At 45.7% G+C, this 72,089-nt stretch overlaps 1 protein-coding gene across 3 annotated transcripts; it reads right to left on the bottom strand.

Annotated features, from left to right (window-relative positions):
• Positions 1 to 41,363: 41,363 nt before the first annotated feature.
• LOC142661536 (Golgi-associated RAB2 interactor protein 6-like) lies at positions 41,364 to 71,802 on the bottom strand. 3 transcript variants are annotated; one of them, XM_075838949.1, is made up of 5 exons: positions 71,727 to 71,802; positions 65,962 to 66,132; positions 43,571 to 43,719; positions 41,687 to 41,861; positions 41,364 to 41,548 (listed from the first exon to the last, which is right to left on the bottom strand). In XM_075838949.1, exons 2-4 carry the CDS (start codon positions 66,112 to 66,114, stop codon positions 41,690 to 41,692), a joined length of 474 nt encoding a protein of 157 aa, XP_075695064.1. In that variant the 5' UTR covers positions 66,115 to 66,132; positions 71,727 to 71,802; the 3' UTR covers positions 41,364 to 41,548; positions 41,687 to 41,689. The 3 variants fall into 3 exon arrangements, with proteins under 3 accessions (XP_075695064.1, XP_075695063.1, XP_075695065.1); XM_075838948.1 differs by having other exon boundaries at positions 41,364 to 41,861; XM_075838950.1 differs by lacking the exon at positions 71,727 to 71,802 and adding an exon at positions 71,470 to 71,573 and having other exon boundaries at positions 41,364 to 41,861.
• Positions 71,803 to 72,089: the final 287 nt, after the last annotated feature.

Raw genomic sequence — 72,089 nt, 5'->3', positions numbered from 1 at the left:
TGCAAGGTATTGCAGCACTGTCCCTTTCCTCGGATACTGTATGTCCTAAGATGCCATTTCTATAGATTTTTATTGAAATACATCTAAGAGGAGAAGCTAGCTACTTCCCTCTTCACTAATGTCACAATTCAACTACATGTCCCATCATTCTTTCTTTTTCATGCCTCTTAACATTAAAAAGATGGCCATAGACATGAGATAATTCAAGTAAAATAATAAAATTTATACGGGTACAATGGGATTTATTATGGATACATAATATTTGAAGTGACACAGAATCTTTCAGGTGGCTCTAAGGTTGGGGTCAGATATGTTTTTTAAAGGTGTTGTCTATAGATAACCCCTTTTTTTAGATTAAAGCCATATGGCAATATAATGATTGTCACTGGTTCAGCTTCATAAACCCCTAGGGATCAGCTATCGCAGGGGGAATCTGCAGACCGCCAAATATTTGTATGAATTGCCATTCACATGGATAGATCAAGTCTGCCAGACATTTTTTGTAGGTAGCTCTCCCCTGCCGCTAATAGGAGGGCGGTTCTAGTTATGGACCCCCTCTATGACACTCATATGCCCTATTAGAACACGTGGAAAGGGGTTTTCTTGATGAGACGACCCCTTTAAAGTGTAGGTTCACCTTGCTGACCTACAGTAATATATAAGACAATTACATGAATAGCAATTCCGTATAGTTTGAGTATTTTAAATTGACAAGAAGGATGATTTATTTACATGGAGCCATGTCAATCATCTTTGCAGGCTTCATTTCCATACGAATTAATAAAGTTGTGCAAGTCGTTGTCTTGTCCTACCCTAACAAAATATTGCTCATGTATTATGTAAAGCTTAGAGTTCCAATGGGTGTGTGCCGGTGGGATGCAGCATTGACATCAAGATTTGGGCAGCATGCCATAAGCGTTCTTATGGTGACATGTGTTCTTCCTTACAATAACCTACATCTTGTAAATTTGAGAATGATGAGTAATTATTCTTCATCTATAGAGTTGTCTTAATCTCAGCTATCTGTATCATGATTGTTTTGTTTGTGATGCTCCACTAGATGTGAAGTACAACTCCTCCGTTTTTTTTTACTACAGTTACATCTTCACCAAAAGTAAACCTACTTACATTATGCCACTTTACTGATGACTGGTATTGTAAAAATAAATTATTTAACTTCACCATACTCTATTTTGTCTACGATATCATTTTGATGCTTAAAAAATTATATCGTACTGTAATAATTCTCACATTGTTTCTACTTCAGAGTGAGAATGGCCATGGGTCCTCCCTGGTCATTCTCACTCTGAAGTCCATGCTCCACTGAGAACTTCTTTGTGACAAATAAAATAATAATACGAGATATAAAAAGGTTGTCCAATGAAGACAAGTCCTGTCCATATGCCCTATTATGGGGGCTTTGCTTAGACCCCCCCCCCCCCCCATGGAGAGCCGCCTTGGTAGAACTGGCCCATCGTTGCATTGCATGGACGCCGATTCATTTGAATGGCCGCCGTGTGGTTTTTTTTATTGTCTGGCCAGATGCAGCTAACTGCAACAAAAGCAGCTGATTAACCTGGGTTAGGGAAGCTGGATCCGTGATGATGAACTGATCACAGCACCGGGTTCCATTTAGAAGGGATTTTAGTCAGGAGACGACCCCTTTTAATATTACATCTAATAATACAGACAATTATAATAATAGTTTTGTGTATTATTTTAATTATTCCTCTCGGAACATTTCATGTTAAAGGGGTTGTCTCGTACAGACAACCCTTTTTTAATACGAAGCCATGGGAAGACACGTCTAGGAACACATTGCTGAGGTAGATACATGTAATACATGTAGAATTACATGGCGACCATTCAAATGATTCGCTGTCCATATAATGCATGGACACACCATGTCCCCCCCCCCCCCTCCGTGATGTCTATATGCCCATTTAGAGCATATGGACAAGGGTTTTCATACAGAAACAACCCCTTTACTGTCAGATTGTAATTTAGTTTGGAATAAGTGTCAAGAGAGAATGTCTCCATTGATGTCTCCATTCCCAATCATCTCCAAGATCTCTGCTTGTTGTATGTGAATGGGAACATTCTTGTTAAATCCAGAGGTTAAAGACCTGTACATATGAAAAATTCTCACAGCTGAGATTTTGCTACAATTATATCCAGACCCGACAATCCTATGTGAGTCAAACAGCCTGAACTCCCGGCTGTTACATTTTTACTGCATGGTGAGTGCCGTAAAAAGGAAACGCAAAACACAATGGAGGAGCCACTGTTTTTTATCCCACTAACACACAACAAAATTTTTTCCAGTTTCCAAGTACATTATATGGTACAATAAATAGTGCAGTATAAAACTACAACTCGTTCCGCAAAAAAAGCCCCACGTATGACTATATTGTCGGAAAGACAAAAACTTTATGGCTTTTGGAAGGTGGGGAGGAGAAAGTGAAAATAATAAAAAACAAAAATGGCTGCAGAGGGAAAGGGTTAATGACCACAGAAAATGGTGAGGAATTGAAGGAAGTTTCAGAATTTTTCACAATATTTACATATAACTGGAAAATCCCTGCACAGCCTTAGGCCTCATGCACACAAACGTATTTTTTTCCTCCCGTAAATACTGGCGTAAATACGGGTTCTTGGTCACACGTATTCGACCAGTATTGCACCAGTATTTACGGACCCGTGCCCGTTAATACGGGTCCAGTGTCACCAGTATTCCACCCGTATTTACGGGCACGTTTTTGCTGCAAAATTGCACTACACTAATCGGCAGCCCCTTCTCTCTATCGGTGCAGGATAGAGAGAAGGGGCAGCCCTTTCTGTAGTAAAAGTAAAAGAAATTCATAATTACCCGGCCGTTGTCTTGGTGACGCGTCCCTCTTTCGACGTCCAGCCCGACCTCCCTGGATGACGCGGCAGTCCATGTGACCGCTGCAGCCTGTGATTGGTCTGTGATTGGCTGCAGCGGTCAAATAGGCTGAAACGTCATCCCGGGAAGCCGGACTGGAGGAAGAAGCAGGGAGTTCTGGGTAAGTATGAACTTCTATTTTTTTTACATGTTGATCTATATTGTGATCGGAAGTCACTGTCCAGGGTGCTGAAACAGTTACTGCCGATCGTTTAACTCTTTCAGCACCCTGGACAGTGACTATCCCCTGACGTCGCCTAGCAACGCTCCCGTAATTACGGGTGCACACACGTAGTCACCCGTAATTACGGGAGCCCCATAGACTTCTATGGGCCTGCCCGTGCCGTTATTACGGCCTGAAATAGGACAAGTTCTATATTTTTTAACGGCACGGGCACCTTCCCGTAAGCATACGGGGAGGTACCCTTGGCCAATAGAAGTCTATGGGCCCGTAATTACGGGCGTTTTTACGTTCATGTGCATGGGTCCTTATTCTAAAAATAAAACTAAAAATCATTGCCCCCCAGCTTCTATTATACATGTAATAGATACAATAAGGCCGGATTCACACATAGCATAAATACTGCAGAGTTTCCGCATCAGATTTTATTGCGGAAAATCTACAACGTATTACAGTAGCAGCAAATCTCAACCACACGTTGTGTAAAAAATAAGCCGAAAAAACGTTCATAAATTGACCTGTGCTGCAGTTTTTTACTGCAAGGGGAGGTTAGATGATAAAGGATTGGTCAAGTGGGTCGGGTGACCTGATTTGCAGGGGTTATATAAGTCCCTTCCTATATGGAATGGGTCTCTTTTCCAGTGGGAATCCCAGGAAGAATAGTCTTGTGTCCTGCCCCCCACCCCTTTATTTTGTCTATTATTTTAAAAAAAACAAAAAAAGCATGATTTTATATCAAGCAAAATTTCATATGGGTTTGTCGGTATGACCTGGTGGACTGTTCATACTTATAGGGTAACTAAATGTTCAACAAACTTCTGGCATGTAATAGTGACATGTCAGAAGTTTTGATCGCTGGTGGCCTGAGAACTGAAACCCCCACCGATCGCAAAAACGAAGGTGCAGAAGCGCTCGTGTGATCGCTGAGCCGCTTCGTTTCTGTTGTTTTTATCGGAAAGCCAATCTAGGGGTGTACGGGCTCATAGACTTTCTATTGAGTCCATACACCAACTGCTCGGCTTTCCGAGACATGCCGACCAGAAAGCAAGCAGCTCAGCGCTCACCCAAGCGCTTCTGCCGCTTCGGTTTAGTGACCGGTGGGGGTCTCAGTGCTCAGGCCACCAGCGATCAAATATTCTGACATGTCACTATGACATGTCAGAAGTTTGTTGAACGTTTAGTTACCCTTTAAGTCAGAGCTGGCGGTTTTGTTCATGAACCAATTGGTATGGTTACCAAACGGTAAATAAACATATTTGATAATAAATGCTGTGGCCGACCTCTACCCACATAAAATAGAAAACTGTTGCGTATGTCTTTATTAGGCTGGGTTCACACGACCTACTTTCAGACGTAAACGAGGCGTTGGCAAACATCTGCCCATTCATTTGAATGGGTTTGCCGACGTACTGTGCCGACGACCTGTCATTTACGCGTCGCTGTAAAAAAGACGGCTCGTCAAAAGAAGTGCAGGACACTTCTTGAGACGTAATTTGAGCCGTTTTTCATTGACTCCAATGAAGAACAGCTCCAAATTCCGGCTGAAATTGATGCCTTGCAAAACGCGAGTACATGCAATTACGTCTGAAATTACGGAGCTGTTTTCTCCTGAAAACAGCTCCGTAATTTCAGACGTAGATGCAGTTATCGTGTGCACATACCCTTATAGTTCAAGGAAAAATAACCTACATGTATCCCCTGAGGATTATGGTAAGTGGTGTTCCATATAATTGAGCATATTGATTCTCCTCCTGTATAAGGCTTTGTTCCAACAAACGTTGTATACGTCCGTGTGCTGTCCGTTAAAAAAAACGGACAGCACACGAACATATGCAATTCAATGGGGCTATTCACACGTTCGTGCATGTCCTATTCTGGTCCGTTTTGTGGACCACGTCGCCCATTAAAGTCTATGGTTGCATGAAAATCACGGACAGCAGAAGGATGTCATTCTGTGTGCTGTACATGTTTCACGCAACAGTCGCTAAAGAGATGCGAAGGAAAAAAATAAATAAATAAAAGTGTGTACACCAACACTGATATCAAAAACTGATGCCACACAGAACGCACACTGATGGCACACGGAACTGAAATGCATGAAATACGGTCCATTTTTTTGCGGAAGCAAAACGGACATGATCGTTTGGATAAGGCCTAACAGTGTAAAGAATAGCCATTAGTTTATTCTGTAGCTGTCAAGGATTGTATACCGCAAGGAAGAGTTAGGCAGTATTCACACGAGTGTGTGCGTTTTGCACGCGCAAAAAACGCGGCGTTTTGCGCGCGCAAAAGACACTTGACAGCTCCGTGTGGCATCACCATAATACGTCTGAATAAGCCCTTAACCTGTATTCTGCGCGCTTTTCGCGCAGCCGCCATCATTATGACACTCCGTTTGTATGTTTGTACACGTGGTGCTTTTCTGTTTTCATTCATACTTTTCACTGCTGTTGCGCGAATCACGCGCGTCCCACGGAAGTGCTTCCGTGTTGGGGCGCGTGATTTTCACGCACCCATTGATGCGCGAAATACGCACAAAGAACGGACATGACGTGAGTTTTACGCAGAGGACTCATGCTGCGTAAAAATCACGGAGCGGTCCGTGCGACGCGTGTGAAAATCACGCGCGTTGCACGGACATATAGCACGTTCGTCTGAATAAGCCCTTAACCTGTATTCTGCGAATTGTTTGAGACAACGCTCAGTAAAGCGCGTACAACTTGTTGCGCCCCAACAACCCCACCCCAATACAAAGAGATGAATTTATGGAGCGACATGAATTAAAGATCACTGTAGGATGATACCAACAATCAAAAGCTTAAACACCTGTTAATATGCAACTTGCTAAGAGGCACATAATTATCAGTTTATACAGAAGTCTATTAAAGTCTTAATGAGATGTTACGACACAATCATAAATCTGATTACCATAAATTTATTTATAGGAAATAATTGAATTGAGTAATCATTGGCAAACACGGATGATGGGTGTCGTCGCGTATATTGCAGAGGAAAACTTTTCTATCTAGACTAGACTTCTCCATCCAAGGAGAGTTGAACTAGTTAACCGCTTCCTGCCGCAGCCATTTTTCAGCCATAACTTTTTTTTTTAGTCGATAAAGCCGTATGAGGGTTTGATTTTTGTGAGACGAGTTGTCGTTTTTCATGGCACCATTTAGGGTATGTTCACACGCTTAACAAAAAACGGCTGAAAATACGGAGCTGTTTACAGGGGAAAACAGCTCCTGATTTTCAGCCGTTTTTTAAGCAACTAGCGTTTTTCACAGCATTTTTTACGGCCTTTTTGGAGCTGTTTTTCTATTGAGTCAATGAAAAATGGCTCCAAAAATGGCTCAAGAAGTGACATGCACCTCTTTTTACGAGGCGTTTTTTTACATGTCCGTTTTTAAAAATGGGCGCTTAAAAAAACACCCTGTGGGAACGGAACGCCGTTTTTCCCATTAAAATCAATGGCTGTTTGTAGGCATTCTTAATCATTTTTTCAGGGCGTTTACGGCCCAAAAAACGGCTGAAAATGGCTTGTGTGGACATACCTTTATTGTACCATATAATGTACTAGGAAACGGGAACAATGTCTTTGTGAGGTAGAATGGGGGAAAAAAACAGCAATTCCTTAATTTTCTTTTTTTTTTGTGGTTTCGTTTTTTACGGCGTTCACCAATTAAAATGGCATATTGACTTTATACTGTGGGTCAATACGATTGCGATACCAAATTTATATAGTTTTTTTTCACATTTTACTACTTTAACAAGGAAAAAAAGTAATTGTAAGGGTATGTTCACACGGCCAAATTTCAGACGTATACGAGGCGTATTATGCCTCGTTTTACGTCTGAAAATAGGGCTACAATACGTCGGCAAACATCTGCCCATTCATTTGAATGGGTTTGCCGACGTAGTGTGCAGACGACCTGTTATTTACGAGTCGTCGTTTGACAGCTGTCAAACGACGACCCGTAAATTTACTGCCTCAGCAAAGAAGTGCAGGGCACTTCTTTGCCACGTAATTTGAGCCGTTCTTCATTTAAATCAATGAAGCACGGCTCAAGGTTTACGAGCGTCTCAGGCGCCTCGTAAATTACGAGGAGGAGCTTTTACGTGTGAAACGAGGCAGCTGTTAACAGTCTGTCTTTTCACACGTAACTGCCTCTCAGCGTGTGAACATACCCTGAGGCTGGGTTCACACGACCTATTTTCAGACGTAAACGAGGCGTATTATGCCTCGTTTTACGTCTGAAAATAAGGCTACAATACGTCGGCAAACATCTGCCCATTCATTTGAATGGGTTTGCCGACGTACTGTGCAGACAACCTGTCATTTACGCGTCGTCGTTTGACAGCTGTCAAACGACGACGCGTAAAAATACAGCCTCTTCAAAAGAAGTGCAGGACACTTTGGGTATGTTCACACGGCCAAATTTCAGACGTATACGAGGCGTATTATGCCTCGTTTTACGTCTGAAAATACGGCTCCAATACGTCGGCAAACATCTGCCCATTCATTTGAATGGGTTTGCCGACGTACTGTGCAGACGACCTGTTATTTACGCGTCGTCGTTTGACAGCTGTCAGGGTATGTGCACACGTAGTGACCAAAACGTCTGAAAATCCAGAGCTGTTTTCAAGGGAAAACAGACCCTGCTTTTCAGACGTTTTTTTACCAACTCGCATTTTTCGCGGCGTTTTTCGCGCCGTTTTCGCGGCGTTTTTTACGTCCGTTTTTGGAGCTGTCCTGCACTTCTTTTGACGAGGCTGTATTTTTACGAGTCGTTGTTTGACAGCTGTCAAACGACGACGCGTAAATAACAGGTCGTCTGCACAGTACGTCGGCAAACCCATTCAAATGAATGGGCAGATGTTTGCCGACGTATTGGAGCCGTATTTTCAGACGTAAAACGAGGCATAATACGCCTCGTATACGTCTGAAATTTGGCCGTGTGAACATACCCTCAAACGACGACGCGTAAAAATATAGCCTCGTCAAAAGAAGTGCAGGACACTTCTTTGGACGTTTTTGGAGCTGTTTTCTCATAGACTCCAATGAAAACAGCTCCAAAAACGGACGTAAAAAACGCTGCGAAAAGGGCGCGAAAAACGCCGCGAAAAATGCGAGTTGGTAAAAAAACGTCTGAAAAGCAGGGTCTGTTTTCCCTTGAAAACAGCTCTTGACCTGCCTAGGTAGAGTCGTGTGTTAACCTTAAACCATACTATCCCCCACCCCCATTTAGTAACGACACATGACACCGAGGTTGGATGTGAAATGGCCACAGCAGCCGTTTATTAATTTCACAGTTTTATAAAAACAATTTAAATCCGAAACATTCGGATAACTAGTTAGGAATCCACCAGAGAATTCCTCCTAATAATTCACATGACCCAACATGGGTCAGAATCATAAATAACAATTAACGTTAACATTAACCCGAGCAGAGGAAGTCCTTGAAGCCCCTTCAGATGTTCCTTTCAAGAACACACCGAATTAGCCATCTGCAAACCACTAATTACCTCCAGCCGTAAACCAGCTCGGAAGCACCGTTCACCTCTGCAGATGGCTCCAACCACTAGAAGTCCACTTCAAGGGGATAACACCCGTTGAAGCCCTCAAGTGATATACCGACCACTAGAAGTCCACTTCAAAGGGATAACACCCGATGAAGCCTTCAAGTGACATACCTTCTACCAGAAGACCACTTCAAAGGGATAACACCCGATGAAGTCTTCAACCATGTACCTTTTTTGGGGGACGCATACCCCCGATGCGACCCCCCCACCATTTTGTACTGACTGGCCTCAAGGACTCCCCCCGCCAGCTGCCATGACAACAGAACCTACTCCGGAAAAAAAGAAAAACATGTTAAATAAACACACAAAATAAAACACAACGCTCATATACGGACGTACAGAAGACCTAAGGAGTAACAAAACAAGGGTGGGAGGGTGGGAGCTTTGCTTCTTGTGTATTACTCCTCCCGCTGCTTCCGGCTCAATGCCGAGAAACAGCGGGAAGCGCAGTAACGGCCCCCCCGTCCCCCCTAGCTCCTCCCCGTCCCTCCTTCAGCTCCTTCACCTTTCCCTCACCTCTTAACATTAACCCTTTCCCTACCAGGACGGTCATGTCGGCTTCCCTCAAGCCTGCAGCTGCGTCCAGCCTCTTCTTGACCTGCCTAGGTAGAGTCGTGTGTTAACCTTAAACCATACTATCCCCCACCCCCATTTAGTAACGACACATGACACCGAGGTTGGATGTGAAATGGCCACAGCAGCCGTTTATTAATTTCACAGTTTTATAAAAACAATTTAAATCCGAAACATTCGGATAACTAGTTAGGAATCCACCAGAGAATTCCTCCTAATAATTCACATGACCCAACATGGGTCAGAATCATAAATAACAATTAACGTTAACATTAACCCGAGCAGAGGAAGTCCTTGAAGCCCCTTCAGATGTTCCTTTCAAGAACACACCGAATTAGCCATCTGCAAACCACTAATTACCTCCAGCCGTAAACCAGCTCGGAAGCACCGTTCACCTCTGCAGATGGCTCCAACCACTAGAAGTCCACTTCAAGGGGATAACACCCGTTGAAGCCCTCAAGTGATATACCGACCACTAGAAGTCCACTTCAAAGGGATAACACCCGATGAAGCCTTCAAGTGACATACCTTCTACCAGAAGACCACTTCAAAGGGATAACACCCGATGAAGTCTTCAACCATGTACCTTTTTTGGGGGACGCATACCCCCGATGCGACCCCCCCACCATTTTGTACTGACTGGCCTCAAGGACTCCCCCCGCCACCGCGAAACAGGCCTTGACCACCTTAAGCCTGTGAGTTCCTCCACACCACCACCGCCCTTTCTATGCCTTCTGCTATAGCCAAGCTCCAAATATCAATGCCAACCTCGGTCAGATGAACCCCGTCACTCCTCCAGAAATTCCCCAATCCTGACTCCAAATCCCTATGCCTCACGCAAATGCCCCCGTTCTTTGCCACAAAACGGGACACCGCCCGGTTAACCTTTATCCGAGCCTTATTGACTCTCTCCACCGATCTAGCTAACCGCCAATGCTTCCTTGGGACTATGTCCGACCACACTACCACCAACTTGGGATAAGATACCCACAAACACAACAAATCATGTTTGATATCCCGCACCAACTCACGAAAAGGGCGGACTCCTAAGTCATTCCCACCCACGTGCAACACTAAAACCTCCGGAACCCTATCAAGCCGCACATATGTCTGGAATTCCGCCAACACCCTGTTCCACGACATACCTCTAAACCCCAGCCAATGCACAACCGCATCCTGTCGCGGAATGCGCAACTGGCGACCATCCGGGCGGACATCCGCCCTCAAAGCCCCCCAGTGCACGTACGAATGACCCATCAACCACACCAGACAAGGAGGCGAATCTGAAACGGAAAACACAGTTAGGCACCACCATATAACATTTGCAAGCATAAACAACAAAATTACAACATATGGGGGCGGACATAGGACTTAAACCTTTTTGACTCCCAACGACCAATACGCCTCACCCCCTCATCATCCAACCCCCAGCGCCCTGCTTCCGTTGCTGCGCCAATCCGGAAGGAATGAGATGAATATGAGCCTGCCGCAACCCCAACCGCCGTCAAACATTTTTTAAAAACAGCTCCAAACTGAAACCTGGACAAGAACGACCCGTCCACATGACGTAACAAAGGCAAATCTGGAGACCCCCTGTTTTTTGTAAAACCCCGCATGCACTCTACTGGGCACATGACCGACCCCGGGAGAGCGAACAAAACTATCAGTTTTCCCTTCCCTAATTGGTCAGTTTTTGATCTACGCAACCATACCTCCAACCGATCTGCAAAAAGGCTCACCTCCCCAGATCTCAGCCCCCCTGCCTGTTTAGTACTTGGCGACACCAACTCACCTATTCTAAATGCTCCGAAGAACGCCAACGAGAAAGCCAACCGAAACAAATCCATTTCATCTGAAGAACGACATACCGATGCCAATGAACCGCCCAACAAGCCCAGCAAAGCAAACGACACCGGCCTTCTACTATCCGCCTCCACCCTACCTCTGCGCAACCCCTTCAAAGCCTGCGATACCAGAAATTCCTTCGATACATCCCGCAAGCCCCGCAACTTAAGCCCAAACGCCACCGCGGATATAAACCGGTTCACCTTCGCTACTGAAAACCCCCCCTCCCAGGCATCCCCTAACCAATACAAAAGTGCCACCAACCTGTCTCTATCCGTATTAACATCACCCAACTCTCTTACCCACTCCTCCCACTGCCTCCAACAAGCAGCATAAGCCCTCCACGTCGTGCGCGCCAAAGACCTTTGTAACAGCTGCTCTACGGGACCGATACCAGATCCCATAGATGATCCGGACACGCCAAACCGAGACGTTCCGCTCCCGGGGCCAATTGCCGAAACCGGTCCCACTGCGAGCGAGAAAGAGCATCAGCAACACAATTCCGTACACCCGGGACATGCACCGCCACCACCCACGCGTTCAGCGACAAACACACCAACACTAAATGTCGCAACAATTGAACTACCGGAGGAGAGGACGCCGTGATGTTATTAATGGCAAGCACCACCCCCATGTTGTCGCAGTAAAAACGGACCTTCTTATCCCTGAGCCTGTCCCCCCAAATGGTAGCCGCCACCACGATGGGAAACAGCTCGAGCAGGGCCAGATTCCGCGTCAATCCACTGGACACCCAGCTAGCCGGCCATTGACCTGCGCACCACGGACCTCCCCCGTAAGCTCCAAAGCCACCCGCCCCAGCCGCATCCGTGAAAATATTCAGATCACTCGTATCCTGCGCTGGGGCCATCCATAGCGAGCGACCATTGTACTGGCCCAAGAAGTCATCCCAAACCTGAAGATCAGCTCGGTGCTCCTCCTTGAGCCTCACAAAATGATGCGGCGCCCGCACTCCCGCCGTTGCCGCCGCCAACCTTCTACCAAACACCCTCCCCATCGGCATAATCCGGCAGGCGAAATTCAACTTCCCCAGCAGCGACTGAAGCTCCCTCAGCGACATTTTCTTCCTTCTACAAGCCCGTCGCACCTCCAGCCTCAAAGCACCCAACTTATCCGCCGGGAGCCGACACTCCATTGCCACCGAGTCAATTTCGATTCCCAAGAAACAAATCGTCGCTACCGGGCCCTCCGTTTTTTCCGGCGCCAAAGGGATCCCAAAATCCCTCGCCACCTTCTGCAGGGCATGAAGCAAGTTACCGCAAACCGGCGAACCCCCCGGGCCAACGCACAAAAAATCATCTAAGTAATGGATCAACGAATCGACCCCGGATACTCCCCTCGTTACCCACTCCACGAAGCTACTAAACGCCTCGAAGTATGCACAAGAAAGAGAACACCCCATCGGAAGGCACCGATCCACGTAAAAGGCCCCATTCCAAAAACAACCCAACAGCCGTTGGCTTTCTGGATGCACCGGCAACAACCTGAACGCCGCCTCGATGTCGGTTTTTGCTAGCAGCGCCCCCGGACCCGCAGCCCGCACTAACCCCACCGCCTTATCGAATGAGGTATAAACTACGGAACACAACTCGTGATCAATCCCGTCATTTACCGACGAACCTTTGGGATACGATAAATGTTGAATCAAACGAAACTTTCCGGGCTCGCGTTTAGGGACAATACCCAAAGGGGACACAACTAAATCTTTCACCGGCGACTCCACAAATGGCCCCGACATGCGCCCCAACGAAACTTCTTTTAACAACTTTTCCGACACGACTTCCGCATGCAAGTAAGCCGATTTTAAATTTCTCCGCGTAACCGGAACCTCATAAGGAGGCGGAGGAATAACAAAACCAACACTAAACCCTTCATAAAGCAACTTAGCTGCCGCCCTATCCGGATACTCATTTAGATAAGGGGCCATCCTTTCCACCCTCACCGGCGACACCCCCTTGACCAGCCCCGTGCTGGTTCCCGGACCTCTTTTTCCGCAGACATTTTGCCGCCCCGTGTGATGCCCCATTACACTCGGAGCACACGTGCTTGAACTTGCACGTGGCCCCGAACTTGCACTGGCCTTCATTGAATTGCCAGCAAAACCCCGCCTTTCCCCCGCCGCTTGATCCACTCTGACTAGTCTGGCCTCCCTGGCCACCGCTCCCGGGAAAGGGCTGCCTAACCGGAGCCGTAACCCGTAACCAGAGAGCAATATCCTTCTGGTCCCACCGAATCGCCGGCCGAACCGCCTTCCGCTGACGGAATTGCTCATCATATCGCAGCCACGCCTGACCCCCATACGCCCTATGAGCCTCCCCAATAGAATCAAAATAACAAAATAACGCCGAACAATTTTCCGGCGCCTTTTCCCCTATCACACTAGCCAATATGGCGAACGCCTGCGACCAATTAACGAACGTCTGCGGGATAAGCCTATACCGCCGCCGTTCCTCCTCGTCCTTTTTACTCTCATCCCGCTTGCCCTTATCCAAATTGAATTTAGCCAGCGGCAAGAGAGAAAAAATTTCAACATATTCATCTTTCCAGATCCGATCACGCACCTCCTGCTTTAAATGCGCCCCCAACGGACCCTCAAAACAAACATACACCTCCCCCCGAGCACGATCGTCCATGCGCACTCGATCGCCGTCCTTCTGTGCCTCAGTCTGCACCGACACCGCGACCGCCTCTCTAACCGCCACCACAGGACGCGCCTGCAACGATCCCACCTCCCTGGGGCCTTCCCAAACTACCGCAGGGGACACTTCCGTTACTACCGGCGCCGCGGCCCTATCCAGGCGCCCCACCAGCTCCCGTAAGCAACCCACTAAATCTGCCAAACCCGCTCCGTCGCGTCCGCCCGCGCCACTACCGGCCCCCGATGCTATGCTAGCAGCCCCCCCGCCGACACCCGACATAAAAATCGCTGGATAAGACAATAATGGAGTTATACACTCACCGGGCTGCACAGGCGCTGTGTTCCCGTCAGCCGGACCATCCTGACCTCGACGATAGACGTCCAGTTCACCTTCCTCCAGTTCTTCTCTCGCCGACGACTGTCCCTCCCAACGACCTCTTCGGAAAGGGGATGAGGACGCGCTGACCGATGGGCCGGCAACCTGCCGCCCGACCGCCGGGACCCAGACTTCCGACCGGACCTGTTGCCTCGACGTCGCTGCAGATCTAGTCGTCCGTCTAGACGATCCTGACGAAGCCTGCCCCCTGGCCGGAACATCACCATGCGGGGCGGCCGTACCTTGCTCTCGACATCTTCCATCTGATGGGGGAGGGGTGACAGGGAGCCCGGCCTGCGACTCCCTGCTTACCGCCGGACCCCGTCGCGGCCTGGGATTCCTGCCAGGACGCAGGGCCTGGGAAGGGGCGGTCCTCCCAGCTGCCTGGCCTGCAGCGTCCGGGATCGGGCTCCCTCTGCGACGCCGTGTCCGCGGGACTACCTCCGGACTCAGGCGCTCTGGAGGTCGGGACCGCCGAGAGGGACGGGTCGACACAGCCTGCATCGCCGTCACCCCTGCTACCGCTCTCTGCCTGCCCAGCGCAGGAGCGGTTGTTGCCGACTCCCCCCCCGCCGCCATAGCCATGCTCGTAGGGGGGCCGGGGGAGGGGAGCCTGTCCCTTACAACAGACCCCGAACGCCGTGCCCGACGTGGCGAAACGGCGTCCGGGATCCGCGTTAATGCAGCCACGGTCTCCTCCAGCCATCCGGGACCGTGGTGCACAGCAGCGGCACGCAGCCGCTCTAAAATCAGGGCCTCTGCCATACTAAAAAAGCCGGGCAACGGGGAGCTTTGCTTCTTGTGTATTACTCCTCCCGCTGCTTCCGGCTCAATGCCGAGAAACAGCGGGAAGCGCAGTAACGGCCCCCCCGTCCCCCCTAGCTCCTCCCCGTCCCTCCTTCAGCTCCTTCACCTTTCCCTCACCTCTTAACATTAACCCTTTCCCTACCAGGACGGTCATGTCGGCTTCCCTCAAGCCTGCAGCTGCGTCCAGCCTCTTCTGGATTTTCAGACGTTTTTGTTGACTACGTGTGAACATACCCTTATATACATTATATGCAGGACACTTATATACATTATATGCAGGACACTTATATACATTATATGCAGGACACTTCTTTCAGACGTAATTTGAGCCGTTCTTCATTGAACTCAATGAAGAGCAGCTCAAAATTTACGGCTGTCAGAGAAGCCTCGCAAAATGCGAGGAGGAGCATTTACGACTGAAACGAGGCAGCTGTTTTCTCCTGAAAACAGTCTGTCTTTTCAGATGTAAATGACAGCTAGCGTGTGCACATACCCTTAAAGTGTAGCTAAACGTTTGACAAACTTCTGACATGTCATAGAGACATGTCAGAAGTTTTTAAATTGGTGGGGGTCCGAGCACTGAGACCCCCACCGATTGCTAGAACGAAGCAGCTGAAGCGCTCGTGTGAGTGCTCAGCCGCTTCGTGGCTGTTCGGCTTTTTCCGGAAATAAATGTATCGTGTACGGACTCAATAGAAAGTCTATGAGCCCGCACTCCAATACATCGGCTTCCCGGAAAAAGCCGAACAGACACGAAGCGGCTGAGCACTCACACGAGCGCTTCAGCTGCTTCGTTCTAGCAATCGGTGGGGGTCTCAGTGCTCGGACCCCCACCAATCCAAACTTCTGACATGTCACTATGATATGTCAGAAGTTTGTCACACGTTTAGCTACACTTTTAAAATAAAATTTATTTTGTGTTGCCATATTCCGAGAGCCATAACTTTTTTGTTATTCAAGGAAGGAGGAAAGGGGCTGGCACTGTCAATTCAGACATGTATTACAACTGAATGGAGATTCCCAAATGGCACTATTAACATTTATGGATTTCGGCAACATACATGCCCACGGGGTGCTCATCGACCAGCACAACACTTTTACACTTGAATTCAAAAGATAGAAGGAATCGAGGCACTCACCGACTGTGGCAATGAACTTCTTTATTCAAAATCTTTTGGTCCATTCGATGTGGAGTATTTCTCAAGGTCCTGGCGTCACTTCCTTCCCTGCTCATTATATATCTATCTCTCAATGAGTGCTGGTCTACATTCACACGAACGTCGCCAACCTCAGGCGTGAAAAACTGCCGTTATTCATGTCCAAGGTACACAAGTGCGGGACGAGTCTATGGAGGCATGCGTGAAACGCAAAAAAATAGGACATGTCCTCTTTTTTCACGGACCCTTCACACACTCGGTATCACTGCCTGAATGAACGATTAAAATACGATTTTTATTGTAGAAAACCTTACTAAAATAAGGGCTAAATAGCCAATTGTACTGTAAAGGCGTAAGCACGGTAGACCATACAGAGGAGGAGCGGTTATAGTACTATTGTTAGCACAATTGCTGCCAAACAACGATTCCCCCTATCTGTATTATATTATAACACCTGGTCAAACCGTGCCACTAACACGTGTCCCTACGCGTTTCCGCACCGTTATTGGTCACAGTGCTTCATCAGGGGTACACTGATGTGATTTCAACACATCTAATTCAATTAGTATGGCCGGGAGACATCTATTGCGTGTCTCATAACATTCACCCGGCCCGTGCACGACACTAGTCAGCTGGTCGAACACGAGCCGAGTGAAATGCCGGACATAAATAGTACTGGCCCCTCCCTCCCCGGAGTGATGCGGCGGCCGGGCAGCCAACCCATGGCGAGCCACGTACATGACGCGGCCCGAGCAAGGCCGCCCCCCCGGCGTTCGCTGTCACCACAGGGGGGAAGGACAGAAGCATCCCTAGTAACCAGGGATCACAAGGTGGCCATGTATCACTGGATACGACAAGTGGCTGGGGAGAGGACCCAGGACATGGACACAGCGATCGCGAGCCACAACACTGGCATACTCGATCGCCGTGCGTGACATCCGAAGGACAGGAGACACAGCGGTCCTAGAACCGATTGCTGCACCCCCGATCACAAAAAGTGTCTCGGAGGAAGCAGGGTGAGGGGGGGGAGGGCACTACCCATTCACCATATAGTCTAGCGGTATATGTCACCACATTGGTCGCACAAAGAGGGCAGAATTGGAGAGAACCACAATTGCGGATAGAGATAATAAATACGGTGTGCACACAGGAATTCACCCAGTCAGGGTCACAGCAATTAATTCAGAGGAAGCAATTGAACGATATTTGTTCATTGAGGCCCGCCGGTTTCATGGTATGCATGCGGAAAATCCATTGGGCCTCTTTTTGTAGGATCCTCTTATCCCAATTACCGCCCCTGGCAGATGGCCTTATATGCTCGATCCCCTGAAATTTAATGGCATGGGTGTCACCACCATGCTGTTCCCAGACGTGTCAGGCCACCGAAGTATCCACATTACGACGAATGTCGCCTATATGGTCCCTTATTCGTCTCCTGAATTCTCTAATTGTCTTGCCGACATATTGCAGTCCGCAGACACATGAGATCAGGTAGACGATGCCCTTCGTTTTGCAATTAATGAAGGATCTGTTGTCATAGGTCCGACCAGTCGCGTGGCTGTTGAAATTCTTGCCACATGAAATGGATTCGCAGGCTTTACAGGACCCACATCTGAATGTGCCCTTAATGTTGTGTGTGAGCCATGTTGTGGGACGAATAGATAGCATGTGGCTATGAACTAAACGATCCCTGATGTTCCTACCCCTCCTGTATGTGACAGAAGGTCTGTCACCCACAAGGTCCCCTACATCTGGGTCAGTCCGCAGAATCCCCCAGTATGTCTGTAAGATTCTGATAACTTCGCGATTGGATGAATCATATGTGCCTATAATTTGCATTTTGTCATCGGTCGTACGTTTTTTAGGATTTAGGAGTTCACTCCTATTACAATGAATTGCATTGCGGTAGGCCGATCCAAGGACATCATGGGGATAGCCCCTACGGTGAAATCTATTCTGTAGGTCCGAAGCAGCTAATTTGAAGTCAGTCATAGTGGAGCAATTCTTGCGTACCCTTAAGTATTGCCCCTTGGGTATGCCTTTTCTCAGGGGTGCGGGATGCCAACTCTCCCATCAAAGGAGACTGTTGGTTGCTGTCTCCTTCCTGAAGATGTTGGTTTGTATATATCCCTGTTCAGTCTTAAGTATATTAATATCCAAAAAGGTCATTTTGCTCTCATGAATAACAGACGTGAAAAGGAGCCCCATTTCGTTGACATTAAGGATGCTCACAAATTCGTTGAACTCCTCTTTAGTTCCAGACCACAGAATCATGATGTCATCAATAAATCTTAGCCAGAGGATGATCATAGATGTCCATCGATCCATCTCCTCCCCAAATACGATCATCTTCTCCCACCAGCCCAGATATAAGTTAGCATAAGAGGGTGCACAGGGGGTCCCCATTGCTACCCCCCTAAGCTGGTGGAAGAATTTGCCATCGAACAAAAAGAAATTCTGTTCGAGAACAAAACGAAGGAGGCTAACCATAAACTCGTTATGAGCCTGGAACTGTTTTCCCTATGCTTCAAAAAATCCTCCACAGCCCTACATCCCATGTCATGGGGTATGGAGCTGTATAAGGCCTCCACATCTAGTGAGGCCAGATGTACACCAGGATCACATTTAATGCCCTCTAGGCGTCTAAGTACATCCATCGTATCACGCACATATGATGGGAGGGCCGATACAAATGGCCTAAGGATCCGATCAATATAGAGACTGGCATTCTGAGTCAGGTTATCAACCCCAGAGACAATGGGACGACCCTTGAGAGGAGATGTGCCTTTATGTACCTTGGGCAGGCTATAGAAGGTGGCATATTGTGGATGATCAGTCAGAATAAAGCGTTGTTCATTTGTGCTCACCAAGTTGAGAGATCGGCCTTGGTTTACCAGTCTTTTTAGTTGGTTTGCAAAAGTCGGCATAGGATCACTCAATAGAATTCTATAACATGCTGTATCACTCAGAATACGGTGGCACATGTCACTATACTGATTACGATCCATCACAACAATATTGCCACCTTTATCTGATGGTTTAATGACAATACTGTCATCCTGCTCAAGGGCCTGTAGGCCTGCCATCTCATCTCTAGAAACAACGGTCGCGTGAACGGCCCCATTAAAATACATAAGACCATGTGACGGCCGTTGTTTTAACAGTCGTCATACGGACGTGATACACGTTCGTCTGAATGAGCCCTTACAGAACAATCTGTCACATCACAGAGCAGAGAAGTGCACAACACATAGTGTCAACTTGTACAAAATAGCCACTATACAACATAAAAATAACAATACTTTCTTTTTCATTAAAATATCAATGTCTATGTTAGAAAGGTACTGAGATCGTTCCGGTCATTAAGGCTGAGCGGTCCTAGTACCTGTGTCTTCAGGATAATTTCAGCCTCTTTTTGTAATAGGATCTTAGGTCTATCTCCCCCAGAGGCTATTTGTTTCGTTTTGGCTGATTCCTGCAAACCGCATACATAGTTTGCATGTTTCTCTTGCATATGTTGGATCAATTTACGGCAACCTTCACCCGTACTTAGCGACCGTATATGCTCACCAAATCTTTTATACATAGGCCATATCATCTTGCCTACATAAAATCTGCCAAATGTACAAACAATTGCATATACTATGTACTTCATTTTACAGGTTATCAATTCATTTATTTGAAACGCACAGCCCCCTATATTAAGGTTCCTAGTGAGAATTAGGGAATTGCAGAACCTGCATTGCCCACATCTATGATTGCCTCTCGGCCCTATTTCTGATAACCAATTTTCTTTTTTTTGTGTGAAATAAAGCGACCTCAATATGTCTTCTTTTTTTTTGCAAAATCTCTTTTTATTAGGAAAGAAAGGATACAAGCAGATACCAAATGACGGATGTTCAACATGGAATGACATTTTTCAGGTACACAATGACATTAGACAGCATCTTATTAGGCGGAGCAGGTAGCAGCATATAGTTCTCCAGCCATGTTGGATCAACTGGTGGTGTTGTTGGGGAAGTACTCTTGAAATTGCATAGCATTGGGTGGTCCCAATCCTAAGTCCTGTAATTTGGATAAAAGGAAGGGAGGACCCTGCGACCCACAAGCACGGAAACCTGCACAGAATAAAAATGTTTCCAGGAATCTGCAGTTTGACTAGGTGGTCTACCGAGGAAAGAGGGCAAAACACTTAATGGAGCTAATGGAGAAATAGAGTACCCTGACATATTAAGAGCTTTTGTATGTTGACATACCCTAATTATACCCCTGGTAAGGACTACAGACAATATGTTTAGATGGAAGCGTATCACGTACCCAGAGTAGGTAATGCTGGTCTGAACCTAAAAGGTCCCTTTCCATCATAACAGACAAGGATTAGCTGCGTCCATTTGGATAATTGGTCAGCTATGAAGTACGTCTCTAGGTCCGGCAGAGAAACTCCTCCCGTTTTCCTTTTTCTGGATAAGGTATGAGTATGCCAATCTAGGATGTTTTGAGTTCCTGAGAAAAGTAATAAACAGGCTTTTAAAATTCCAGAAGTAACTCTTGTAAGTAAAAGATACAAGATTTGTGGGAGAATGTAAGTTGCTAAGAGGTTCTTCCTGCCAAACCACGAGAGATACGCCAATCTAAGGGATATTAGTTTTGCTCGAATTTTAGTAAATAAGGGTTTATAATTAAGCAAAAATGGGTCCTTAGGGGGCAGCTGGGAGCATCACCGCAAGGAAATTAATTGCCTTAGATGGCCATTTGAAAGAATCCATCTTTGCACATGGGTAATTACATGAGGTGGGGTATTGACATTTAAGGCCACGTTCAGACATGGCAGAATTGCTGTTGAATTCCGCTGAGGACAGTCAGCAGTGGAATTCTGCAGCAGCCGTTTTTTTACATTTGTTTCTATACATGTCTAGGAAACTTAGTTCAGACGTTGCGGAAAATAACGGTGCGGAAATTCGGAAACGGTGCAGAATTTTCCCTCCGCAGCATGCTCATTATGTTGCGGAGAAGCAGTGGAATTTCACTGCGGATTTCAGCCTTTGAAATGCAAAAACTGAAATCTGTGGCAAGTCCGCTGTGATATGTGCAACGTGTGAATTACCTGTCAAATATGCAAATGTTGGTGCAGATTCGTTGCGTAATTGCCCCAAATCTGAACCAATATTTGCAGCGGAAAAATCCTGCCACGTCTGAACATGGCCTAAAGCTTCCGATTCCCCCAGATTAATTTTAAAATTTGAAATATAGCCAAATGTGTCAAATAGTTTAAGGATGCTGGGAAACGCTTTCAACGAGTTTGTGATATGTGAACAAAGGAACGGGGAGTGGGAAAAGTAGTGTGTTACATCAATGTTAAAAATAAAAAATACTTTATTGAATAATTATTAAAAACAATGTTAGATGAAAAAATGATGACGTTGTGCCAAAGTCTTTGTTTTTAATAATTATTCAATAAAGTATTTTTTTATTTTTAACATTGATGTAACACACTACTTTTCCCACTCCCCGTTCCTTTGTTCATATATCGATAATTGGTGGTGTACACCTAGTGTGAATTACTCCAACATATTATATATAAAATTGTAAGAGGGTAATACCTATCTAAATATATCAACGAGTTTGTGATAAGCAAAAGGAGGTCATGTACAAAAGCAGCAATTTTATGTTCTACATTATTGACAGTAAGGCCCCTTGTGAGGGTTGCAACGGGACTTACCCCTCTCGGAGGACGGCGCAGGAGCGCAGGCTTGAAGGGCGCTGAAGAGGTGGCGGCTCAGGAGGAAGCAGCGTCTGTGGCGTCATGGCTAACCATTTCACCCTGAGCTAGGCCCAGAACAAGAGAACTGATGAATGGACGAGGTGGAGTCAAGATCTGGTTCTAGAACTACATTGAGATCTCCCCCAACAACAAGCATAACTTCCCCGAAGTCCTTAAGCAACCGTAAAACCCTTAATGACCAGAGGATTTGTCTGCCATTGTGTGTATATAGATTAGCTATAGTCATTTTCGTATTGAAGACTGAACCTTTCAGAAAGACAAAACGACCCTCTGGGTCTATTTATCCACAGGATAGCTGATAAGTGTCACCACTTTGACCCCGACCAACCACTAGAAAGGAAGTCCCATACCCCATGCGCTGTGCCGCTCCATTCAAAATCTATGTGACTGATGGAGAGAGTTGAGTACAATAGGGAAAGGGCGCTTGTTAGACCACCGCTCTATTCAAGCTCCTGCTCACTGTAAACGGCTGCCGTGAGAAGGAACGGGGGGCTCAGTACCCCCATATTAATAATCGGTCGGTGTCCCAACAGTGGAAATCTCAGCGATGGGGCCACCAGCGATCATGAATAGGCTATAATTGTTCATTTCAGGAATACCCCTTAAAATCATAAGTTTAGTTCTTTTTTCTATGTTTCTTGTGATTTATACTGTTCCGCCATAACAATAAAACCACCTGCCTAATATTGTGTAGGTTCCCCTCGTGCCGCCAAATGGACTCCACAAGACCTATGAAGGTGTCCTGTGGTATCTAACACCAAGCTGTTGTCACGGTCTGGCTCACTCCAAGTTGCATACTTGGACGGAAATAAAGGTCAAAGACAGTGGTGTAACTACCGCTGTTGCTATGGGGCCCATGGCATCAAGGGGGCCCGTGCTGCCAGCCAGCACAGGCTCCACCCCCATGCCCGGAGGCTCCGCTAGCAGCCGCTATGGCTGCTACAGCGGTAGCGACGCCACATTCAATAATGTCTGCGTCCTTTGGACGCAGATACTGTTAAGCACTATGACAGAGCAGGGAGGTATCTCCCTGCTCTACCATAGGCTACTGTACAGAGTGGCATAGGTCTAGGGGTCGCAATTGCGACTGGGCCCCTAAGCCTGGGAGGCCTACAGGCCCCCCATAGCCATACAGCGCTTATTGTGCTGGTTCCACTTCCTGAATGCTGGAGCAAGGAGCTGACGGCTCCTTGCTCCAGCATTCACTCTGTCGTGAGCGGCTTGGCACAGGCAGGTGTGATGTTGTGACATCATCACGCCTGTCTGGGCCGAGTCACTCACAGAACAGACCAAAGGAGAAGGATCCTCCACCCGTCGTGGGAACGTGGATAGGTAAGTAATTATGTTATTATTTATCTATTAGGCACTATGGGGGGCATTATACTGTGAGGACAGCTATGGGGGGTCATTATATTGTGGGGGCAGCTATGGGGCATTATACTGTGGGGGCAGCTATGGGGGTATTATACTGTGTGGTGTGCAGATAGGGGGAGCATTACACTGTATGGGCGCTTCTGTGTGGGCATTATACTGTATGGGGGCATCTATGGGTCAGTATACTGTATGGGGGCATTATACTGTATGGTGGCAGCTATGGGGGAATTATACTGTGACGGGGCGCTATGGAGCATGATATTGTGTGGGCTGAACCGGGTGTGTATGGGCATGGCTTGGGTGGGATTAGAGGCGTGGTTTAAAAGAAAAAAAATTGCTGCTGCGTGCCACATCGATTGTCCCTCTTTGTGATACTTGAAAGTATAGATCTGTCTATAGGGAGGACTGTATAGCACTGTATGGGGAGGCTGTATAGCACTGTCTACAGGGGTGCTGTATAGCACTGTCTACAGGGGGGCTGTATAGCACTGTCTACAAGGGGGCTGTATAGCACTGTCTACAGGGGGGCTGTATAGCACTCTACAGGGGGGTCTATATAATATTGTCTACAGGGGGGCTGTATAGCACTGTCTACAGGGGAGCACTATCAACAAGGGCGGGCTGTGTGTGGCACACAGAGGAGGGGCCCAGTCAAAAGTTTGCTATGGGGCTCAGCGTTTCCTAGTTACGCCCCTGGTAAAAGACTTAATTAATTAATTAATTAAATAACAACATAACATTAAGTAGTTCAGGGTCAAATAGCAGAGTCAAGACCACAGAAACCACAGCCAGTAGATCAACCAGGCTAACTAGGGTTTGGCATACAGTAGAACTGAGTTTGCAGCATAGAATCTGCAGACCCAAACTTGCATGACGCGAACAGCATGGCTGAGATTGCAGCACAAGATCAGCTGAAAGACAAAGATTAAACAGGGGCTCAGGTAAGGCCGGAATAACACGAGCATGTTCGGTCCGTGATATACACTGCAGGTAGCCGGACTCTTATCGTCATAGTTATCTATGACGCTAGGAGTCCCTGCCTCGCTGCAGAAAACTGTCCCGTACTGAGAACATGATTACAGTACGGGACAGTTTTACCGGAGTGAGGCAGGGACTCCTAGCGTCATGACTTTAAGGACAGAAGATTGACACCTGGCTCAACCATGGCCCCACCTTTCCCATTAAATAAAAACTCTACAACCGTTATGGTGAAAGGCCATAGGCAGCCATATTTATTAAACAAATATTCTCATGAATAACTTTACATAATAATACAGTATATATGACAGATATACATTGTTATGCAAATATTGCAAAAAAAAAACATCCTAGAACATTTTACCCTATTCTATCTACTCCACTTTATGGGGAAACACGATCCTTAGAGGCAGTCTCCATTTTTTAACCCCCACTTTCCAAGTGAGGTAAAAACTCCTTACCCCTAGCCATCCAAACCTGGCCTAAGGGGGGGCTCCTTCCCCCCAGGAACTCCATTTGTTGTATTTCACCATAAATTCAGATGCACGGCCCATTTTCGTGCACCTGACCATAACATTTCTGCCTCCAAGGACCCCTTCTCCCTGCCAAAGATGGACTACAGTGACTCCTTACTGGTGGCCGTGTTGCCACACCCTCAGAGATAATTCCAATCGGTCCTGCAGTCCCAGACACCACTTATCTATGCCTACCGGGCTAAGGTGAATCCCATCGCTTCGGTGAAATCCCGGGGACAACGTCTCCAGGTCCTTGTGTCGCACTGCCAAACCACCGTTACGGCGGACAAAACGTGACACCTCTTTATTAATTTTCGCCCGTGCCCTGTTCAAACCCTCCACACTCCTAGTGTGAAGCCACGCCTGTCTGGCCACGATATCGGACCAAATTACTATCGAATTGGGAAAAGACGACCAGAGCCTCAAAAGATCCAACTTGATATCCCGCACAATCTCTCTAGAGGGGAGGTTTCCTAAATCATCACAACACAATATCCGGTGGCCTATCCATACCTGCATAGAACTGGACCTCTGACAATACCCTATTCCAGAGCATACCCCGAAGCCCTAACCAGCGAACCTGCATCTCCGACCTGTTGAAGCCCAATTGCCGACCGTCATGTCGAACGTCGGCCCGCAGCGCGCCCCAGTACACGTATGAATGGCCAACAATCCACGCCAGACACGCCTCCGCTCCTGAAAACACAAATAATGAAATAGCAGACAAATATAACCACAACAACCAAGCATCTACAAGCAAAATCCCCCAGCACTATAACAACTGAGGACGAACATACGCCTTGAACCTGGCAGATTCCCAACGTCCAATCTTCTTGATAACAGCATCCCCTAGCCCCCAATGGGATGCCTCAGTAGCTTCCCCAATCCGGAATGAATGCGAACAAAACTCCCTAGAGTTCAAACAGGGACATCAAACACTTCCGGAAAACCGCAACAAACTGAAACCTAGAGAAGAACCTGCCGTTCATGTGTATTAGTAAAGGGGCCCGCGCCCGCCTTCCGAATATCAAAAAAAACGCTCTCCACACCCAACTGGGCACCATCGAGAGCCCTCCGAACGTGAAAACACCACTTTTACCACTTTTCCTCCTTGGTTCGTTTTGGACCGCTGAAATAACAAGACACGTGGCCACCCATTACCGCAATGTCATCCACCAGCAAACCACCAACTCAAATTCTAAAAGCCCCAAAAAACGCTAAGGAGAATGCAGCCTGGAACAGACACGCCTCGTATTGTGAAATACACACTTCACCCAGTCAGGCACACAGCCTCCCCAACAACTCAAACGATACGGGGCGCCTAGCATACGCCGAACCCCTCCTCTGCGGTAACCCCTTAAAGCCTGTTGAACCAAAAAGGACTTGGACACATCAAGAACCCCCTTTAACTTACACCAAAATGCCACCGGGCCACCCTCTGCGATGCTACTGAAAAAGATGCCCCTTTGCTAAAAGATAAACCAATAAAATATAGCAACGACGTCAACAAGGAATCTTCAGACGCAAGCACACCTACATGCAGCATCAATCCTTCCCAACGTGACCACACCCTGGAATAAGCTGCCCAGGTACTAGCACTCACAGACCGTCTGATCAGCACTGCCGACACCCCTAGACGACAGCCCACAGCCAGAGAGGGCAGGACTTCCCATGTTGCTCCGCTCCCGGCGCCAACCTGTGAAACCTATCCCACTGAAACCGAGAGAGAGAAGCGGCGATGTCATTAACAACGCCAGGAACATGAACAGCAACAAAACACACATTCCAACTAAGACCAGTTGAAGCAACAGTCTCACCACTGGGGGGGAACTGGCCATCTGTTAATGGCCTGCACCACACCAAAATTGTTACAACAAAAACGCACCCTTTTATTACTCAAACGCTCACCCCATATCTCAGCCACCAAGATGATGGGGAACAATTCTAACAATGCAAAATTAGAAACCAGCCCCTCCTCCCGCCAAGAAGCTGGCCACGCCCCTACACACCACTCCATCTGAAAATATGCACCAAACCCATGCGCTCCCGATGCATCCGTATGCATCTCCAGGTCAACATTAGACACTACCGACTCCATCCACACCAATTTTCCATTGTACAGCCCTAGAAACTCCTGCCAAATCACTAGGTCCGCCCGCACGTCAGCTGACAAACGAACAAAACTATGGGGTCCCGCCACCCCTGCCGTAGCTAAGGCCAGCCAGCGGCAGAACACCCTCCCCATAGGAAATATTCTACAGGCAATATTCTATTTGCCTAACAAGGGCTGAATCACCCGAAGCTGCACTTTACGCATCCCCCCATGTGAGCTATAGTATCGCGTTAATCAACCACTTTTTCTGCCGGCAGTCTGCACTCCATCTGCACAGTATCAATTATGATACCTAAGAACTTAACCTGCGTCGATGGACCTTACGTTTTATCCGGAGCCAAAGGGACTCCGAACAGACCTGCTACTCGTTCCATCGTACGCAGCAAAATAGAGCAGACCCGCAAAACCCAAAACAAAAAATCATCCAGGTAATGCAACACTGACATCCAGCCAGCCTCCTGTTACACTACCCACTCCAAAAATGTACTGAACGTCTCAAAATATGAACACAAGATCGAACAGCCCATTGGAAGACAACAATCCACGTAAAAAGACCCTTGCCAGCAAAAACCCATCAATGGAAAGCAATCGGGATGCACCGGCTGCAACCGAAAGGCCGCCTCGATGTCAGTTTTTGCTAACAAGAACCCTCTGCCGAATTTTCTCACCCACGAAACGGCGGTATCAAATGACGTATAAGACACAGAACATAAGTCGGGGTCAATGCCGTCATTCACCGACCCACCCGCAGGGTACGACAGGTGGTGATTGAGGCAAAATTTGTTAGGTTCCTTCTTTGGCACCAAGCCAAATGGAGAAACCAACATGTTAGGCCGAGGTGTATCACAAAAAGGACCTGCAATCTGTCCCAGCTGAACTTCCTTCGTGATTTTTTCCGAAACTATCCCTGGTTGAGCGAACGCCGATGCCAAAATCTTAAAAACACGCCCCGTACCGTCCAATCGACAAGGGATACGAAAACCGTCCGAAAACCCAGATCGCAATAATTCCGCTGCCGACTTATCTGGATACCTCACGAGGAACCGCAGCATCTCTGCCACCCTCACCAAAGTCGCCCTACTTCTGTCCAACATTCGCACCTTTACCTTTTCCCCGCCTGAAACACCGCGACAAGCTGTGCCCTCCACCACATCCAGAGGACTCATGCTTGTACCAGCAGAGAAGAACTTGCAGTGTCCCTCGTTGAAATGCCAACAACAGTCCTTGCGCAAACCAGCCGAGGACCCCGCTGCAGAGGAACTCCCGGATGCTCAGAGAAAGGACTGCCCTCCCCTTTAGGGGCCGCCATAAGCCGCATTCATAGACTAATGTCCTTATGGTCCCAACGCAAACTAGGCCGCACCGACTTCCTCTGGCCAAACTGCTTGTCGTACTGTAACCACTCAACACCACCGTACACACGATAAGCTTTACCAATCCCAACCATATAGCAAAACAGCGCCGAACAATTTTCCAGTGCCTTCTCCCCCACCACGCTCGCCAATATCGCAAACGCCTGCAGCCAATTTTAAAAAGTACGAGGAATCAAGCGATAACGCCGCTTCTCCTCCTTGTCCTTTTTACTTTTGTCCGGTTTAACCCTATCCAAATTACTTTATTCCAGAGCAGATTTCAACTTACTCGTCCTTCCAAATCTCCTTGATCTCCGCTTTCAAGTGAGCGCCTAATGGACCTTCAAAACACACGTACACCTCCCCTTTTGCCGCGTCCACAAGACTCACGTCCTCCGCCACCTTGGCTTTGGCCCCACTATCATCAGGCTTTTTGCTGGAACCCGCCGAAGCACCCACCCTGCACATCCCACAATTGTGCCAAAGCACCCTCATCTGGCTGTCCCTGGGCAGGATCCCCAGCAGCCAACATAAGGGCTCCATCACGACGTCCAGGCCATCCCGACTCTCCACCGGCCGTCACATCACCAGGAAGCCAGTCCTCTCAGAGGTGGGACATCCTTCTCACGATCCACTTCAGCATCGTCGGTCAGTTCTCCCTCCTCCTGGGACTCCCCAGCCGCCATTACACCTCCATCTGCACATGCGGCCGCAGGGGACTACAGCTCCGCCCCTCCTCCTCGTCGCACATGCCGCCGACCAGCTGGGATGACTAGGCAGCGACGCTCCAAGAACAGCTCTGCAGGCCCAACACTCCCCCCTGTTCCCGCAGGTGAAGCCGCCACTCTGTCACTCTTCCGGGAGCCCGCACGCTGCTGGGTACGGGCGTCTCCTGCAACAGGTGAGCTCCCCTGCCTGACTGCCTCCCCGGCCGGCCTCGCGCCAGGGGATTCAGCCGCTCCACTTACCGCCACATCACGTAGGGAAGAAGGGGGAGGAGGGACTGCCACCCGCCCACCGTCGCACAGGATTCTTCCCCGACCGCAAGCCTGCCGGAGCAGAGCGCCTCTGGCCTGCAGCGGCGAGAGAGTCCCTAGTGGGGCTCCTCCAACGGTGCCGGACCCTGGGGGTGGCCTCAGGACTAAGGCGTTCAGGCGGCCTAGAATGACGGGCCCGCTCCTGGACCGTAGGTTCCGCCGCCGCCCCCCTTGTTACCAGATACTCCAGAAATGGCCGGACACATCATAAAATGATTGGGGGAGGCAGACATGACCAGGGTTGCAGGGGAGAAGGAAAGAGGTGAAAAGTTAAAATGGTGGAGGGGGAGGAAGGAAAGGGGAGGGGGGGGTGGTTGAGGAGGGGGCGAGGTTAACGAGGGCATATAGGTAGGATGAGTGCCAGGTTCGCGCCATTCACGCCCAGAGAAATAGGTTAGCCCTTGTCACACGGGACTGACCTGAGGCGCGATGCAGGCCCTGATGGATCAAGTGCGGCAGGCTGTGGCGGAGAGGGGTATGGCCTGGCTTGAGGAGGAGCTCGGGCGGACAGGTCCGGCGGTCTTGGAGCGAGAGCTGTCTGCAGGGCTGGAGGAGACAGCGGGAACGACTGCTGCCGGGACGCAGGCATCGCCGGAGGTGACGACATCCCCCCTCCGGCGGTCGTGGCGGGTGCGGCCTCCGGAGCGCCTTAGCCCGGACGCTTTACCCAGGGCTCGGCGCAGGCTTGGGAGCCCCTCGAGGGACCCTTCGGGCCAGGCTTCCGCTTCCACCGCTAGGGGGCGGAGGTCCCGGTCCGGGAAGATCCCGGTCGCCGGTCGGGCCCTTCAGAGAGAGAAGGACAGGATCCCAGGCAGGAGGGACAGCCTCCCATCTCCAGGTCGACGCCTCGCGGAGCTGCGGCGGGCCGATCTGGCGATGCACCAGTCGGACGGCCCGCCTGTCATCGGGATGACGTCCCTGGTCGGTCACGCAGGCCACAATCGGTGGTGCTGCAGAGGCGGATTATGGATGAGGCATTGGAGGGAGAGCGGATGGCGGGGCGGCCCCTGACGACGCGTGGCGAGTCTGAGGTCCAGGCCGGTGGACACGGCTGTAGAGCCTGCGGTGCGGCATCAGGCCCCGGATGTCCGGAGGCGGGCGAAGACGGAAGTGTGCCGATGGAGGATGGTCGTCGTGGGAGTCCCGTCGCCCCGGCTGGTGGGAACTCAGCGCCCACGCAGTCTGGTGAGTCACTCTCACCGTTGCATACTTTTCCAGCTATATTTAGATCCCCAGGGGCTGGTGGGGGTTTCCAGGGGGAGGCAGTTGGAGATGTTGAAAGTAGTGGGTTGATGTCTGCTGTTAGTGGGGGGGGAGATGTGCAGGAATTGCTTGGCTGTGTAAAGGCGTTGCTGGCGCGTTGTGAAGGCGGCAGGTTGCCCGCTACATCCCCGATCGCGGCGTGGGTCCCTGCAGCGGGGGGGGGGTCGGAGAGGTAGCGCACCCCCCCAAGGGTGGTCCCCTTGGCTGAAGTTGGGGGGGGTGATGGTTGCGGTTCAGACTGACAAGGATAAGGATGTGGATAGGGTGAGGTTAGATGATAAAGCTAAAGGTGAAGTGTACGTTTGTTTTGAGGGTTTGTTGGGTGCACATTTAAAACCTGAAGTAAAAGAAAAAATTTGGAAAGATGAATACGTCGAAATCTTGTCGCTTCTTCCTTTGGAAAAATTTAACTTAGATAAGGGAAAAAGGTGGGAAAGTAAAAAGGAGGAGGAGGAGAAGCGCCGATACCGTTTAATCCCTCAGATGTTTGTGAACTTGTTACAGGCGTTTGCCATTCTGGCGAGTGTTATAGGGGAAAAGGCGCCCGAAAATTGTTCCGCCCTTTTCGGGTACATGGATGCGATAGGTGAGACGCATCGGTCGTATGGTGGTCAGACTTGGGCTGGGGTGGCCGGCCCCTCAGGACAATCGGGACAATCGGGGGGAGGGACAGGAGGGCGGTTGGGCTTGTGCTGGCAATTTAATGACGGCCAATGCAAGTTTGGGGCGGGATGTAAGTTCAAGCATTCTTGTTCCTCTTGCGGCGGGACTTCACACGGGTCCGCAAAATGTTTCAAAAAAGGAAAAGGCAAAGTGGGGAGTGGGGGTGGCCATGGGTCTGACTCCGGTGAGGTGGGAAGAGATGGAGCCGTACCTAAATAGGTTCCCGGATAGGGAGAAAGGGGAGTTGTTGTTGCGTGGTTTTCAGTTTGGTTTTGTGATCCCTCCCCCGGCTCACGCGGTCCCTTTTTCTTTACGGAATTTGAAGTCGGCGATGGATTATCTGGAGGTGGTGTCGGACAAGTTGCGTAAAGAGGTGGGGTTAGGGCGTATGGCGGGTCCGTTCTTGTCTCTTCCCGTACCGGACCTGGTGGTATCGCCACTAGGGGTGGTTCCTAAGAAGGAGCCAAATAAATTCCGGCTTATCCATCACTTGTCGCACCCGCGGGGGTTGTCCGTCAATGATGGCATTGCCCCTGAGCTGTGCTCGGTGGTATACACGTCGTTTGATGCAGCGGTCGAGTTGGTGCGACGGTACGGTGCTGGGGCCCTTATGGCTAAGACCGACATTGAGGCGGCTTTCCGGCTTCTCTCGGTTCACCCAGACAGTCAGCGGCTGTTAGGGTGTTACTGGGAGGTGGCTTACTATATGGATCGGTGTCTCCCAATGGGTTTCTCTGTCTCTTGCGCTTACTTTGAGGCGTTTAGTTCATTCCTGGAATGGGTAATTTGCAAGGTGGCGGGGTTAGAGTCGGTCATCCATTATCTGGATGACTTTCTTTGTGTGGGCCCATCAGGTTCGGAGGTGTGCGCTAATTTACTGGGGGCAATCCAATGGGTCGCTCATCGTTTTGGGGTTCCGTTATCCCCGGAGAAGACTGAAGTACTTGTATAGTTTTTCTTGGCATTACCCTGGATTCGGTGGCAATGGAAGGCCGACTTCCTAGTGATAAGCTGGATGCGCTGCGACTGGAGGTGAGTAGGACTGGCCGGCTTCGTAAGATTCAGCTGAGGGATTTGCAGTCGTTATTAGGGAAACTTAATTTCGCTTGCCGGATAATGCCCATCGGCAGAATTTTTTGTAGGAGGTTGGCGTCAGCGACGGCGGGGGTCAGAGCCCCACACCATTTTGTGCGGTTGACACGGGAGCATCGGGACGATTTGGCAGTGTGGAGGGAGTTTTTACACTTGTATAATGGGAAGTCGTTACTTATCTCGCAGGTGGTGCTAATGTTCAATGGGAATTGTTTACAGATGCTTCAGGTAGCGTGGGGTTCGGTATATATTGTAAAGGACAATGGTGCGTTGGGCAGTGGCCGTGTGAATGGGTATCTTTGGGACTAGTTCGTAATCTTGTCCTTCTGGAACTCTTCCCGATAGTGGTGGCGGTGGAAATTTGGGGGGAGCGTTTTCGAAATAGCAATTTGCAGTTCCACTGCAATAACATGGGGGTGGTGGTGGCAATCAATAATGTGTCGGCGTCTTCCCCCCCGGTGGTTAGGTTGTTGCGTCATCTGGTGATGCGATGTTTGTCACTCAATACTTGGATTGTTGCGGTTCATGTTCCGGGGGTGCATAATGACATTGCGGATTCTCTCTCTCGCCTACAGTGGGAGCGGTTTCGTCTGTTGGCACCGGAGGCGGATCTGGAAGGGGTCGCTTTCCCGGAGCGGCTTTGGGACTTGGTTTGCGAGCAGCAGGAGGTTTGATCAAGTCCTCTCTAGCACTTGGTACATGGTTGGTGTATGACGCGGCGTGGAAGGACTGGGTGTCGTGGTTAGCAGGCTTGCCCGAAGTCGGGTCTCTGGAGGACCAGGTGGTAGCTTTATTGGGTTTCCTGGGTCAGGTATCGGTAGAGGGCTGGTCGGTGTCTAAGGTGAATCGTTTTATTTCAGCTTTGGCCTTTGGTTTTAAACTAAGGGGGTTGGTGGACTTGACGAAGGATTTCTTGATTGTCCAGGTTTTAAAGGGGTTTCGAAAAAAGGGGGCGGGGCGGCCGGACGGCTGTCGCCCGGTTTCTTTTGCGCTCTTGGAGCAGTTAGGTGACGTATTAATGAGGGTGTGTTTTTTCGGTTTTTGAAGTAGCATTGTTTCAGTTGGCTTTTTCGTGGGCATTTTTTGGGACCTTACGGGTGGGGGAGCTAGTGGCCCCCAGCAAGAAGAGAGCGGGGGGGGGGGTTTGCAATCGGAAGATGTGCTAGGAGGTGTGGAGAGAGTGGAATTTTGGGTGAGGCGGTTGAAAACTGATCAGAGGGGTAAGGGAAAACGGGTGGTGTTAGGGGCTGTGGCGGGGGCAGGGATGTGCCCGTTGAGATGCTTTGGGCGGTACTCCGCACTAAAAAGTCACAGGTGTTTTCCGTAGGTGTTTAGAGGTGTTGGGTTTGGATAAGGCTATTTACTCTCCACGCTCTTTTCGTATTGGGGCGGCCACGGAAGCAGCGTCATGGGGTCTGGGGCCTGAGGTGGTGAAGCGCATAGGTCGTTGGGATTCTGGTAGGTATAAGTCTTATGTGCGTCTCCAGTTTATGTGATATGTGATCGTGGCCGTGCAGTACGGGGGTTTTTTGCTCTTTTTTCTCTTCTTCATACACCCCCCCCCCCTCCCCCCCCTCTCTTTTTCTTGTCGTCCCTCCTTCCTCACCCCTTAATTTTATTTCCGGGTTGTGTCATCTTTGTTATTCTTCTATTCCAGGTGACTCACCTGCACTTGTTTGGATACTTCACAATCGTACGTGCACTGGGGGGCTTTGAGAGCTGATGTTCGGCCGGATGGGCGGCAACTAGGGTTCCAAAGGTCAGCGGTGGTGATACGGCTAGGCACGCGAGGCATGGTGTGGAGTCGGGTTTTGCTGGATTTTCATCGGTACGCTCAGTTGGATCGGGTTCCTGATTTGTTGGTCCTTCATGTGGGGGGTAACGATTTAGGCACTCGTCCGTTTAGAGAGCTAATTCGGGACTTTAAGTATGATCTTCTCCGGCTTTGGTCCTGTTTTCCGAAGGTGATTTGGTCTGAAATTGTACCTCGGAATGTATGGCGAAATGCGCGTTCGGTAGCGCGTATAAACAAGGCCCGGGTTAAAGCTAATCGGGCGATCTCCAGTTTTGTGGTGAAAAATGGGGTTTTTTTTGTCCGGCACTATGATTTTGAGGATGGCCAAGGAAAATTTTGGCTAGGTGACAGAGCATTGACCTCTGGGCTTTGCGTATTCAGGAAGGGATTGAACGTGCAATGATGGATGGTGGGGGCTCGCATACTTAAAGTTGGTTTAAGTATGCTCGTGTGGCGGATTGGGGGGTCCTTGGAGTTGGTGGTAATTTGAAGTGGGGGATTCATCAGAGGTATGGTCCCTAACAAGTACATAATTGCTCATGGATATGGGCGTATTTTGGCCTCCTGCTGGGTGGTGTCCCGGGGAGTGGTTTTACATACTTGGCAAGCCAACTGCGGATTAGAAAGGTGCCCCTGAGCCTGTAGGGAGACGACTGGGGGTAAGTAGCTATACAGGGGGCAGTTAGGCGCCAAAGTTTTGGATCTCCAAAGACTAGTAATTTCCTAGTAATGTTATTTCTAAAGCTCTGTTTTATGTTCATGTAAATTTGTTAATAAAATGGCTGCTGTGGCCGAAATTTCCAACCCACTGTCTCGTGTGTTTTACTAGAGATGGGGGATTGGCATAGAAGAGAGAAAGGGCCATGGAGTAGAAAGGGGGTGGACGGTATCAAAGGGGAGGTTAAGTGAAAGCGTTCGAAGTGGACGAGCTCTGTAATCCCATGGTCAAGTTCTGATGCTCATGTGCACATTGTAGGCACTTTCAGCGGTGGACAGAGGTCAACATGAGCAGTCTGAACAGTCTTCCGCTATGTAGCCCCAAACGCAGCAAGCTGTAAAGCGCTGCATGTTCTGACACTTTTCTATCATAGCCAGCAGTAACATTATTTCAGAAATTTGAGCTACAGTATCTTTTCTGTGGGATTATACCAAACAGGCTTGCCTTCACTCCTCAAGCGCATCAATGAACCTGTTGCTGGTTCATCGATTGTCCGTCCTTGAACCACTTTACTGTAAGTACTTGTGAAGGAATAATTTCAAAATTCCATGTTTTGTATCTTGTGTCAGTATACACTGCACAGTATGATATTCATTTTTGTCTTTTAGTTTGCCTTGTAATAATCTGCAGATGCTCTACAGATTACTTAGTTATTTCTTTTGGCAGTAAAACAGTTCATGCAAGTAACAGTTTGCGATGCCGCGCAAGGTCAGAGGGAGGGATTCTCCCTTTTGCTGATTACACTCTGAGTTATGCTCTTTGTTCTATGTGTCCTATAAAAATACGCTGTATATGATAATAAATGGGAATATTTCCTTTTGATAACTTGGTCTCAGCGTCATCGATTCTCCAGCTGGTATATACCGACTTCTAATTTGGAACCTACAGAAATCAAGGCGTAGTGGTACCGTTGCGACCACATACTTACCACTGCCTACCAAGAACACACCACAAAAAACGTTTTGGAGATCTTCTGTACCAGTCATCTAGACATTATAATTAGGCCCTTGTCAAAATCGTTCAGATCCTTACACTTGCCCATTTTTCCTGCTTCCAACACATCAACTTTAAAAGAGGCTCTGTCACCACATTATAAGTGCCCTATCTCCTACATAATTCTGATCACTCTCAAGAGAAGATTGGTCAGCGTCATACGCTTCTCTTTACAACGCCCACTTGGTCAAAAGCTAAAAAAAACGCCCAGTTGGGCATTAAGAAAGTCATTAGCATAAATCTAAAATAGGTCATAACTCCGTCAAAATTGATCGTTTTTCTAAATAAAAAACACTGCTGTAATCTTTATTACTGCGCCGATCGAATTATGTAGAAGATAGGCCACTTATAATGTGATGACAGAGCCTCTTTAACCCCTTAACGTCGCAGCCTTGTTTTGTCCTTAAGGCTTAGAGCCGTTTTTCAAATCTGACATATTTCACTTTATGTGGTAATAACGTCGGAATGCTTAAACCTATCCAAGCGATTCTGAGATTGTTTTCTCGTGACACATTGGGCTTTATGTTAGTGGTAAAATTTGGACGATATATTCAGTGTTTATTAGTGAAAAATTGCAAAATTTAGGGAAAATTTATAAAAAATAGCATTTTTCTGAATTTAAATGCATCTGCTTGTAAAACAGACGGTTATACCACCCAAAATAGTTACTAGTTCACATTTTCCATATGTCTACTTTAGATTGGCATCGTTTTTGAACATTATTTTATTTTTCTTGGACGTTACAAGGCTTAGAACATAAACAGCAATTTCTCTTTTTTTTAAGAAAATTTCAAAAGCCTTTTTTTTAAAGTACCTGTTCAATTCTGAAGTGGCTTTGAGGGGCCTATGTATTAGAAACCCTGATAAAACACCCCATTTTAAAAACTAGACCCCTCAAAGTATTCAAAACAGCATTTAGAAAGTTTTTTTAACCCTTCAGGCATTTCACAGGAATTAAAGCAAAGTGGAGGTGAAATTTGCAAATTTCATTTTTCTTGCTGAATTGCAATTTTATTCAATTTTTTTTCTGTAACACAGAAGGATTTACCAGAGAAACACTACTAAATATGTATTGTCCAGATTCTGCAGTTTTTAGAAATGTCCCACATGTGGCTCTACTGCGCTCGTGGACTAAAACACAAGCCCCAGAAGCAAAGAAGAACCTAGTGCATTTTGAGGCCCCTTTTTTATTAGAATATATTTTAGGCAGCATGCCAGGTTTGAAGAGGTGTTGAGGTGCCAAAACAGTAGGAATCCCCCAATAGTGACCCCATTTTGGAAACTACACCTCTCAAGGAATTCATTTATGGTTGCTGTTATCATTTTGACCACACAGTTTTTTCACAGCACCTATTTTAATTGCGCTGTGAAATAAAAAAAATGACATTTTTTCCAATAAGATGTAATTTATGATCAAAATTTCCTATTTTCACAGGGAACAAAATACCCCATTTTGTTGCCCAATTTGTCCTGAGTGCGGCAATACCCCATTTGTGGTGATAAACTGCCATTTGGGCCCATGGGAGGGCTCAGAAGCAAAGGAGTGCTATGTGTTTGTTGGAGTCCAGATTTTGCTGGATTGGTTTTCGGGTGCCATGTCGCATTTGCAGAGCCCCAGAGGTATCAAAGCAATGGAAACCCAGCAGAAGTGACCCCATTTTGGAAACTACACCCCTCAAGGAATTCATTTATGGGTGTTGTGACCATTTTGACCCCACAGTTTTTTCACAGAACTTATTTGAATTGGGCTGGGAATTAAAACAAAATATTTTTTTCCAATAATATGTAGTTTTGGCTGAAAATTTCTAATTTTCACAAGAAATAAAATACCCCATTCTGCCGTTTGGGCCCATGGGAGGGCTCAGAAGGAAAGGACCACCATTTGGCCTACTGGGGATTTTTTGGTGCAAAGTCATGTATGCAGAAGCCCCTGAGGTACCAGTACAGTTGAAACCCCCAAGAAGTGACCCCGTTTTAAAAACGACACCCTTGAGGCATTCATTTAGAGGTGTAGTGAGCATTTTGACCGGAGACATACACCCCATAAACTGTAATGTGGGTTCTCCTGGGTACGGCAATAGCCTACATGTGGCTGTTATCAGCTGCCTGGGCACGCAGCAGGGCTCAGAGGGGAAAGACGAGGGGGGATAAGCTGTGGAGTGCATCAGGGTAAGTAAAACTGGGGTAGATTAAAAATCAAGGGATGTATGATACATTTTGAAGCACTCTTTCATACGGAGCCTTAGTTTTTCGGGACACATGTCACATTGATATATTGTGTCCTCCCTTATCCCCCTCTTATAGCAGACTTTGCACCTCTTTTGACTTTTTCCTTTCTTGCCAGTTTCGGGAATTTCTCCTGGAAAGTGTTGCCCTGGTACGATGCGTGTGGCCCCGCTTCCAGATACTGGGTGCCCCCCCTTCTTGGTCCCTAAAAATTCGTTTCTTGATAACCACCTCTTGAAATTCCAGGAAAGTTCCCGTCTGGCCTGTACATCGATGTAGCACGTACGCGTTGTACAATGCCATCTGTATGATGTGACCGGCCAGCTTCTTATACCACAACGCATGGCGCTGTAGGGCTTCAGGACTTGATCTGACAAGTCCACCCCTCCCATGTACCTATTGTAGTCCAGGATGCAGTCTGGTTTGGGGGTCTCTGTACTAGTACCTCGTCCTGGTACATGGGTACTGGTGTGGCATCTCTCTTGTCTTGTACTTGACACAATATGTTGCTGCTGGATTGTGCCCTGCTCTCACCCCTTCTGAGTGTTTGCCCTGCAGAGTCTTAGGGAGGCCTCTCAGATTTCTTCTAGCAGTGCCGCATGCCGCAGGACTTCTGGAAGAGAGGCAGTTGAAGAGTGGGACGCTGGTATAAAAATTATCCAGGTAGAGGTGGTAACCCTGGTCCAGCAGTGGGTGCACCAAATCCCACACAATTTTTGCATTAACTCCCAGTAAGGGGGGGGGGGGCATTCTGGGGGCTGAGTACTGGTGTCCTTCCCTTCATATATCCTAAATTTGTAGGTATAGCCTGATGCACTCTCGCACAGCTTATACATCTTTACGCCATACCTTGCCCTCTTACCCGGCAGGTACTGGCGGAATTGAACCCTCCCTTTAAAATGTACCAAGGACTCATCAATAGAAAGACACTTCTCAGGGGTGTATGCTTGGGAAAACCGGGCACTGAAACGGTCTAATAGGGGTCTCCATTTATACAAACGGTCAAAACTAGGGTTATCTCGGGGTGGGCACGGCTCATTATCAGTATAATGTAAGAAGTGAAGTATTGCCTCATTTATTTATTTTTTTAGGTTCCAGTTCAGTTCTGAAGTTGCTTTGAGGGGCCCATATATTAGAAACCCCTATCAAACACCCCATTTTAGAAACTAGACCCCTCAAAGTATTCACAACAGCAGTTAGAAAGTTTATGAACCCTTTAGGTGTTTCACGGGAATTTAGAGCAAAGTAGAGGTGAAATTTACATTTTTTTTTGTCAGAAAATCCTTTTTATACCACTTTTTTTTATAACACAAAAGGTTTTACCAGAGAAACGCAACTTAGTACTTATTACCCAGATTCTGCAGTTTTGAGAAATATCTGACATGTGGCCCTAGTGCGGTAATGGACTGAAGCACCGGCCTCCGAAGCAAAGGAGCGCCTAGTGGATTTTGAGCCCTCCTTTTTATTAGGCACCATGTCCGGTTTGAAGAGGTCTTGTGGTGCTAAAACAGTGGAAACCCCCCAAAAGTGACCCCATTTTGGAAACTAGACCCCTTGAGGAATCCATTGTAGTTTTCTTGGGGTGCATGCGACTTTTTGATCAGTTTTTATTCTATTTTTAAGTGGAGCGGTGACTAAAAAAACAGCAATTCTACTATTGTTTTTTTAATCTTTTTTTTTTTACAGCGTTCACCGTGCGCTATAAATGACATATTCACTTTATTCTGCGGGGCGATACGATTACGGCGATACCAGATGTTTATAGTTTTTTTTTATGTCTTATGGCGTTTGCACAATAAAATACTTTTTGTAAAATATCATTCACTTTTTGTGTTGCCTTATTCTAAGAGCCAGAACATTTTTATTTTTCAATCAATAAAGCCATGCGAGGACTTATTTTTTGCGTAACGAACTGTAGTTTCGATCAGTACCATTTTTAGGTACATGCGACTTTTTGATCTCTTTTTATTCCATTTTTTGGGAGGTGAAGTGACCAAACAATTGTGATTGTGGTTCGGTTTATTAATATTTTTTTTTACGGCGTTCACCGTGCGGGATAAATAATGAAATAATTTTGTAGTTCAGGCCGTTACGGACGCGGCGATACCAATTATGTATAGTTTATTTGTTTGTTTATATATTTTTATTAATAATAAAGGACTGATAAGGGAAAAGGGGGGATTTTTACTTTTATTACTTTTAAATCTTTTATTTTCTTATTTTTACACATCTTTTTTTTACTTTTTTACTTTGTCCCACTAGGGGACTTGAGGGCAGGAGGCCCTGATCGCTAATCTAATACACTGCACTACATGAGTATTGCAGTGTATTAGAGCTGTCAGCTACTCACTGACAGCAAGCATAGTGGGTCCTGACTTCGTTAGGACCCACTAGGCTTCCGTCGATGGCATAGCTGGACGCCATTGTTTGGTGTCCGGTTGCCATAGTCACCATCGCCGGCCGCTATTGTGTAGCAGGCCGGCGATGGCAGCTTAACCTCTAAAAAGCCGCGATCGCTATTGAACACGGCTTTTGAGGGGTTAATCAGCGGGGACACAGTGATCGGTCCCCGCTGTAGGAGCTGTGACAGCTGCTGTACGAGACAGCAGCTGTCACAGCTCCTGTATGTGTCGGGAGGACGGCTGAAATGGCCGTTACTCCCGTGACGTACTATTCCGTCATGGAGCGCGAACAGGGTGGTTTCCATGACGGAATAGTATGTCACTGAGCGTTAAGGGGTTAAGAACTGACTGATCACTTGCTGCCAAACATATCCACCCCTTGTCAGGCACCATTGTAACAGGACAATCAATGGTATACACTTCATCTGTCAGTGGTTTTAATGTTCTGGCTGAACGGTGTAGGTCACTCACTTATACTTCAGACAACTGGTGGTACATATTGATATGTGCCAAAAACACTTCCAGACACTTTAAGCGAGAGATGAAGATGGTTGCTGGTCCCCAGACAATAATTCGATCATATGGTGTCCTGCTACTGGGACCCCCAGCAATAAGCTGTAACCTGTTGAAGAACATGGCAGTATGTGTTCAATTCCCCTGCAGCACCACCACAGGGGAAATTAAGCATTACACAGTTTCCATTGAAATCATTAGGCTGTCTATGTAATGCATGGACGTGTTGGGTCCTCTAGAGCTACAGAAACTCTTTGCAGCTGCTCCCCGTTCTGGCAAATCGATAAGGATTCTGAATGCAGTCCTTCCTCTGGCAACTCAAAACTAAAAATGAGGTTAAAACACAATGTTTTCAATGCTGGACCCTATTAGATATGTGGCCTCCATGTCTTGTAATGTAAAACTTTCATTGGTAACATAGAACTCAGGTAAAATCACACAAATTGAATTTTTATGGTAATTTTATTTAAACTAAACTTGGCTGGAATTTGTGTGTGCAGCACAGGCAGGTGTTCTTCGTCCTCCTCACTCGGTCCATGGCAGATGTTTCGCTAAAAAAAAATGGAATAAGCTCCTGGAGATGGTGAATGGGTAGAGCTGGCGGGAGGCATCACGGCTTGTTGTGATGCTGGTGAGCAGAGAAAGAACATAGTGAAAATTGGGCTGGTCCTGGAAAAAATAGTTATGCCTCTGTACTGCATTATAGGAATGAGACGTCTAGTGTGAATAATGGGACATAGTATATGACCAGAACGTGACGTATTACCGATTAGGAATCATCCAGTAGGCTGATGATCATTAGCCATCTGGAGATATACTGAGGGTCAGCTTCAACAGGGACAAGGAGCTTGTAGTAGAAGACTCCCTTATTTATGACTTCCACCCTCAAGGTACACGTGGTTTCATCCATGCTGAACTTCAGCCGTTGCAATGGATATAATCTGCACGGAACAAAGAGTTGTGATCAAAAGATATGAAGTAACATAGGAAACATTATAGTTACCACGTTCATGATGCTGTAAAAGCTAACACAAACTAGTAAAACTAGTAAACCAACTTAGAACGTACTTGCCAACTCTCCCAGAAAAAAAAAGGAGACGACCTGGACTCCTGGAAGAGCAGGCAAATCTCCCTGGGGCCCTGCACCCTGACAAGTACTCCACTCCTCCGCGTTCCTTCAATTCACTCCACCCCCAGGGTACTGCAGCAGACGACGTCCAGACGCCTGGGAGTGAAGAGGACTGCGGGAACGGGGAGAGGTGAGTATCTGCATATCCGGTCTAAGATCTCTATTTATTTAGGGGCTTGGTCTATGGTCTGTATTAGTTTAGGGGGCCTGGTCTGTGGTCTGTACTAGTTTAGGTGTATGGGTTCTGTATTCAGTATGGGGTTTATTTAAGGGGGGTCATCAAAATGCCTTAGTATGGGGTCATGTCCTATATAATATATGTGGGGCATAAGCACTGCTTCGGCCACCACTTTTTAGAGTTTCCCTCATGTCCCTTTGAAAAGTTAGCGAATACGACATAAGTAACCGCAAACAGTGGATCCATTAGTACATGGTGGACCTACAATGAGGATCCAAGATCCAACCTAAAATATCTCCAAAAAGAAATGATACAATCCATGAAAAACGGTTTCCTTTATTAGTTCCTGATATCTTCCTAACTTTCAAGTCCTAGAAAGGGTGGTGAATATGAGGACCACCCAGTTAAATATTGATGCTTTTGACAACACCAGTGCTTGGAGATCCAGAATCATAAGGTATAGAGAATTATTGTTATCTTTACTAGGGTCCCATTTAAGCTAAAGTTGGATAAAGATATGAGATTTTTGCTAATGGCAATGTACAGGTCTGTGGGGTCAGTTTAGATTTTGGCCCTATTGTTTACCAAAGATCAGCATAGAAATGCAAAAAAGCTGCCTAATAGGTCATATAGATGCCATAGACGTGGTTTCTTGGAGGAACTAAAGAATGGTTGGGCAGGGGAGACATTGGCCTTATACATGAAAACAATTCTATCAAAATAGTCCATAGCAACTAACCAGAATTCACCAGCGAGCCTGTTATGAGGACCACTGTGCTCTCCTGCCCGGCTCCTGGATAACATGGCACTGGGAATCAGACTTGTGATCAGAGCCTGGGTGCTTTATCCACAACTGGAAAGCTCCTTTGGGTCAGAATTTATGCCCGCAGTGTTTTTATATACTCCTGGTGGTCTCCAGATAGAAAGCGTAGGGACAAGCAGGAGATATGTAGGACATCTAAGGACGAGGTTCCGGCTTGAGGCTGCTCTTGTCAGGATGGTTAATCTTAGGGTACAGAGTAGGCATTTTGACTGCCCATCTGAACCAGATACTAGAATCTGCTTCAACTCTGCCTAGACCCTGGTAAATGCACAGCGTCGCTGCCCCCTGAAGGAGTCTTTATCTGCAGAGATTGTTTTTTCTTTGGTTCATAGGCGAATTATTATTAATGAGCTTTCCCAGAGAATTAGTGACGTATGATGAATTGATGTACAGTATAGGGGAGTATTTAACCCCAACATCATGTAACCCAATATTCTGTGACCAATCAGATTCCAGCGTTCGTTCTCTCAAGCCAAAGTGATTGGTTGGTAAGGTAAACACTGACGTTAAGACCACAAACCTTGTTATTTTCAGCTCCTCTTCAGAGCTTTCATCCTTCTTGGCAAAAATCATTACTGGTATAGCACAACCAGCTTTAATTACGACCAAAGCAATTGTAGTCACTTTAATCTTTTCTGATTGGTCGACTATTTGCAGGTTCTCATTAACCTTGAAAAAGACAAATACATGGTAATATCTATCTTATTATCTTTATATGGTCTCTGTCTATCTCATTATCTATCTCACTCCCTCATAACTGTCTATCTAATCTATACATCTCATATCTATGTATTTATCTTATTATATTTGAGACTGTGTGTATGTATATACACACACACACACACACACACACACACAGTAGGGTTAAAAAATATATATCAGTCCAGCATCATTAACCTGAAAAATCCATGATTTTGGTAGGAGTGATATTTCTACATGGCAAATAATGGACTTGTAAGTGGAGTAGAAAAAAAAAAAAAGCCAACAATTAGGACATGCGAGCCGCTCATACTGAGTCATCTAATCATTCATTGGAAGGGGCTTGTTCAAAATAATAGCGGTGAGGAGTTAAATTGGTGAAGTCCTTCATTCTGTGGAACAACCGGTGTCAATTTTGGCACTTATTTAAGGTAGGGGGTGGCAAATGTTGCACCTGTTGGTTATAGTGTATTTCCTTCTGAAATACTGGGGAAAACGGGGCGTTCCGGACATAGTTCTGATGAAAAACGGACTGATTAAAAAGTTGATTGAGGGGGAAAAACCTATAGAGAAGTGCAGCAAATTATAGGCTGCGCAGCTACAAAGATTTCAAATGCCTTGAAGTAGCAACCAAAACCTGAAAGACGCGGAAGGAAGCGGGAACTACTGTCCGACTGGAATAGCCAAAATGTCAAAGGCTCAGCCAATGATCACCTCCAGAAAGATCAAAGAAGATGTGAAGTTACCAGTGATCTGCTACAATCAGAAGACGATGAAGTTAAGCCACGTTACCAGCAAGAACTCCCCGCAAAAAAGACACGTCCTGAATAGGTTAAAATTTGCCAAGGAACACGTTGTCTGGCCTAAAGAGAAATGGCGCAACATTTGGTGGACGGATGAAAGCAAAAATGTTCTTTTTGGGTCTTGTGACCGCAGACCGTGAGTCAGACGACCCCCGGGCACTGAATTCAAGCCACGGTGCAATGTGAAGACAGTAAAGCGTGGTGCTGCAAAAATCATGAAAGGAAAACAGCTCCTGATTTTCAGATGTTTTTTTACATCCCTTTTTGGAGATGTTTTCTATAGAGTCTATGTTAAAACGGCTCCAAAAACGTCCCAAGAAGTGACCTGCACTTCTTTTTCGCGGCCGTTTTTTTACGCGGTCGTTTTTCAATGACCCAGTTTTCATATTGCAATCAATGGGCAGATGTTTGGCGGTGTTCTGCTTCCGATTTTTCGGCCGTTTTTCAGGTGTTTACGGCCGGAAAAACAGCCGAAAATAGGTTGTGCGAACATACCCTTACAGACAAACAGGAGGATTGAGGTAATGGAGTGGCTGGCCCAATCCCCTGACCTCAATCCCATAGAGAACTTGTGGGGTGACATCAAAAATGCGGTTTATGAGGCGAAACCCAAAAATCCAGAAGAACTGTGGAATGTCGTCCAATCTTCCTGGACTGGACACCTGTTCAGAGGGGCCAGAAGTTGGTCGACTCCATGCAACCCAGAGGTCCAGCAGTTCTCAGAAATAACGGTTATACCACTAAATATTAGTTCAGTAAAGTGAAATCGGAAAAATGTTTTCAGTTTATACATTACATTTTTGAGTTTTTAAAGAAAAATGCTGCCCTGGTATTTTTTGAACAGCTTCATATTCCTTTTTCTTTACTTTCTGTAAAGGATTAACACAAACTGGAGAAATGTTATTGGTTTTATTTTGGAAATGAATGTGAAGTATTTCCAGTGCATTTTGCGCTTTGCTTTTTTAAACATTACTGTAGATTGTGTGTGTATATATATATATATATATATACATACATACATATACACAAATATATTTGTTATCTCACTTTTTAACCTCTTCCCGACATCTGGCGTAAATATACATCATGGAAAGCTAGTGCTTTCCGCAATTTGTCGTATACTTCCGACAAATGGATGAAACGGGCTCAGAATCTGAATCTGTGCCATCATCCTCTGGTGTCAGCTGTATGTTACAGCTGGTACCCTGCTGTAATGGCGGGGACCGAAGTTAGCTCCGATCCCATTATCCCCTTAAATGCAGCAGTTAAAAGCGACCGCTGCATTTAAGGTGTTTGCAGCTAATCGCCACCCCAGCGACAAGATCGACGGGGTGCCGATGGCTGCAATGGCAACCGGAGGCCTAACACTGGCCCCCGGGTCTGCCTAGTACGGAAGGCTCCTAGGCCCCGCCTCCTTCCGTTACCGATGTCAAGATGGCGCGGGCTTATGAGCTGGGCCCGCGTCATCAGCGCCGGGTGTCAGCTGCATGTTACAGCCGACACCCAGCTGTAATGGCAGGGACCGGAGCTAGCTCCGATCCCTGCCATTAACCCCTTAGATGTAGCGATCAAAAGAGATTGTTGCATATTAATGGTTTGTACCAAATTGGCAGCCTTGCGATGCGATCGCAGGGCTGCCGACGGCTCCTATGGCAATAGGAGGCCTAACAATGGCCTCCTGTTCTGTTATTATGGAACACTATTAGGCCCGCCTGGAGGCGGAGCCTAGGTAGTGCTATGTATTAGAACATAAATCAGACAATTAGACGTTCAAGGCCCCTAGTTGAACTAAAGAATAGTGGGAAAAACATAAAATAAAAGTTTAAAGTAATAAAATAAAACACAAATCACCCTTTTTCCCTTATATAGTCCATTATTATTGAAAAAGATAAATAAACAATACATATTTGATATCGACACGTCTGTAACGGCCTGAACTATAAAAATATTATGATATTTATCCTGCGCGGTGAATGCCGAAAGAAAAACAGAAACTAAAAAAACAATGCCAGAATTGCTGTTTTTGGTCACTTTGCCTCCCAAAAATTGAAATAGAAAGTTAACAAAAAGTCGCATGATCCAAAAATGGTACCAATATAAACTATAGCACGTCAACGAAAAAATTTAAACGTTATGGTTCTCACAACATGGCGACAGAAAAAATAAATTATTTTTACAAAACTAATTTTATTGTGCAAAAAGTTGTAAAAAAAAAAAAAGTGCTAGAAATTTGGCATCGCCGGAATCGTAATGAACTACAGAATAAAGTTACCATGTCATTTATAACGCATGGTGAACACTGTATAAAAAAACTAAAAATAAAAAACTGTGCCAGAATTGCTATTTTTTGGTCACCTTGCCAATCAAAAAAAGAAGGCTAAAAAGTGCTCAGAAAGTCCAATGTACCCGGCAATGCTACCAATAAAAACTACAGCTCGTCCCGCAAAAAAATAGAACTTATACCACCACAACTATGAAAAAGTTAAAACTCCCATAAGTCAGGAAAGAAAAAAATATGCAGTAGTGCAGGCCCGAGGGGAACATTTCTTCTGTTTCAAGAGACGATTTATCAAGGCCCTAAATATATGGAACCAGGAAGGATAGGACCCAAACATATCTGCTGGAAGCGAGGGTGCCCGTATTATACCAGGACAACACTTTCCCACCAAAATTCCCCAAACTGCAAAGGTGCAGAATGTGGACCAAAAGTGGAATAAGTAAGGACGCCATTTATTAGAGCGACACTGGCCAGTGCAGAAAGGATTGCTTCACAGTGCAACACACATCTATGGGATATTTTATTGTATTGTTTTTTACCCCATTATTACACCCTCTTATTATGCCCTGATGTACTCTGCCCGGCTTACATGTACCCCCACATTATACACTGAAATACCAGCAAAACTACCAAGCAAAATCCACACTCCAAAAGCCAAATGGCGCTCCCTCCCCTCTGAACCCTACAGTGTGCCCAAACCGCTGTTTACTTCCATATATACGCATCGCCATACCCGGGAGAACCCTTTTTTTTTTAACTCGTTTTATTGATTAAAGATTGTTGGTACGGGGGGCGTGGCTGACTCCCGCCGCGAGCAGTCGCATGCTGTGAGAGCTCCGTCCCGGCTTCAGTGTTTCTGCACTAATCCTGCCGTAAAACTTCCCGCAAATACTCCTTGAACTTGGGGCAATCGCAGGCATAGTAGAGGAGAGCTCAAAATGAGCAAGACACGCAATTCGGCGGCCGCTGATCGCCTCAAAGAGTTCGCCAGATCAAGTAGCCATCATGGCGCCGTTACTCCTGGACAGCAGCATGACGAGGCGGACCCTCAAGGAGATAAGGAGCCGGAACCATCACTAAAACAAGTCACAGCACAGCTCCTGACTGCCATACGTGAGTCTACTACTTCTCTTACTGGGAAAATAGATGAGATTAAGGTGGACCTTGGATTGATGCGTCAGGATCTCCAGAAGCTAAGAGATCGGGTTCGTGACACCGAAAATCGGATCTCGCAAATAGAGGATGATTCTGCCCCTGTGGCGCGGCAAATCGGGGCCCTGGAGAGGGCGGCAGATGCATGGGCACAAAGATCGGACGATCTCGAGAATAGGATGCGCAGGAATAATGTTCGTATCCTGGGACTGCCAGAACGTGCTGAAGGCATGGACCCAGGGACATTTATGGAGCAATGGCTCAAAGATACGCTACCTGATGCTACACTATCTGCGGCTTATGCGGTTGAACGAGCACATCGCGTTCCTGCCAGACCGCCTCCGCCAGGGGCCATGCCTAGGCCTATGTTGGTTCGTTTACTCAGCAGCAAGGATAGAGACGCCATTTTGAGAGCTGCGCGCCAAAAAGGCCAGATCACTCACAACACCGCTACGGTCACGATTTTTCCAGATTTCTCTGCAGCGCTCCAGAAAGCTCGGGCTACATTTGTTGGCGTTAAACGACGGTTGAGAGATCTTCAGATTCAATACTCCATGGTCTTCCCAGCACGGCTCCGAGTTGTACATCATGATAAATCTATCTTTTTCAATACTCCGGGAGAGGCTGACGAATGGCTGAACAGCCGAAATAATCCAGACCCCAGACCGTGATTGCTGCTTTTGTTATCCGACACCTAGAATCGGGGACACGGAGACTCAGTGACTTTCGTGGGGCTGCGGTTTTGCTTTTGGAACCTTTTTTTTTTTTGTCTTCCTTTCCTCTTGGCGCCGATCCAGGTTGCTGCTTTGTGGTATAATATCTGTATATCTGATATGTGCTCACTGAATGTACACTCTCTTTAACCACTGTATTTTACTCTCGCCTATATTGTTGTTAATGGATTGGGATACTGGGATGTCCTTGAACAGGTTGCTAGACCGTTCTGGGGAGCCTTGTTACCCCATATTATTGCGGGTCCTTATATGACGGGTTGTATGCCTGTCTTGTGTGGGTTGGAGACGCTGGAGGGGGGAGGATTCAGCAATAGTCTGTGCAGAGTTTCCAGTTCCACACAGACTACCCCCGTGCTTCAGAAGGGATATATTCCCCTAGTTCGGAAGATTTTCTTGATAAAGGGACTGAGTTCCCCCTCCTGCTATTGTTGTTTTTTGTTAAAATCTTCTACTTTTGTATTTTAAAGATAGTTCTTTAAGCGGTGCATGATGTCTCTAAGTGTTATGTCTTGGAATGTGCGGGGATTGGGAGAGCCACGTAAACGCAATCAAATCTTCTCTCAGATCAGAGCAGGAGGCCCACAAATAATATGTTTGCAAGAAACGCATTTAATATCAGACACTATTAAATTTATGAGGAAGCCATGGATACAATGGTCAGCACACTCCACGCACTCCTCATATTCCAGGGGGGTTTCCTTACTAATTCACAAGTCCCTGAGGTGGGAGCCAGGAGTTATGAAAAAAGACCCAGATTGGTGATATATTTTTGTACATGCATGGATAGAGAGCCATCCTTTTGTTATCCTGGGTATTTATATTCCCCCGACACAGTCCCTAGCGGTACTTTATGAAGCAGCCAACTTTGCATCAGAGTATCCCCAAGCTACGGTCCTGTGCATGGGAGATTATAATACTGTAGCAAATCCTACATTGGACAGATTTCGCCCGGATGTGGGGACAGATGCCCCTGGTGTAACTAGACCCCTCCCTTTATTGCTATTTCTGGAAGAGGTGGGATGGCATGATCTTTGGAGGTATATGTGTCCGGATGTTCTAGAATATACCGGTTATACCCCGGGGAGAAATGCACTGTCTCGGATTGACTACATTTGCGGTAATGTGCGGGCGTGTTCGGTGCTCGCATCTGTGGAACATTTACCCCGGGTGTTTTCTGATCACTCCCCTATGATGGTAAAATTGACCATGTCCCAGAGAAGAAGTCACATCTGTAGGAAAATACACCCATTTTGGTTAACTCAATTTACTCAGCAGGATCGCATTCCTGACCAAATTCACATTTACACACAGGGCAACGAAAATGGTACGAACCACTCAGCTTACTGGGATGCATTAAAAGCCTACTTGAGGGGCTGTCTCCAGTCCTCCATTTCTTATATAAAAAAGGAATCGGTTAAAAGGGAACAGGAACTAGCTAACTCATGCAGGGTACTAGAAGCCACTTATGTATCGAACCCATCGGAAAATAATAGGGTCAGCTGGTTACGGGTGGGAAGTCAATATTTGTTGTATCTGACGGAAAAAAGCAAGCGTAAAATGTTCTTTGCAAACCAGAAGTACTTTGAACAGGGAAACCAATCCAGCAGCCTGTTAGCACATCTCATCCATCAGAATACTCCCTCCCCGGCTATTTTGAAAATTAGAAGCCCTAATGGCTTACTGCCATGTCAGATATACTTTCTGCATTTTCTGATTTTTACAAAGACTTATATGTCTCTAGAACCACAAAGACTGCAGAAGAGTTGCAGATATATTGTGAATCTATCACCTGCCCCTCTATAACTAATGAACAGAGTCTCCTACTTGATGGCATTATCACGATGGAAGAGCTGACTGAGGCAGTGAAGGATATGTCTAAGGGGAAAGCCTCGGGCCGGATGGCATACCTTTGGAGGTTTATTTGAGATACCAAGAGCAGTTACTCCCAGAACTCCTTCATACCTACCATAAATCCTTGTTAGCGGGGTCCCTGCCCGACTCCTTCTATGAGGCCACAGTAGTAGTGATACTTAAACCGGATAAAGATCCCTTGGACTGTTCTTCCTACAGGCCCATAGCATTACTTAACGTAGATTATAAAATTTTAACTAAGGTATTGGCAAATAGACTTAACCCCTTAAGGACGCAGCCTAGTTTGGGCCTTAAGGCTCAGAGCCCATTTTTCAAATCTGACATATTTCACTTTATGTGGTAATAACGTCGGAATGCTTAAACCTATCCAAGCGATTCTGAGATTGTTTTCTCGTGACACTTTGGGCTTCATGTTCGTGGTAAAATTTGGTCGATATATTCAGTCTTTATTTGTGAAAAATTGCAAAATTTAGAGAAAATTTACAAAAAATAGCATTTTTCAGAATTTAAATGCATCTGCTTGAAAAACAGACGGTTATACCACCCAAAATAGTTACTAGTTCACATTTCCCATATGTCTACTTTAGATTGGCATCGTTTTTTGAACATTATTTTATTTTTCTTGGACGTTACAAGGTTTAGAACATAAACAGCAATTTCTCATATTCTTAAGAAAATTTCAATAGCCTTTTTTTGAAGGTGCCAGTTCAGTTCTGAAGTGGATTTGAGGGGCCTATGTATTAGAAACCCCCATAAAACACCCCATTTTAAAAACTAGACCCCTCAAAGTATTCAAAACAGCATATAGAAAGTTTTTTAACCCTTCAGGCATTTCACAGGAATTAAAGCAATGTGGAAATGAAATTTGCAAATTTCATTTTTTCTGCTGAATTTCAATTTTATTCAATTTTTTTTTAGTAACAGAGAAGGTTTTACCAGAGAAACACTACTAAATATGTATTGTCCAGATTCTGCAGTTTTTAGAAATGTCCCACATGTGGCTCTAGTGCGCTCGTGGACTAAAACACAAGCCCTAGAAGCAAAGAAGCACCTAGTGCATTTTGAGGCCTCTTTTTTATTAGAATATATTTTAGGCAGCATGCCAGGTTTGAAGAGGCGTTGAGGTATCAAAACAATGGAAACCCACCAGAAGTGACCCCATTTTGGAAATTACACCCCTCAAGGAATTCATTTATGGTTTTTGTTATCATTTTGACGGCACAGTTTTTTCACAGCACCTATTTGAATTGGGCTGTGAAATGAAAAAAATGATATTTTTTCCAATAAAATGTCATTTTTGATCAAATTTTCTTATTTTCACAGGGAACAACATACCCCATTTTGTTGCCCAATTTGTCCTTAGTGCGGCAATACCCCATTTGTGGTGATAAACTGCCGTTTGGGCCCATGGGAGGGCTCAGAAGGAAAGGAGCGCTATGTGTTTGTTGGAGTCCAGATTTTGCTGGATTGGTTTTCGGGTGCCATGTCGCATTTGCAGAGCCCCAGAGGTATCAAAGCAATGGAAACCCACCAGAAGTGACCCCATTTTGGAAACTACACCCCTCAAGGAATTCATTTATGGTTTTTGTTATCATTTTGACCGCACAGTTTTTTCACAGCACCTATTTGAATTGGGCTGTGAAATGAAAAAAATGATATGTTTTCCAATAAGATGTCATTTTTGATCAAAATTTCTTATTTTCACAAGGAACAACATACCCCATTTTGTTGCCCAATTTGTCCTTAGTGCGGCAATACCCCATTTGTGGTGATAAACTGCCGTTTGGGCCCATGGGAGGGCTCAGAAGAAAAGGACCACCATTTGGCCTACTGGAGCTTTTCTGGTGCTAAGTCATGTATGCAGAAGCCCCTGAGGTACCAGTACAGTTGAAACCCCCGAGAAGTGACCCCATTTTAAAAACTACACCCTTAAGACATTCATCTAGAGGTGTAGTGAGCATTTTGACCCCACAGGTACTGTGTAAAAGATAATGCGCAGCAGATGGTGCAGTGTGAGATTTGCAATTTTATATATGTATATGCCATTTCAGTGTCCAATATAGTGTGCCCAGCATGCGCCACCGGAGATATACACCCCTTAAATTGTAATGTGGGTTCTCCTGGGTACGACAATACCCTACATGTGGCTGTTATCAGCTGCCTGGGCATACGGCAGGGCTCAGAAGGGAAAGATGAGGGGGGTAAGCTGTGCGGAGTGCATCAGGGTAAATTAAAAATCAAGGGATGTATGATACATTTTAAAACAATCTTTTATACAGAGCCCTGGTTTTTCGGGACACGTGTCACATTGGTATATTGTGTTCTTCCTTATCCCCCTCTTATAGCAGACTCTGCACCTCTTTTGACTCTTTCCCTTTCCACCGGTTTGGGGAACTTCTCCTGGAAAGTGTTGCCCTGGTACGATGCGTGTGGCCTCGCTTCCAGAAGTACTGGGTGCCCTCCCTTCCTGGTCCCTAAAGATTAGATCTTGAAATTCCAGGAAAGTTCCCCTCTGGCCTGCACATCGACGTAGCATGTACGCATTGTACAAAGCCATCTGTATGATGTGCCCGGCCAGCTTCTTATACCACACCGCATGGCGCTGTAGGGCTTCAGGACTTGATTTGACAAGTCCATCCCTCCCATGTACCTATTGTAGTCCAGGATGCAGTCTGGTTTGGGGGTGGCCTTTCCTTCATATATCCTAAACCTGTAGGTATACCCTGATGCACTCTCACAGCTTACACATCTTCACGCCATACCTTGCCCTCTTACCTGGCAGGTACTGGCGGAATTGAACCCTCCCTTTAAAATGTACCAGGGACTCATCAATAGAAAAACACTTCTCGGGGGTGTATGCTTGGGAAAACCGGGCACTGGAACGGTCTAATAGGGGTCTCCGTTTATACAAACGGTCAAAACTGGGGTCATCTCGGAGTGGGCACTGCTCATTATCAGTATAATGTGAGAAGCGAAGTATTGCCTCATTTATTTATTTTTTTAGGTTCCAGTTCATTTCTGAAGTTGCTTTGAGGGGCCCATATATTAGAAACCCCTATCAAACACCCCATTTTAGAAACTAGACCCCTCAAAGTATTCACAACAGCATGTAGAAAGTTTATGAACCCTTTAGGTGTTTCACAAAAATTTAGAGCAAAGTAGAGGTGAAATTTACTCTTTTTATACCATTTTTTTTATAACACAAAAGGATTTATCAGAGAAACGCAACTCAATACGTATTGCCCAGATTCTGCAGTCTTGAGAAATATCCCACATGTGGCCCTTGGGCGGTAATGGACTGAAGCACCGGCCTCCGAAGCAAAGGAGCACCTGGCGGATTTTGAGCCCTCTTTTTTATTAGGCACCATGTCCGGTTTGAAGAGGTCTTGTGGTGCCAAAACATTGGAAACCCCCCAAAAGTGACCCCAATTTGGAAACTAGACCCCTTGAGGAATCCATTGTAGTTTTCTTGGGGTGCATGCGGCTTTTTGATCAGTTTTTATTCCATTTTTAGGTGGCGTGGTGACTAAAAAACAGCAATTCTACAGGGTGGGCCATTTATATGGATACACCTAAATAAAATGGGAATGGTTGGTGATATTAACTTCCTGTTTGTGGCACATTAGTATATGGGAGGGGGGAAACTTTTCAAGCTGGGTGTTAACCATGGCGGCCATTTTGAAGTCGGACATTTTGTATCCAACTTTAGTTTTTTCAATGGGAAGAGGGTCATGTGACACATCAAACTTATCGAGAATTTCACAAGAAAAACAATGGTGTGCTTGGTTTTAACGTTACTTTATTCTTTCATGAGTTATTTACAAGTTTCTGACCACTTATAAAATGTGTTCAAAGTGCTGCCCATTGTGTTGGATTGTCAATGCAACCCTCTTCTCCCACTCTTCACACACTGATAGCAACTCCGCTGAAGAAATGCTAGCACAGGCTTCCAGTATCCGTAGTTTCAGTTGCTGCACATCTCGTATCTTGACTGCATAGACAATTGCCTTCAGATGACCCCAAAGATAAAAGTCTAAGGGGGTCAGATCGGGAGGCATTTCTTCTGCGGTGTTGCTATCAGTGTGTGAAGAGTGGGAGAAGAGGGTTGCATTGACAATCCAACACAATGGGCAGCACTTTGAACACATTTTATAAGTGGTCAGAAACTTGTAAATAACTCATGAAAGAATAAAGTAACGTTAAAACCAAGCACACCATTGTTTTTCTTGTGAAATTCTCAATAAGTCTGATGTGTCACATGACCCTCTTCCCATTGAAAAAACGAAAGTTGGATACAAAATGGCCAACTTCAAAATGGCCGCCATGGTCAACACCCAGCTTGAAAAGTTTCCCCCCTCCCATATACTAATGTGCCACAAACAGGAAGTTAATATCACCAACCATTCCCATTTTATTTAGGTGTATCCATATAAATGGCCCACCCTGTACTATTGTTTTTGTATACTTTTTTTTTTACAGCGTTCACCGTGCGCTATAAATGATATATTAACTTTATTCTGCGGGGCGATACGATTACGGCGATACCAGATGTTTATAGTTTTTTTTTATGTCTTATGGCGTTTGCACAATAAAATATGTTTTGTAAACAATCATTCACTTTTTGTGTTACCTTATTCTAAGAGCCATAACGGTTTTATTTTTCAATCAATAAAGCCGTGCGAGGACTTATTTTTTGCGTAACGAACTGTAGTTTCGATCAGAACCATTTTTAGGTACATGCGACTTTTTGATCTCTTTTTATTCCATTTTTTGGGAGGTGAAGTGACCAAACAATTGTGATTGTGGTACGGTTTATTATTATTTTTTTTTACGGCGTTCACCGTGCGGGATAAATAACAAAATAATTTTGTAGTTCAGGCCGTTACGGACGCGGCGATACCAATTATGTATAGTTTATTTGTTTGTTTATATATTTTTATTAATAATAAATGACTGATAAGGGAAAAAGTGGGACTTTTACTTTTATTACTTTTAAAACTTTTATTTTCTTATTTTTAAACATCTTTTTTTTACTTTTTTTTTACTTTATTACTTTGTCCCACTAGGGGACATGAGGGCAGGAGGCCCTGATCGCTATTCTAATACACTGCACTACATGCGTAGTGCAGTGTATTAGAACTGTCAGCTACTCACTGACAGCAAGCATAGTGGGTCCTGACGTTGTCAGGACCCACTAGGCTTCCGTCTATGGCATAGCCGGACGCCATTGTTTGGTGTCCGGTTGCCATAGTCACCATCGCCGGCCGCTGTCGCGTAGCAGGCCGGCGATGGCAGCTTAACCCCTAAAAAGCCGCGATCTCTATAGAACGCGGCTTTTAAGGGGTTAATCAGCGGGGACACAGCGATCGGTCCCCGCTGTAGGAGCTGTGACAGCTGCTGAACAAGACAGCAGCGTCACAGCTCCTGTATGTGTCGGGAGGACGGCCGAAACGGCCGTTACTCCCGAGACGTACTATTACGGCATGGAGCGCGAACGATACAGCTGCCATGACGTAATAGTACGTCAAGGAGCGGGAAGGGGTTAATGGTATTATGCCCTCTATCATTCACCCTGACCAAGCTGGGTTTATACAGGGGAGAAGTACGTCAGATAACCTACGCAGAGTCCAGATTGTTTCTCAGATTGCATCGCGACAGGGTGCGGACTGGGCCTTGGCATCTTTGGATGCAGCAAAGGCCTTTGACTCTATTGAATGGCCATATTTACTTAATGTTCTGCGTAGGTTTGGATTTGGTCCTGTGTTTTGTCAGTGGTTCTCCTTATTGTACCTACATCCCAGAGCGGCAGTGTGTTTGAACGGACAGCTCTCTCCATACTTTGATTTGGCTCGTGGTACCAGACAGGGATGTCCGCTTTCACCTCTATTATTTGCAATCGCTGTAGAACCCTTAGCTATTCTACTTAGATCTGATGTGATATACCGGGGCATACCCCTAAGTTCTGCGGCATTATATGCTGACGACCTGTTGCTATTCATGTCATCCCCTGATGAGTCCCTAGATGTAGCAATGACCATAATTGATAGATTTGGAGACTTCTCTGGACTGTCTATTAATTGGGGCAAGTCGTGTCTGATGTACTTTTCCCCGCGCAGAAATGTTATGGTGGGCTCATTGGTAGGGGGCTTGAGAGTGGTTTCTAGTTTTAAGTATTTGGGAATTCAAATTACGAGATTAGACGCTGACATGGTACAGGCAAATGTTGCTCCCCTAATTCCGATGTTTCGAGATAAATTTAAGATTTGGTCGGGACTACCTCTATCCACAGCAGGACGTATCAACCTTATCAAAATGGTGGTTCAGCCTAAATGTCTTTATATTCTGCAACACATATTTGTATATATTCCAAAGTCATTTTTCCAGGAAATAGAATCGCAGTTAATTAAATTCATATGGGGATCTTCTAGATCTAAGTTACAGCTAGCAAAATTGCAACGACCCAGAGATTTAGGGGGAATGGCCCTCTCTGATATATATTTATATTATCTGGCGGGCCAGCTCAAATATATGGCCGCCTGGGTGTCACCTGACGTACCAGAGGGAATGGAACTATGTCTGGCAAACTATTTGGATATTCCTAAACTCTGGCCTGTACTAGAACCCTCACTTCCCCTTAGTAGGAAATCTTTACCGATACATAAGGTTGCTCGCAATGTCTGGTCGGCGGCACTTAAGATCTCAGGAGAGGACCAAATAATAGCGGAAACACCCCTATGGCAGAATGCGGCACTAGATCAGTTACTCCCCTCACAGGATGATACATTTTGGTCGACACTGGGGGTGAAGACGGTGGGAGATTTATTTGTGAATAATGTGATGCTGTCCTTTACTCAAGTTGAGGAAACTTATCAAGCTCCAAGACAAGCTTTCTATAAGTATTTACAATTGCGCCATTCACTGCTGGCTCAGTATAGGGGAAGAGTAACACCTATTTCCACCTATCCCTTGATTGGGGTCATTAGATCACAGGGCCCCGGAGGGTTAATTTCATCCATCTATTCTTACCTTATACATGCGAAGGCAAATAAAGCAGCTTTCCCAGCAATGGACAGGTGGCAGACCTTGATCCCATCCCTAGATGAGGACTCCAGATTGGATCTGTTAGAGTCACATAGATTTGTTTCTCCTGCTATTAACAATAAGCTTATACAGCTCTACATCATACACCAGAGTTATCTTACCCCGGTCCGTCTTTATAAAATGGGTAGACGGCCTAATCCCAGTTGTCACAGGTGTCGCCATGAACCGGCTGATTTTCATCACATGATATGGGAATGCCCTCTACTTCAAGTTTTCTGGACTGAAGTTACTGACCTGTTATCCCGGGTATTGGAGGTCCCAGTTAGACTGGAACCAAGAGTTTGCTTATTCGGATTGGTGGAGGATGGGATGTATCCTAATCCAACACGTACGTGCCTTCGGGAGACGTTATTTATGGCTAGGAAGGCTATTGCTATTAGATGGATGAATCCTCGTACTCCTACTAAATCTATGTGGATAGAACTGATTAATTCTATGATACCCTATGAACGAATTGTTTATGTTAACAGAAGATGCCCTGATAAATTTCATCGGGTGTGGGATCAGTGGTGTAATTCTGAGCTCACATCCTACTCCAACAATGCTTTATCTATGGCTTTTAGAGCAGTCCCTACTTAAGGTGCTTTGTAGAAGGGGAGGAGAGAGGTTGCCTCTCCTATCTGTCTGGGTAATTTATAGTTCAAGATGGGATGCGACATTATAGATACCTCGGGTCTCTTGGAAGGAATCGGGATTTGCTGGCTCTCTGAATTCTGCATATGGTAATATATGATTGTTCTGAGAAAATATGGAACATCGTGCACTACGAACGATTGTGAAAGGTTTATATACTATGTTCTAGTTTATTTCCTGTTTAAATTGAGATTGATTGTAATGCCATGCATTGCTGACATGATATTGTAACACGCACTTTTGTATTAATGCGGGGCATGTCCGCTGTGCGGGGGCCCAGAAATGTCTTTTATCATGGTGTTTATGTATCTCCTTCAATAAAACGAGTTTAAAAAAAACAAAACAATATATAGAGTAATACAACAAACATTGCAAACATTTCTGCACATGTGATAATCATAGTAGAAAATGTAAGTGATCACAATAAAGTAAGACATAGGTTATAGGCTGAAACAGGAAAATACCAAGTTTTTAAGAAGTATTCAAGTAGTACGGAGCATGGCACAGTGTATGTACATATCAAATTATACCTGCAGCCTAAGCTCTCAAATATTCAGAGGAGAAGAGAGTCAACGGCGACTTGCACCACAGACCCCAGATCTTCACACATTTCTTTAGACAACCTCTGTTCCTATATACCACCTTCATGAATGGAATTGCAGTATTAACTAGTTTTTTCCACTGATGGACAGAAGAAGAATGATCTCCCATCCATCTAATCGCTATTTCTTTCCTAGCAAAAAATAATGACTCGTAGAAAAATTAACATATGATGTGACCATGAGGATTCAGCTAGGATACCCAATAGGCACACTTGGGGAATATGTGGTACCAGAATCATAAAGATCCTGGATAATAAAGAATTTACATCAGACCAAAAATAACTAAAGTCTGAGCACTCCCGCACCATGTGCCATTAATCAGCACGAGGTCTGTCACATCGATGACACCTATCATGATGAATTCGTCCCATTTTGTGAATACGGACTGGGGATGAATAGCATTGGTGGACGAAGTATAGCTGCGTCATACGGTTATTTATTGCCGGAGAGACATGCATTGGGGATTCTAAGGCGTTTTTCCAGTCTTCCGCAGACAGACCAGGAATTTGTGATTTCTATTTGTCTTCTACGGCTAGTTGTGTGGAGTCGAGTTTGGTTCCTAGGAGGGGAGTTTATAAGGCTGAAATAAGGCCACGTGGACCTTGTAAGGTAAAAATGCCAATTAAAGGGTAGTCTGAAATAGGACATGCATTATTTGGAAATTGACTCTAGAGGCGAAGCTACAGATACCTGTAAAACGATGTGCGAGACAGGTTAAAGATTTCGGAGTGTCATTTGCATATACATCTTTCTCCTAACACCATGTGATACCCAGAAGGTAACGTCCTCCAGTGCAACAAGACGTGGAAACAATGAATTATGCCACAACGGTGCCATGGAAGGTAGGGCAGTATATTGGGTCACACCTTGGCTGAGCGTCACACCTGGGTTGTCAACTTATGTAGAGGGAGCATGCGACGTGGAAAGAGTTGGCTGCTCGAATACTGGCCATAACTTAGTAATATCTAACTGGAAGGCTAGATAGTATTCCACAGAGGATGGTATAAGTGTCTGTGTCCAGGAACGTAGATAACGAAATTTCCCTGCCAGATAATATATGTAAAAGTCTGAAAGGGCCATTCCCTCCTGAAGTTTAGGCCTCTGTAAAATGGCTATGCTCAGTTTGTGCCTAGAATTTCCCCGTATGAAAGAGGTAAGAGCAGATTGTAGTTTAGTGGAGAAAGATTTAGGAATAGGACCAGCAGCATGTTCTAATAGGTATATGCCCTTGGGGAGCAAAATCATCTTTACTAAGTTTATACGACCCGGCACAGACAAATGGAAGTGTTCCCCACACCTTACATTTGGAGTCAATATATTTAAGAAAAGGGATAGGTATTTTCTCATGGGACTGAGTGGCTATTTTGGTGATGATAATACCTACCTATTTGAATTCCATCACTACTGGCAGGTTGTAGTGTATATCTGCCCATCAGGCGTCCCATAACAGCATGAGAGTTGATTTGCTCCAAATAGTTTGAAGGCCTGAGAACGAACCAAAGTCATCTAACATATGAATAGCCCTTGGCAATGATACCTCAGGATATGCATTAAATAGTACTAAATCATCAGCATATATAGCATATCTGTCCTCCCTGCTACCCAAAGAGGTACCTGACGAGTACCCCTGCCCAAAGCAAAGAAGCTTGAGCATTGACCGTTTAATAAGATATTGGCTCTAGACTTCTTATATAATAAAGACACCCACTGAATAAATCGAGGGCTTAAACCAAAGCAACTTAGTATCTCCAACAGGTATGGCCACTCCACACCGAGTCAAAGGCCTTGTCAGCATTGAGCGATGCCAGTGCCCATCTCTCCCCCCTGGGCACATTGACTTGAGAAACCACCTGAACTCTCCGTATGTTGTCTGTGGTGCTTTTGCCTGACATAAATCCAGACTGATCTGAATTGATTATATGAAGAATAACGGAGTTTAGGCAATTAGCCAGTACTTTTGTCAGAATCTTATAGTCGACATTTAGCAGTGATATGGGTCGATACGACCCACATTCTATGGGATCCTTACCCAATTTCAAAAACACCACAACAGTAGCATCATATAGGGAATCAGGGAGTGTATTAGTGTACAGGGCATGTTGAAACATCTTAAGGAGGGGTTGGCCCAAATTCCCATATTATCTGGAGTACACTTCTACAGCGATGCCATAAGGGACTGCTGACTTCCCCTTGGCCATATCAGAAATTGCCCTTTCTATATCCACCAAAGTGAAGTCTGCTTCTAGTAGTTGTCGGTCCTCCATCGTTAAATGTGGGAAGTTAATAGTGTCTAGATATGTTGTCATATTGGCCTGACTACTAGCAAATCGAATAGAGTATAGCAGTTGGTAGAATTGAGCATTTTCGATAAGGATGTCCCTCTGATCAGAAGCTATCTGAAGGACAGCCCGGTGAGGAGGCATTTTGGTGGACAATATGAGCCAGGAGCTTACTTTACTGGCTACCTAGCGCAAAATTCGTTGTTTTTTTTAGTAAAAAACTATTTCCTCTGGGCCTTTTCATGTAAATGCGTGAGATACTGGCATCCTGCCTGAAGCCATGCCTGTTTGTTGGTCAATGTGGGATGTGTAATGAACTCCCTTTCAGTATTCATACAGTCCCTGGCCAGGCTCTCTTCATGTCTAGCAGATTCCCTCTTAATGAAGGATATTGTGGGCCTAAGGCATCCTTGCAAATACCCTCTCAGTGTATCCCAAAGTAAGGCAGGACTAGTGTCGACCAAATGAAGGTCGAGGAAAGTATTAAGCTGGTCAGGTATCCCATCCTGCTCCTCAATAAGCTTAAGCCAGAGGGGATGGACCCTCCAGCTGCACACAGATCCAATGCTGGAAAATTTTAGTTCTATACACAATGGTGAATTGTCAGATAACCCCCTCACATCATAATAAATATCTATGACCGCTACGGAAGATGAGGCCATACCGAAAGCATAATCTATGCAGGAAAGAGTCTCTACCAGCTGAATGACAGGAATACACTCTATTGGTAATGTGTCTATGCCTCCAAAGGTCCATCCAACCCAACTCATCAAAGAATTTTTGCAAAGTTGTTAGCTTGAATGGGATATCCCTAGGGACCGGATTAACCTGCAATCTATCTAACATTGGGTCCAAAATCATGTTACAGTCTCCCATACATAGAACCCTTACCTCAGTGTGCTGAACCGCAAAGAGGGCATAATAACATATGGGACACAGTTGACACATGCATGGGTAAATACATATCTACCGTCAGGATCTATTTGAACTTGAGTAGTTTCCCACCTCAAATTCCTATGGACCAGCAGCGATACCCCTCTAGAGAAAGACGTATGAGTGGAGTGACCAGACCACTGCACCCATGGTTTAGGCAGATTCTAAAGCTATGTTCACACAGAGTTTTTTTCAGGCAGAAAGTTCTGTCTCAAAATTCCGTCTGGAATTTTGAGGCAGATTTTGCTCTGCCTGCACGCCGTTTGCCGTGTATTTTTCTGCGTTTCTTGCCTACGGCCATTGAGTGCTACGGGCAAAAAACGCTGTGAAATACGCTTTCTCTGCCTCCCATTGATGTCAATGGGAGGTCAGAGACGTAAACGCCCGAAGATAGGGCATGTCGCTTATTTTTCCCCGCGAGACGGTTATTCCACCCGCGGGGGAAAAAAACGCCTCCGCCTCCCATTGAAATCAATGGGAGGCATTTTCGAACGTTTTTTGACACGGTTCCCGCGTCAAATAATGTGTCAAAAAACTCAGTGTGAACTGGCCCTTAGTAGTATCAGAAGTCAAATGAGTCTCTTGAAGACACGGTATCTGTGGTCGCAGTTCTTCGCACATAGGAGGAGAGAAATCCTTTTTTTGGGTTACCCATACCTCTAACATTCCAGCTTAGTAATTTTAAATTAGACATGAAGATAGAAATCGATATTTATAATAGGATAAGACAATTGGCATATCATCCCCGCCAGGCCACTCCCTAGCCCCTGTAAGGTAATGCATTGGTGTGTGACCACTATGGACAGTATACATTCTGACAGTATGTGACACTATACATTCTAAAAAGAAGAAAATAAAATCGTATACATGTGCAGTATCAGAAAACAAAATTTTAGAACAGAGAACAAGCATAGAATTGTGAAAACAACTCGTGGTCAGGTATAGGGTTGCCTGTGTTGCAAAGAGAAGTGGAAGGAAGTGCAACAGAAACCTTTCACAGCTTTCTTGTGACTAAAGGCAAATAAGTATAACTGGCCCCTGTAAAAATAGCCTTTTGAAATTTTCTTGAAAACGTGACAAATTTCTGCTAAAGTTCTAAGCCTTGTAACGTCCCAGAAAAATAAAAGGATGTTCAAAAAAAACGATGCCAATCTAAAATACACATATGGGAAGTGTTAATTAGCAACTATTTGTGTGGTATAACTGCCTGTCTTACAAGCAGATACATTTAAATTTATAGAAAAGCTAATTTTTTTAATTTTTTGCAAAATTTTTGTGGTTTTTACTATCAAATACCAAGCGTATCGACCAGATTTTACCAGTAACATAAAGTCCAATATGTCCAGAGAAAACACTCAGAATTGCTTGGATAGGTAAAAGCATACCCAAGTTACTAGCACATAAATTAACATGTTAGATTTGAAAAATAAGGCTCTGTCAGGAAGGTCAAAAGTGGCTGCAGCGGGAAGGGGTTAATATCTATCTTATTATATGATATACGTCTATTTATCGTATTATCTATCTCACTCTCCCTTATCTAATATCGATCTATCTCAGATCTATTTATTTTTATTATCTTTTTCTTTATTTATCGATCTTTCTTTCTTATATAGGAAGAAGTAGCAGCACCTCCAAAAGGCAAACACGTGTAGCGGGCGCCAGGCGAATAAGATCCATTAAACGGAAAGCAATGGTTCCGTTAGAATTACCAATGGTACCAATTGATTTCAATGGTAATTCTTTTGTATGATTTGCTTTTCGTTTGTCTATGTTCGCTAGGTTTTCGTTTTCTCGAATGGAAACAAAAATTCTGCAGACTGCACTTTTCTTTCCGTTCCAAAAAAACAGAAACTTAGCAAACGGAGACTCATGGAAAGCAACTGATACAAAAGAATTACCATTGAAATCAATGGTAACTAACAGAACCGCTGCTTTCCGTTTAATGCATCAATCCTCTCTTCCTCTGACGGAAGAGAGGTAAACTGATAGTACGGTAGTGGGAACTTATTTAGCCTTATCTATATCTATCTGTTAATTTTGATCTCATCCCTATCTATCTTTCTATATGATCTATGTCTATTAATCGTATTATGTATTTCACTCTTATATCTGTCTTTCTAATAGATATCTAATATCATCCAGCCATCTAATACCCATCTATTTTCTAATATCTATCTGTCCGTCATCTGTCTATTATTATCTGAAAATTTGATAGACTAAATTCATGCTGTTTATACCACAACTCTATCTACCTCACATCGATCTACTACACATCCATCTAATTCATCTATCTATCCACATTCTATATTACAAAGGTCAGGCACACTTGCGTCTCTCTTTTACTTCCCAATATACACTCAACATTGAAATTCCAACACCAAGGACAAGCCGTAAGTTTATGCAAGTCGAGAAGTAGCAGGTGTCGCTAATGATGAAATTTTCCAGCACCAAATCTCAAAAATTGGATTAAGTGGTGTGGGATGATTGTGCGATGCCTCCTGTTCGTCGACGTCCCAGTTATCGCTACTTGTCGCAAACTGAGAGGGACAGAATCCTTGAATGGAGAGACCTTGGTTTATCACTCCGGCAGATCGCTACGCGCCTAGGCTGTGATGTCAGTCAGCACTGTTCTACATTGCGTGTCCCGGATGTTGGAAGAACAACGACGAACGGGAATGACCGCAAGAAGTGCGCGGAGGCGAACCTCTGCACCGATGGATCTAATTGGAAGAATGTGTGATCCATTCTGTACTGCAAGTGAAATTAAACATCACATCCCAAGCCTAGGGCAGCAACTGATGTCGACACAAACCATCAGAAAGCGTTTGCACGACTTTGGGCTACGAGCCAGATGTCCAGCTACAGGTGTTCCATTGACTACACGCCACTGTTCTCTAAAGCTATCATGGTGCACATCAAGCCGGCAATGGAGGCTGGAGCGGAGATCTATCCAGTTCAGCGATAAGCCCCGCTTTTGTCTCGGACGCAATGATAGCTGAAGATTGGCCTGGAGACCACATGGGCAACGCCATGAAGAGGCCTTCACAAGGGAACGTCACACTGGTCCTACTCCCAGGATTATGGTGTGGGCTGACAATGTACAGTAGCCGGACACCTCTAGTCTACATTTTAGGTACAATAACAGCTCGCGGTTACATTGATTTAGTCATGAAACCAGTGGTACGGCCATTTCTCCAAAGTATCCCAGAAGATGTTTTTCAACAGGATGACAGGCCGCATGTTGCTCGTGCTACTGTGAGCAGCCTGCGTGGCCTAAACGTGCTACCATGGCCTGCAGCATCTCCGGACTTGTCTCCCATCGAGCACATCTGGGACAACATTGGTTGACAATTGTAAAAGGAGCTGCCAGCAGCCAATCTTGATTTGTGTGCCCAAGTGCATTCAGCGTGGCATAACATTCCTCAGACAACCATTAATAACCTGACTGATAGCATGACAAGGCGTGTAAGCGCGTGTATTTCTGTGTACGGCTTATACTCTATACTGAATAAATCAAGATGTTTGGAATATTTTGTTCCTATGTTTTTATCATTTGCATATCATCAACATATCTATCAATCCTGTGACATCCACAATTCCAAAACTTTTGGAGTATTTGTATAATGGACAATGTATTTGGGCGCAGCCATGAATGCCAGTGTGACAATGAGTGATCGAGTATGACAGGGACTAATAGTTTGTGTCAAAGTGTCAATGAATGACGGGTAATGTAAGTGGGTGTAATGGGGTACAGCATACGTGCAAACAGCCAGCGATGAAGAGCCCCAGAGAATCCGCTCAGTCTTAATTCTCTGTCCATATTACCTCAATAAATCCTCCTTCAATCAGTGGGGCGAAACCGGACAGGTTGTAGTCGCCATCAGTCATCAGTTTATGCAGAGGCCCTACATATTTTCCTGCAGGTTCGGCAGATCTCCCACATGCCAGTTGTAGGCATTCCTTCAGGAAGCTCAACATGGCTTCGGGAAAAGTGAGCTGAAAATAAAATTAATAAGAACAATATAAAACGTGGACAACAAGTGTGTGAGCTGCAATGTAACATGGCCGGATCTAAACCGTGAAGCTTCATCTATAGTTCCATTTTAATACATTATAGAATCGCATTGTGAGCAATATCCTAATATGAATACGAGCCCAATACCCGACGTGTAAGAACACGTCCAGCGGGTCTAATAGGAAGTATAATAGAAACGACATTTCATGGATGAGGTGTCTACAAGGTGTATATACAGAGGTCAACCGATAACGCACACCCACATCCCAATTCTAACCTCTAGGGCACAGTTGTGTTAAAGCGCGAGACACCTTTTAATTCAGACCCAGCTTATGGAGTAACAGTCTAAATCAGCAAGTAATAAAATGTCTGTACAACATCAGTGGAGCGGTGAATGTCGGGGGCCTAGTGGATGGCACAGTGTGGTGAAGCGCTGGCAGCACCCGAGGGATTCTAAATGGAGGAACTGTATATAATCATACTACATGGAACCAGATAGTGCGGAGTACCTAGTAACCCAACAGTAGGCAAAAGTAGCGCTAATGTCAGAATATCACCTCTAAGTACTAACACCAGGTCCTCTCTCCTCACGGCTTGTGCTTTACGTCCAGCACTCAAAACTGAATTGTTGACTAAACGTGGTCTGACATTTTTAAAAGAGAAATTATCCACGAAAAGGCCGGCCCCAAAGCCATGGTAAAACCGGAGGTCAAATGCAAAAACCGGATTGGTGCGTTTCTTTGCCATAAAAATTTGCCTGTGATGTCATCAGAAAGGAGGTGGATTTGTGACTCCCATAGACGACAATGTAGCGGAGCAGTAATCACACATGAGAGCTCTGTTCTAAGGGTATATTCACACAGGTCGGATACACTGCAGATTTTCTGCAGCAAAATGTCAAAAAAAAACACAAGTAATTCAATCACAGAGCATTTATTGCTGCGCATATTTCTGTGGAAACGCTGCGGTTTCTCCAGCAGCGGTTTTACCTGCAGATTCTGGGTAAGTTCACACATAGCGAAAACTTACTTAACCCCTTAGTGACCAGCCCATTTTAGGCCCTAATGACAAAACTATTTTATTAGTTTTTCTATAGTCGCATTCAAAGAGCTATAACGTTTTTATTTTTTCGTCTACATAGCTGTATGAGGACTTGTTTTTTGCGGGATTAGTTGTACTTTTTAATAGCACCATTTTTGGGTATATATAATTTTTTTATTAACTTTTTTGGGGGGGGGGGATTATAAAAAAAAACTGAAATTCCGCCATTGTTCTATGCGTTTTTTAATTGACGCCGTTCACTGTGCGGCATAAATAACATGTTACTTTTATTCTATGGGTCGGTACGATTACGGCGATACCACATATGTAGAGGTTTTTTATGTTTTACGACTTTTGCACAATAAAAACACTTTTGAACTAAAATTATTTGTTTTTGCATCGTCGCGTTCGAAGAGCCGTAACTTTTCTATTTTTCCATCAATGTAGTGATTTTTTGGGCTTGTTGTCTGCGGGACAAGACGTAGTTTTGAATGGTACTGTTTTGGGGTACATGGGACTTATTGATTCATTTTTATTATCACTTTTTTGGGGGGCAATGGAAAAAACGTGCAATTTCACCATTGTTTTTTGCGTTTTTTTTACGGTGTTCACTTTGCGGTTTAAATTACATATGAACTTTACTAATGGAGTAATTAACCCCTTAGTGACCACTAATGCGCCTTTTTACGTGATTCACTACTGGGCTTTAGGCTAGGCTGACGCCTTTTCACGTCAGCCTAGTCTAAGTCCTGAACGGGTCTCCCGTGCAGGCAGGAGCCGGGGCTCTGCTGTCTGATGACAGCTGAGCTCCTGCTCCAACGCCCGCGATCGAAGTTTACTTCGATCGCGGCCGTTTAACCCGTTAAATGCCGCCGTCAATAGCGACCGCGGCATTTAACTTTGTTTACAGAGGGAGTGCGCTCCCTCTGTCACCCATCGGCGGCCCGCGAATGCAATCGCGGGTCTCCGATGGGGTGTCATGGCAGCCGGGGGACTGATAAAAGCCCCCAGGTCTGCCCTGGACATATGCCTGTTAGGACGCGCCGGAGGCACGTCCTAACAGATTGCCTGTCAGATTTACACTGACAGGCAATAATGCTCTGGTATACGAAGTATACCAGAGCATTATAGCAGCGATCGGAACATCGCACAATAAAGTCCCCTAGTGGGACTAATAAAATCAGTCATCAAAGTGAAATAAAGATTATTAATAAAAAGTACAGTAAAAAAATAAATAAAACAATTTTTTTCCATAAAAAGTGGTTTTATTTAGTAAAAGTGTAAAAAAAAAAAAAAAAAGTACACATATGTGGTATCGCCGCGACCGTAATGACTCCATTAATAAATTTAATATGTAATTTAAACCGCAAAGTGAGCACCGTAAAAAAAAAACGCCAAAAACTATGGCGAAATTGCAATTTTTTTCCATTGCCCCCCAAAAAAGTCATAATAAAAATGAATCAATAAGTCCCATGTACCCCAAAACAGTACCATTCAAAACTACGTCTTGTCCCGCAGAAAACAAGCCAAAAAAATCACTACATTGATGGAAAAATAAAAAAATTACGGCTCTTGGAAAGCGACGATGCAAAAACAAATAATTTTAGTTCAAAAGTGTTTTTATTGTGCAAAAGTCGTAAAACATAAAAAAACCTCCACATATGTGGTATCGCCGTAATCGTACCGACCCATAGAATAAAGGTCACATGTTAATTACGTCGCACAGTGAACGGCGTCAATTTAAAAACGCATAGAACAATGGCGGAATTTCAGGTTTTTAACCCCCAAAAAGGTTAATAAAAGTTAATATAAAAATTATATGTACCCAAAAATGGTGCTATTAAAAAGCACAACTAATCCCGCAAAAAACAAGTCCTCATACAGCTATGTAGACGAAAAAATAAAAACGTTATAGCTCTTTGAATGCGACTATAGAAAAACGAATAAAATAGCTTGGTCATTAAGGCCTAAAATGGGCTGGTCACTAAGGGGTTAAGGTCGCGGTGATACCATATATTTGTACTTTTATTTATTTTTTACACTTTTACTAAATAAAACCACTTTTTATGGAAAAAAATTGATTTATTTTTTTACTGTCATTTTTATTAATAATCTTTATTTCACATGTATTACTTATTTCACTAGTCCCACTAGGGGACTTTACTGTGTGATCTTCCGATCGCTGCTATAATGCTCTGGTATACTTCGTATACCAGAGCATTATTGCCTGTCAGTGTAAATCTGACAGGCAATCTGTTAGGATGTGCCTCCGGCGCGTCCTAACAGGCATATGTCCAGGGCAGACCTGGGGGCTTTTATTGAGCCCCCGGCTGCCATGACACCCCATCGGAGACCCGCGATTGCATTTGCGGCCCGCCGATGGGTGACAGAGGGAGCGCATCTCCCTCTGTAAACAAGTTAAATGCCGCGGTCGCTGCAGCGGTCACATGGAATGGAACGTCATCTCAGGGCTGCAGAATGTCAGAGGGACGCATCGCCATGATAATATATATATATATATATATATATATATATACACACACACACATTCCAGCTGAAAAACTGCACCACATTTTGGTGCGGTTTTCCAGCCAGAATTCCCTGTGGCGACCAGGGCGAATATGCTGTGCGCTTTTACGCAGCGTATCCGCCCTGTGTGAACATTGCTATTAATGTTTAACACTAAGGCTATGTTCACAATGCGTTTGACGCGGAAACCGCGTCACAAAACTCGTCAAAAACGGCCCGAAAATGGCTACCATTGATTTCAATGGGAGGCGGAGGCGTCTTTTTCCCGCGAGACGGTTTTATGCCCTATCTTCGGGCGTTTACGCCTCTGACATCAAATCGTATTTCGCTGCGTTTTATGCCCGCGGCGCTCAATGGCCACAGGTGAAAAAAGCCGCGAAAATCGGCGTGCAGGGAGAGGAAAATCTGCCTCAAACTTCCAAATGGAATTGAGGCAGAAATTCCGCCTGCAAAAAAACTCAGTGTGAACACAGCCTTATACTAAGTAAATGTGTAACCTGAGGATTTCCAGCGGTTTGTACTGCATTTCCGCTGCATAGACGCTGTACAAACTGCAACTATACAAAATAGGTTTCAGAATTTATGCTCCCCATTGAAGTCTATGGGCCACACACAGTGGCGTAACTACCGCCGTAGCAGCAGTAGCGACTGCTACGGGGCCCGTGTCGCACGCCGGCACGGGCCCCCACCATGGCCGGAGGCTCCGCTAGCAGCCGCTATGGCGGCTACAGTGGGACGCCACTGAACACTACGGCAGAGCAGGGAGGTATCTCCCCGCTCTGCCGTTAAACAAGACATGTATCCCCTATCCACAGGATAGGGGATACATGTGTGATAGCTGGCAGCGATGGGGAGAACGGGGGACTGAAAGTCCCCTGAAGTTCTCCATCACAAACCTCGGACTTCCGGGGTCTGTGTCGGCAGCTCCGTAGAAATGAATGGAGCGCCGGTCGCGCTTGTGCGCATGCGTGACCAGCGCTCCTTTCATTTTTATTGAGCTGCGCAGACGCCGGAAGTCAGAGGTTAGTCATGGAGAACTTCGCTGTGGATAGGGGATGCATGTTATTTGTAGGACACACTATAAGTCGCATTTTTGGGGGGGGCTGTATGGTGTTCCCTGCAGAGGGAGGGGGCGCTGTATGCCGTTCCCTGCAGGGGGGGCTGTATGGCGTTCCCTGCAGAGGGGGGCACTTGTATGGCGTTCTCTACAGTGGGGGCTGTATGGCGTTCTCTACAGTGGGGGCTGTATGGCGTTCTCTACAGTGGGGGCTGTATGGCGTTAGCGCCATACAGCCCCCTCTGTAGATAACGCCATACAGTCCCCCTGTAGATAACGCCATACAGTCCCCCTGTAGATAACGCCATACAGTCCCCCCTGTAGATAACGCCATACAGTCCCCCTGTAGATAACGCCACACAGCACCCCCTGTAGATAGCGACACACAGTCCCCCTCTGTAGATAACGCCACACAGTCCCCCTCTGTAGATAACACCATACAGTCTACAGGGGGGGCTGTAAAAAGGCACTATCTACAAGGGGGAGGGGGGGCCCAGTCTTTCCTAGTTACGCCCCTGGCCACACACGCAGCATGTCTGCACAGAACACGCAGCATAAATGGATATGTCAACTACAATAAAATACAACTAACCTCTATTTAGACATGGCAGAGATTTTACATGAAATTCCCCTTTAAATTTATTGTGGCTGACATAAAACTATTTGACAATGCTTTCACTAGACCACTTACATTTTATAACAATACATGCAGGTTCTCATACTCTCAATCTTAGGAAGCAAAAAAAAGGTAACATGAGTCCCCAAATCTGCCATGTGAATAAACCCCATGTGTGTACACAGTCGTAACAGGCAGAGTATGGCTGGACATGTGAAGGTAGACTCTCTACACCATTCTGCCACCTAGAGGTAGAGGAAGGTTTTACCAGTGATAGAAAATAAAAACCCAAAGAATCAAGTTTGGATGTGACTTCTACTTTCTCCACTTACCTGTCTATAACAACTTCCAAATATCACTTTCTAGCACAAGGTAAAAGACTCAGTATTCACTGGATATCGAACCTCAATACTGACACCGAGTGACACTGCGCCCAGAAGACTCCATCCTCTTATTGTGACATCATAAGGCAAGGCAAGAGCAGGCGATGGACGATTTTATCATTACTGTAAAGGGCCAATATTCTGATTGTAAATGGAGGAACTGTATAAAATTATACTGCAGTAATCAGGAACCTGATCGTCCGGAGTGCCCAGTAATCCAATAAGAAATCAGGCCAATGATTGTTTTTTTTTTATGCTTAAGTTACAAGCAGGAGAAATAAATTTTATAGGGGAATAGGATTTCCCACAGCC

The sequence above is a fragment of the Rhinoderma darwinii genome, chromosome 10 (genome assembly GCF_050947455.1).
Source record: "Rhinoderma darwinii isolate aRhiDar2 chromosome 10, aRhiDar2.hap1, whole genome shotgun sequence".
NCBI lineage: Eukaryota > Metazoa > Chordata > Amphibia > Anura > Rhinodermatidae > Rhinoderma > Rhinoderma darwinii.
The sequence above is the reverse complement of the archived record's forward strand: the minus strand, read 5'-3'. Positions and strand labels throughout refer to the sequence as shown.

Bases quoted from the DNA above. Each gene is read 5' to 3' on its own strand.
- LOC142661536 (XM_075838948.1), bottom strand. From the start codon at position 66,114: ATGTTGAGCTTCCTGAAGGAATGCCTACAACTGGCATGTGGGAGATCT. The intron at 43,720-65,961 runs GTAATATGGACA...GTCTTTTTCAAG, and splicing joins TTGAAGGAGGATTTATTGAG to GTTAATGAGAACCTGCAAAT. The intron at 41,862-43,570 runs GTTTGTGGTCTT...TGTTCCGTGCAG, and splicing joins GAGGAGCTGAAAATAACAAG to ATTATATCCATTGCAACGGC.